Below are 69,680 nucleotides of genomic sequence, written 5' to 3'. Positions count from 1 at the left end.
AGTTAGAGACTAGCCTGGCCAACATGATGAAACCCCTGTCTCTACTAAAAATACAAAAAATTAGCTGGGCGTGGTTGCAGGTGCCTGTAATCCCAGCTACTCAGGAGGCTGAGGCAGGAGAATTCTTGAACGGGGCGGGGGTGGGCAGTGGAGGTTGCAGTGAGCTGAGATCACACCACTGCATTCCAGCCTGGGCGACAGAGTGAGACACCGTCTCAAGAAAAAAAAAAAAGACTTCACTAGACATCCTAGTAGCTAAGTCTTTCCACATACCCATTATTATTTCTATGGGAACGTGCTTTACAACACTTACAACAAAGAGCTAGTTGTCTCAGTCTGGGTTCCCCTGAGATGAGCATTCAAGGGCCAGGAATTTATTTAGGAAATAAAGGAAACTCTGATAGAGGACTGGCAGAGTGAGAAGTGGTGATGGCCGCCAAGAGCCGGCTCTCTTGTAGGCAACTGGAGCTTAATCCTGCTGAGTGACTCTGGGAGCCAGTAGAGAAAAGACACCTCAGACTTATCCCAAAGTGAAGCATGGGTGTTGGGTGTTTAAGTACTCGCCTCGTCAGTGATCAAGACATACTCCCAGGTAGTCGTAATTTCTCTGCACTTCCATTTGGCCACAAAGGGGACTCTGAAAGAGAGAGCTGACAAGAGAGAAGCACACGCCCCTGTCACTGAAGAGGTACACAGGGGATCCGGGTGGGGCGCCACCTGCATTGCTACCCTGGGCAAATAGCTTGAGAAATACCCAAACTGCATCCCCAAGCTGTTACTATCAGCGCGTGAGGGAGACAGGTTCCCACCCCCTCATTAGCACAAAGTACTATTTTGAAAAAGAAAGCCCTTCAGTTTGATAGGAGAAAAGGAGGAACTTGTTTTCAATGTGCTTTTGTGATTGTTATTATTAGAGGTCACATTTGTTTTCAAGTTGATGAGCCGTCTGTGTTTATTTTTCGGAGGAGATCCCTTTGCCTGCTTTCCTATTGGAGTGTATTACCCTGAGGATTTGGTAAGCGTGCATACTGCATTAACCAGAATGTCCTTTTTGTCATGTACCGTATTCTCTCTACTTTTTTTTGGTTTGCCTTGTTTTACTGTTTTTGTTTTTTGTTTGTTTGTTTGTTTTTGCTTTGTATTACAAGCCGAAGTTTTAAATTTGTAAGCTTCAAGTTGGAGCTGGGGTGTGGAGAGTGAAGATTTCAGCTGGTTCCCTGACCCCACCTCCATCTCCTTCTTCCCTAGGTAGTGGCTAGAACGTTCTTTCCACACTATTTTCCTCCCTACATCCTTGAGGCTGTGCAGTGACTCCTAAACTACATCCACCCTCCTTCAACGCCCTTCCTGGTCCACCCAGGACCATCCCCCGGCCTCTGCCCCAGCTCCCAAGATCCCATAAGAGACAGACTGGATTCTCTCTGGCCTAGAGTGCCAAATTCCTGAAAGTCAGAATCTGATTGGTGCAGCTGGATCAGGTGTCCACTCCCTGTCCAACCAGCAATGCTGAGAGGGATTACGGAGAGAAAACATGGCTCCCACCACCTCATCACTGTGGCTACTTGGGTAAGAGGAGAGGGAACCTTGTGAGCTAGGCAGAATTCACTCTGCAGAGGCTGCCTCTGGGTCAGTGACATGGTTTGGCTGGGTCCCTAGCCAAATCTCAACTTGAATTACAATTCTCATAACCTCCATGTGTCTTTAGGGGGACCCAGTGGGAAGTAATTTGAATTATGGAGGCAGTTATCTCCATGATGTTTGTGTGATAGTGAGTTCTCACGAGTTTTCTATTTCTCCTTTGTTCAACTTTGGTAGGCTGCATGTGTCCAGGAATTCATCTGTTTCCTATAGGTTTTCAAATTTGTTGGCATATAGTCGTTCATAATTCTAATAATTCTTTGTATTTCTTTTATTATTATTATTATTATTTGTGACAGAGTTTCACTCTGTTGCCCAGGCTAGAGTGAAGTGGTGTGATCTTGGCTCACTGCAACCTCTGCCTCCTGGGTGCAAGCAATTCTTCTGCCTCAGCCTCCCAAGTAGCTGCCATTACAGGCATGAACCACCATACCTGGTTAATTTTTGTATTTTTGGTAAAGATGGGATTTTGCCATGTTGGCCAGGCTGGTCTCGAACTACTGACCTCAAGTGATCTTCTTGTTTCAGCCTCCCAAAGTGCTGGGATTATAGATGTGAGCCACCGTGCCTGGCCAGTTCTCTGTATTTCTGCCAATCTCAGTTATGTCTCCTTTCATTTCTGATTTTATTTATTTGGGTCTTCACTCCTTTATTTTTTATTCTAGCTAAATGTTTATCAATTTTGTTTATTTTTTCAAAAACTCGAATTTTGTTCCACTGTATTGTTTTATTACTCTTGATTTTGTTTATTTCTGCTCTGATCTCTGTCTTTCTTCAAATTTTGAGTTGGGTATATTCTGGCTGTTTTCGTTCTTTGATGTGCATCATTAGGTTGCTTATTTGAATTCTTTCTACTTTTTTGATATAGGCTTTTATTATCATAAACTTCCCTGTTAGTACTGCTTTTGCTGTATTGCATAGATTTTTGTATGTTGCATTTCCATTTCCATTCATTTCAAGAAAATTTTTAATTTCCTTCTTAATTTCTTCATTGACCCGATGGTCATCCAGCAATATATTGCTTAATTTCTATGTGTTTATTTATTTTCCAAAGGTTTTTTGTGGTTGATTTCTAGTTTTATTCTATTGTGGTTAGAGCAAATAATATGATTTATATTTTTCTGAATTGGTTGAGACTTGTTTTCTGGCCCAAGATATGGTATATTTTGTAAAATATTCCATGTGCTGATGAGAAGAATGTGCATTCTGCAGCCATTGGGTGAAGTGTTCTGTAAATGTCATTTAAGCCTGTTTGATCTAGTGTGTATTTTAATTGTGATGTTTCTTCATTAATTTTCCTCTGGATAATCAGTGCATTACTGAGAATGTGGCGTTTCAGTCCCCTACCATTATCGTATTGCAGTATATCTCTCCCTTTATGTCTATTAATGTTGGATTTATGTACTTTGGAGCTCCTGTGTTGGGTGCATAGATATTTCTAGTTATTATATCCTCTTGCTGAATTGACCCCTTTATCATTATAGAGTGACCTTCTTTGTCTTTTTTACAGTCTTTGATTTGTAGTCTATTTTATCTGATGTCAGTATTGTTACTTCTGCTCTTTTTTGGTTTTGAGTTGTATGGAATATCTTTTTCCATCACTTCATTTTCAGTCTGTGTGTGTCGTTATAGGTGAAGTCGGTTTCTTGCAGGCAGTGTGTAGTTGGATCTTTGTTTTTTTAATCTGTTCAGCCACTCTATGTCTTATAATTGGAGAGCTGAATTCATTTACATTCAGTGTTGTTACTGATAAATAAAGACTTACTACTGCCATTATGTTGCTTGCTTTCTGGTTGTTTTGTAATTCCTCTCTTCCTTTCTTTTATGCTGTTATGTTTTAAATAATTAATTTTTATTTTTAGTGAGTCTATTATAGGATTTTGCATAGTGGTTACCACAAGGATTACCAAAAATAAATTATACATATAAGTTATTTTTAAAGAGATGATAATTTATCTTAGATCACAAAGCAAAAATAGGAACAAAGAAAAAAATTTAAAAGCCTACATTTAATAACTGCATCGCCTCCACATTTGACTTTATATCCACTCAATTCACACATTATTATGTTGCTTATATCTTCACAAGTTGCTACAGGCATTTTCAATTATTGTTTCTATTGAAGCAATTATATTATTTTCAATCGGTTTCAATACATTTCTAGAGTTATGAGTGGATTACCCACAATTATAGTATTAGAGTTTTCTGAGTTTGTCTACTTACTTAATGTTACCAGTCAGTGAGTTTTGTGCCTTCAAACATTATCTTTTTTCACATGAGTGTTTTCTTCTTTCAGATTGAAAAACTCCTTCTGGCATTTCTGGTGGTGGTAAACTCTCTCAGATTTTGTTCATCTTGGAAATGCTCTATTTCTTCTTTATATTTTGAGGAAAGCTTTGCTGGATGCAGCATTTTTGGATGAAAGGGCTTTTTACTTTAATATTTTGAAAATGTCATCCTACTCTTTCTTGACCTGTATGGTTTCCATTGAGAAGTCTGTTGTCAGATGAATTGGAGCTCCTTTATATGTTATCTGCCTCTTTTCTCTTGCTGCTTTTCGAATCCTCTTTTGGTCCTGTCAAACTCTTTGAGTTGGATGATGATATGCCATGGAGTAATCTTGTTTGGGCTGAATCTTTTTGTTGTTCTCTGATGTTCCTATACCTGGATGTTCATCTCTTTTTTTGGGTTTTGGGCAGCTTTCCATTATTATTGCTTTGAATAAGCTTTCTACCTCCTGTTCAATTCCCTCTGGAATACCAATCATTCTTGGATTTGACGATTTGAGGTACTTTTCTATATCTTGTAAGTGATCTTCATTTCTTTATATTTTTAAAATTGTTTCTCCTCTGACTGTATTTTCAAATAGCCTGTCTTTGAGCTCACTGATTCTTGACTCTGCTTGATTCAATTCGTAATTGAATTCATGCTTGATTCACTTTAAAAATAAATTTGCTAAATTGAAAACGTTTTAATGACGTTTTTAATTTAGCAAATTTATTTCTCAGTTTTAAGACTTTTGTTTGAGTTTTAAAAATTATTCCAGTCTCTTTGTCACATTTCCTTGATAAATTTCTGAATTGATTTTTTGTGTGTGTGATATGAGAGATCACTGAATTTTCTTAAAACTGCTATTTTGGATTCTTGGTCAGAGAGTTCACATATGACCATCTCATTAGGGTCAGTAATGATTTCTTGCTTTACCCATTTTGGGAGGTCATGATTCCCTGTTTGCTATTGTTTCTTGTGGATGTATATCTGTGTCTTTGAATTGAAGGATTCTTTATTTATTTATTTGTCTTCTCTGTCTGGCTTGTTCTGGGTTTAAGTGGATATATTTGTTTAGAGATTTTCTGTCATTTATCTATTGACTTCCTTTTTTCCCCCCCGCTTGGTCATTGCCTCCTTTATGGCACCAGATGGCTTCATAATCCCAGGCTTGCTTTGGTTCCCATAAACAATCAGAATGCCACCCGTCCCCAAATGAGGGAGGTCCTAAGGGGGATATCTCAGTAGTGTGGGAAGGCTGGCTAAGGGTTCATGCCAAAGGAGCCTGTGGAATGAACCTCATACAGCACAGTGCTGCTAAACAGCCACTCTTGTTTGTTATCTCCTTTGACTGAGTTATAGAGCAGAGTTTCAAGGGATGCTGATGGTATTCCCACCTGCTGTCTTTGTCTTTGGCTGTCCTCAGGGGTATTTCTCCTTTCAGGCATTCCTGATGCTTCTCATAGGTTGAGAGAGGGACAGGTCTCCTGTGAGGAAAGCCAAGATTTTCAGGAAACTGGCTGTCCACCTTGATCTTTATCTAACTTTTTCCAGTATAGAAACCATAAGTCAGGGAAATTTTCCATGGGCTCATGCCTGGCAAATTGGGAGAAAGAAACCTTTGTTTCTTTCTTTCTCTCTTACTTATTTTTTCTGGTTTGGTGGTTTTCTGTAGTAATAATGTTTGATTCTTTTCTCTTTCTCATTTGGGTGTAATCATTTATCTTTGTCATCTACTCTAGATGAGACAGTGAGGTTTATACTTTTGTGTGTTTTCCTGATGATAGATATCATTATTTCACTTCCAGATATACATCCTCCATTAGGCATCATGGATAAAGAAGTCCCATTCTCTTACAGTTTGCTCAGAGTTTTATCTTTTCTCTGTGGCCCCAGGAACTGCCTTATTCTCCACTTTGAGTTTTAGAAATTGCTGATGACAATCTTTTTGCTGTATATTTGTTTTTGGTTTTCTGTTGCAGGGGCTGTTGGACCAGGGACTGGGGAATGAAGCCAGCTTGTTTCTATTTCACCATTTTGGAACTGGAAGTCCTTGATTTTTATTATTTCTTTACTTCTGCTAGTTTGGGGCTTGGTTTGTTCTTGCTTTACTAGTTCCTTGATGTGTATTGTTTGGTTGTTTAATAGAAATCTTTCTAGGTTTTTGATATTGGTGTTTATCACTATACTCTTTCATCTTAGTATGCTTTTGCTGCACCCTATAGGTTTTGGTATATTGTGTTTTCATTTTCATTAGTTTCAAGAAAATTTTAAGTTTCCTTCTTAATTTCTTCATTGATTGTTCAGATACATGTTTAATTTTCATGTATTTTTTTACAGTTTCCAAAGTTCCTTATGTTATTGACTTCTAGTTTCATTCCATTGTGGTCTGAGAAGAAGCTTGATATGATTTCATTTGAAAATTTTTGTTGAGACTTTATTTTGTGACCTAACATACAGTCCATTCTGGAGAATGTTCCATGTGCCAAAGAGAAGAATGTGTATTCTGCAGCTGTTGAGTGAAATCTTCTGTAAAAGTGTCTGTTAGGTCCATTTGGTCTTTAGTGCTGTTTAAGTGTGATGTTTCTTTTTTGAGTTTCTGTCTAGATAATCTGTTTAATACTGAAAATGGGGTGCTGAAGTTCCAAAATACTGTGGTCTCTCTCTTTATCTCTAATAATACTTGCTTTATATATCTGGGTACATTGGTGTTGAGTGCATATGTATTTACAATTGTTATACCCTCTTGCTGAATTGACCCTTTTATCATTATATACTGACCATCTTTGTTTCTTTTTATGTTTTTGACTTATTTTGTCTGATGGAAGCAATAGAAGTATAGCCACTCCTACATGCTTTTGGTTTTCATTTGCATGGAATACCATTTTCCTTCCCTTTACTTTCAGATTATATGGCTCTTTACAGGCAAAGAGTTTTGTGTAGGAAGCATATAGTTGGATCCTGTTTGTTGTAGTTGTTGTTTTTGTTTTAATCAATTCAGCCGTTCTACATCTTTTAATTGGGGCATTTAAGCCATTTACATTCAAGATCGTTATTGGTATATCAGGACTTACTCCTGTCATTTTGTTAACTATTTTCTGATTGTTTTGTTAACCTTTGTTTCTTTCTTTCTCTCTTACTTATGTTTGTGTTTTGGTGGTTTTCTGTAGTAATAATTTTTTATTCTTTTCTCTTTCTCATTTGTGTGTAATCACTTATCTTTGTCATCTACTCTAGATAAGACAGTGAGATTTATACTTTTGTGTGTTTTCCTGATGATAGATATCATTATTTCACTTGCAGATGTACAACTCCATTAGACATTTCTTGTAGGGTCAGTCTAAGAGTGATAAATTTCCGCAGTTTTTGCATGCCTTGGAAAGACTTTACTCCTCTTACATTTCTTAAAGATAGCTTTGCTGGGTATAGTATTCTCACCTAGCCATTTTTGTCTTTCAGCACTTTGAAGCTATCATCCCATTCTCTCCTGGCCTATAAAGTTTCTGTGGAGAAATGTGCTGCTAGTCAGCTTTGATGTGACTTTATGCTTTTCTCTTGCTGTTTTTAGAATTATCTTTGTCTTTGACTTTTGACAGTTTAACTATAAAGTGCCTGAAAGAAATCTATTAGGGTTGAATCTATTTGAAAATATTTGAGCTTCCTGTATGTGGGTATATTTAGAACTTGTATGTATTAAATGGCTCCTACGACTTGGGAAGTTTTTAGCTTTCCCTATTATTTTATTAAATCAGTTTTCTATGCCTTTTCCCATCTCTTGTCCTTCTGGGGCTCCTAAAATTGAATATGTGTTTGCCTAATGGTGTCCCATGTGTCACGTGGACTTTCTTTATTCTTTTCAAAGGCTCTTTATTCAAGTTCAGAAATTCTTTTTTCTGCTTGATCTAGTGTATTACTGAAGCTCTTGATTGTATTTTTAATTTTTTATTGAATACTTAAATTCTCATATTTCTTTTTTTATTATATCTATCTGTTTGTTGAAATTCTTATTCAGATCATGAATTGTTTTTCTAATTTTGTTTATTTTTATTGCCTATCTATGTTTTCTTGTATCTCACTGAGTTTATATTAAGGTCAGTATTTTAAATTCCTTTTTAGGCATTACATAAATATTTCTTTTTTTTTGGTAGTCTGTTACTGGAGAATTATTGTGTTCCTTTGAAAGCATTATGTTTTCTTGCTCTTTCATTTTTCTTATGTTTCTATGTTGATAACTATTATACATTTGGTATAATAGTTGCTTCTTCCCATTTTATGGAGTAGCTGTGATAGAAAAAGACTTTTTGCTGCAGATGTATCTATAATGTTGGTTGGATAGGGTGGGCTTTGGTTTTTGGTGTATGAAGTGATGTAGTCCTTGTACAATTTCTTCAGCTGTCATTAACATCATCAGTGTCTGTGAGTTCCTGTAGTTATTTGTGCAGGCTATGAATGGTTTTGCTGGAGACAGGGATGCCAGATGAATCAGTCCTTAGAACCCTTGGGGACACATGCAAGCACACAGTGGCTCTGATGCTAGAGGAGATGAATCCACAGACAGTGGTGGCAGTGGGCCTGGGCAGGCTGTTCTTCAGGTCTCTGGGTGATATGCATGAATATGTGTGATACGCACACTGGTTCTTGGGCCCCTGGGTGGCCTGTCTGGTTGCCAGTGGTGGTGGTGGTAGGCTCTGGGCAGGCAAGTCCTTAGACCCTGTCACTTTTGGGGCAGGATCACTGTCAGTGGCAGCAGCCCTGGGCAGGTGTCTCTCAGGTTTTGGGGAATGTATGCTTTGGCTGTCTCTGGGTGCAGCTTTTTTGATATAACAGACTGCCTCTTCCTCAGGGTGTAGGGTGGTGAATGGGCTTGGGTGCTGAGAATGTAGCTGCCCTGCTGGGTCTGGGTGTCACCATGATGCTGAAGTCCTCTGGGCAGATGTGGGGGCATGTCAGTGGGGCCTCAGAGATGTGGAAACATAGGGACTGTTGTTGCCAGGGCAACAGAAGTAGTCTGTTGGTGGCTTCACGCTTAAAATGATGCTGTGCGACAGCAGCTTGGGTTCTGAGGTAGGGTAGGGGATAAGTGTGGAAAGAACCCAGCATGTGTTCCCTCTTTGAGGGAGTCTGTCAGTGTGGACTCCAGCCAACTCCCTGTACAGAGCCTGTGAGGGCTGAGGGGCTCTCCTAAGTCAGGGTTACAGGTGTCTGTGTTGGGAATATGGACTACTAGCGATCTCCCACTTACCTTTCCCTGCAATGGTAAATCCCTCTTGGCCCTGAGCTAATCCCTCTGGCTACTTCATTCCCTTCTTTATGCTGCCATCTTGAATTTCTGTGCCTCACAGGGTTTTTGTCACTTCCTTGCTGAAGTCAAGTGTTCTCCTCCAGATGCTCTGTTAGATACGTGGTCATTGACTTGCTATTTTGGCCCTTCTTTAGATATAGAAAGATGTATGGAAGCCATAAGGAAGGTCTGCAGGAGCTGGAAAGCACAAGCAAGGGAGTTTCAAAATAGGCTGTGATGTGGCTTAGATGTGTCTCCTCTCCAAATCTCACATTGAAATGTGACCTCAGAGTTGGAGGCTGGAAGGAGGTGTTTGGGTCATGGGGGCAGATCCCTCATGAATGGCTTGGTGCCCTCCCTGTGGTAATGAGTTCACATGAGAGCTGGCTGTTTAAAGGAGCCTGGCTCCTTCTCTGTCTGGCTCCCCTTTTGCCTTTCACCATGGGTAAAATCTTCCTAGACCTCACCAGAAGTAGATGCCAGCAGCATGCTTGCTGTATGGTCTACAGAACCATGAACCAAAATAAACCACTTTTCTTTATAAATTTTCCAGCCTCAGGTATTCCTTTATAGCAATGCAAGAACAGACTAACATAGGCTTTTAAAAAAATGTAGGCTTTATTTTTATTTAGATATGCTGAGATCAACAGCTCAGGAGACATTTACTCTTGAAAGGACAGTTAATTGGCTGGGCATGGTGGCTCATGCCAGGAGTTCAAGACCGACCCGGGCAACATAGCAAGACCACATCTCTAAAAAAAAAAAATTAATCGGGCATGGTGGCACCTGTCTGTAGTCCCAGCTACTTGGCAGGCTGAGGTGGGAGCATTGTTGTTTGAGTCAAGGCTGCAGTCAGCCATTTTGTGCCACTGTACTCTAGCCTGGGTGACAGAGCAAGACTCTGTCTCAATAACAAAAAAAAAAAAGGAGAAAAGGCAGTTTGGTACTCACAGTTCCCAAGAGAAGGGGTCCATGACACCATGCGGGATCACACAGGGAAGCACTAGGGTCCATGAGGAGGCAGAAGGAGTCAGGGGAAATTATAGGCATCAGGCTTTATTATGGTTTCTGTGGAAAGAGATTGGTGAGGTAGGGTAAGAAGGCTCAGGATTGGCTAGTTTGAATATTCCCTGTGGACTCTGGGGCAAAGTAGTTATCCCCAGTTGTCTGACACGTGCCTCAGTGATTAGGGCAGGTGGATTGTGGCCCGGAGTGTGACAGCCCAATAAATGAGGTGATTGGGAGAGGGGCTCCGGGTTGGTTGGAACACTTGTCTGCTCAGGATGCCCTAATGGAGTACCATAGTCTGGGTGGCTTAGAAAACAGAAATTTATTTTCTCATAATTCTGGAAGCTGGAAGTCTCTGATTGAGGTGTGATATGGTTTGGCTGTGTCCCCACCCAAATCTCATCTTGATTATAGCTCCCATAATTCCCACACGTTGTGGAGGGAGCTGGCGGGAGGTAATTGAATCATGGAGTGGTTTCCCTCATACTGTTCTCATGGTAGTGAATAAGTCTCACAAGATCTGATGGTCTTATAAGGGGTTTCCCCTTTCTCTTGGCTCTCATTCTCTCCTGCCTGCTGCCATGTAAAATGTGACTGTGTTACCCCTTTGTCGTCTACCATGATTGTGAGGCCTCCCAACCATGTGGAACTGTGAGGCCATTAAATCTCTTTTTCTTTATAAATTACCCAGTCTCAGGTATGTTTATATTAGCAGCGCAAGAACAGACTAATATAAAGTGTCAGCAAGTTCAGTTTCTGTGAAGCCTTGCTTCCTTGCTGACTTTCTTGCGTGACTGCTCTCTCACTGTGTCCTCACATGAGTCTTCTGTGCATGCACAGACACAGAGAAAGCTCTCGAGTGTTTTCCTCCTTTTATAAGGGCACCAATCCCATGAGATTAGGCTCCCACCCCTATGACTTCATTTAACCCTAATTACTTCCAAAAAGGCTCATCTCCAAATACTATCCTACTGGGGATTAGGGCTTCAACACAGGAATTTTTAGGGCACATGATTCAGTCCATAACAGTTGTTTTGTATTTAAAAACATGCTCATGGACAACGTGCTTACTATCTCTAGGAGTTGGCTAGCTCTGGAAGGAGTAGTCTCTCTAGGGTCAGCTAGGACTCAGGCGTCAAAGCATCAGGAATTGCAGAAAATAAGAAACCATGATTAACACACAGATCTTATTGAGTCATCAGAGGCACTAAACAGACAATAAACAAATAGACACATTTTAAAAATTAACATGTGTCAAAGATTTTGTTTACTCCTTAACTAGTTAAGGAACCAGTAAGATGTTAAAAGCTGTTCAAATGAGAATTTTACCTATAGAGATTTATATGCTTTACCAGACAAAATCCATTTGCATTGCCATGAACTGGAATCATTTTCATTGCTATGGAGGAAACACGTGCATTGTTATCCGTTTTCTAGGACTTAACTTTTTTCCTTACAGAGATGTAAAGTGGCTTTGGCAGTCACAGATGCACACTCGCAGAATCCAGTAATTCCACAGCGTCTGCCAGACAGAACCAAGCACTGCTCTGGAAGGCCGCTCAGCGATTGCTCTTGTTAGCTCCAAGTCTTTGACAGTTTTTCTCTTGTGACTATAAATATTCTCCAAAGATTATTCTTGATCACAAAAAAAGGCTGATCGTCTCGTAATTTGCCTGGCTATTTGTAGAGGGTGCAGTAAGTGTGTTAATTAAGCATATTGGCCTCCTTGAGTTTACTGTGAAAATCCAGAGCCTGCATTCTCAATAGGGTGATATTGCCTCCAATTAAGTAAAACTAGTTCTTGGGAGACAAAGAAAACTTTACTTTTTCATGTGTAAAGCACAGATATGTATACAGCACATGAACAGGTGCATATCTGTGTCATTAAAGTGTCACTGGGGTATGATTAGGAAAAAAGGTCTAAATGCCCTTGGGAGTAATAACACCGATAATAATAATAAAGATTGAGAAACACTGGCTTGAGCCACACAGTACTGAGCGGCTACTAAGGCCACGTCATTAATTTCTGGGAGCCGTACAAACCCCTATGGTTTACTGTCCCAAAAATAGGAAACCAAGACCGAGACTCCCTGTACTGGATTTCACCAGCAGAACTCACACATTTGGGTGAATTTTCCTCTTGTTAAGGTCCCCAAATTTGCTAAGATCTCTGGACTGTTGGGAGTGACCTCCCTACCAGTAGAGGTAGCAGGACATTTTTCCCTGAGGGCTTCGCAGGCAATGGCACCACATAGAAAGTCAACCCTCACTCCTTAAGTGTGGCTTTCCGTAGCTGATTAAATGAGTATTCTCAAATACGACCCTCCAGGTGTGATCTGGGATGTGCAATCCATCTGCCCAATCCCATCCTAAACCAGGTCATTTTCAGTGGTGATAAGCACTATCATGCAGGAATTAGAAGAGAGTAAGAGGCAATTTTCCTGGCCCACATGCTCCCTGGTGAGCCTGCCTTCTAGGACTTTCAAGATGGCCAGTGCCCCATGCATAGAGAACCCTGTGTGTTGATTGCTTAACACCTGCCTCGCCAGATATTGACTGAAATCAGGGACAGGAATACAGATATACAAGTCATATTGACAGGGCCAGTGGGATGAGTAGGGCAGGAGGAGGGAAGCAGGAGGATTTGGAAATGGAGGAGTCGAGATCTAAGAGGTTGGAGGCTGGTGGTTGGGGTGTAGGGAAGGAGGACAGTGGGAGAGAGAGGTGGACTTGTGCTTGGGTCCATCCCACCCACCAGACTTGTTTCCCAGATTTCCACCCAGCGCAAGGTCAACATTTACAACATGCTCCAGGAGCTCATCCAGCAGGAGGGGGAGCTGGAGGAGCAGTGCGTGCGGAGGCTGGTGGCCATCGCCTCCAAGGAGATGAGGGAGATCCCGGAGGTAGGACCCCAGGCTCCATCGGTGCCTTCCCTCTGCCAGCCCAGGAGCCGGGCCACTGGGGCCTGGCCCAGAATGCCCACAGCCCTGTGCAGTTACCTCTCATAGCAGGTGTAAGGTTGAGCCCAAGGGAGCCAGGAAGGATGGAGAGAGCCTGGGGCAGGAGGCTTTTCCTGGAGGCCCAGCTGGTGGAGGTGTCATATGTCCCTCTCCTGTCCCTCCCTCCCTTTCCTCCCTCTCTCCCCTTCCTCCCCCCTGCAGATGGAGGGCTACGTCAAGGCAGAGGTGGCCAGTGACACCCTGGTGGCTCTGTCCCGAAACCACTTCAGCTTGGTCATGTACGAGCTGCAACACCACCTCAAGCCCCTCGACCTCACCGACGAATTTGTCATCATCACGCTGGCCAAGCTGGCCAATGGCAATGGTAGGGGTTTGAGGACCCTCAGCCTGGCCCAGGGCACCCTCCCGGTCTCTGCCTCTCTGTGCCTCTCCCGTCCGTCCCTATGTTCGCCTCTTCCCCTTCTCTTCCATTTCTCTCTTTTTCCCTCTAAAATTTCTTCTTTCGTCTCTGAGGTCCCTTTGTCTCTCTTAGCTGTTAAGATTCTCTCTGTGCGTTTCTGCCTCTCATCCTTCTTCCCCTCTCTGCTGTTTCCACTCCACCTTCCTTGTTCTGTCTGCCATCTGTCTTTGTCTTTTAATTTCCTTCCTGCCTCTTTCTTTTCCTTTTTTATTGCCTGCCTTACTACTTACTCCTTACCCTCCTTCTCCCTTTTTCTCCTTCCTTCCTTCCTCCTTCACTCTCTCCTTCCTTTCTTCTACCCCTCCCTTTTTTCTATTTCCTCCCTCCTTTCCTCCCTGTCTCTCCTTCCTTCCTTCCTTCCTTCTCTCTTCATCCTCCCTCCCTTCCTTTCATCCCAGAAGCAGGCACTGAGCGCCTACCCCACGCAGGCCTTGTGGCGGGTACCTGGCCGCTACACTGAATAAGACATGCACTGCTCCTGTGCTCAGAAAGGACCAACAAGCAAACAAGAAAATAGACACTGACAACATGAGGTGATGGGTATGAGGAGAATAGCCACGTGGCCATTTGAGATCTGGCGAAGGGGAGGGGACCACATCTCTGCAGCCTTCAGTGAGGTAGCAATATTTCAGCTAAGACCTGAAGGTGGAGAGGAGGGTGTCCGTGTGAAGCGTGGGATGGGGAGAACATTCCACACAGAGAGAACATCACAAAGGCTCTGGGGCAGAGCAGAGCTTGGCTTCTCTGAAGAGCTGAGAGGAGGCTGCGGCTGGAGTTAAGGAGCGAGAGGGAGCTGAGGCGGAGGGCGAGGCGGGGCCTTGGGGACGTCCCTGGGGCACTAGGAAGCTACGGAAGGATGTTAAGCTGCAGAGTCACCTGGTGAATGTAGGTTCTGGGAAGGCCTTTCTGGCTGTTGCCTGGATGGAGGTGGGTACCTGTCATGGTGGCTGGGCTGAGAAGCATGTGGTGAGCGGTGACAGGTGGGAAGGGGCTCTGAAACGGGACCTGCCAAGGCGGGGAAGGAGCAGAGGCAGCCAGCCACTGGGAGCATGCTGACCTCCTTCCCTGAGCTAGAAGCATGGAGAGCTGGGAGGTCAAGTGAAGAACTTCGTGCTGTGTGTGGAGCGTGCAGAGTTCAGAGGGCAGGTCTGACCTTGGCCTTGGTCCTTGGCGGCCTCAGAGTGTAGGGGATGTTCAAAGCCATTGATAACCAGGAGTGAAAGTAGAGAGAGAAGGACCCAGCCTGGAGGAGCCCTGGCATTGGGAAGGCTCAGGAGGAGTCATGAGAGACAGCGTGGAATGCGAGGCCTGGCACAGGGAGAATAATCTCGAAGGGTGGAGGCCCTTGTAAAACCCATCCTGCTGAGGGCTCCAGTCAGATGAGGCTGGAGAAGGCGGGAGGTGGGAGCTTCACGGCTTGCTGGGATGAAGGCCTGGCTGGAGTGGGAGGGGAGGACGGGAAGGCAGGGAGGTCAAGTGAAGAACTTCGTGCTGTGTGTGGAGCGTGCAGAGTTCAGAGGGCAGGTCTGACCTTGGCCTTGGTCCTTGGCGGCCTCAGAGTGTAGGGGATGTTCAAAGCCATTGATAACCAGGAGTGAAAGTAGAGAGAGAAGGACCCAGCCTGGAGGAGCCCTGGCATTGGGAAGGCTCAGGAGGAGTCATGAGAGACAGCGTGGAATGCGAGGCCTGGCACAGGGAGAATAATCTCGAAGGGTGGAGGCCCTTGTAAAACCCATCCTGCTGAGGGCTCCAGTCAGATGAGGCTGGAGAAGGCGGGAGGTGGGAGCTTCACGGCTTGCTGGGATGAAGGCCTGGCTGGAGTGGGAGGGGAGGACGGGAAGGCAGGGAGTGTTAGCCTGGAAAGAGGACAAGGGACAGCAGCTGGGGGGGCAGGAGGCGGGGAAGGGAAGGCCCAGGCCTGTTGGGTGCTCATGCCAGAGGCCCAGAAGAGAGGGACACATGGATGGCGCCAGAGGGAGGGGGCCCAGCCAGGGGAGTCATGTGGGTTTTATTATTATTTCCTTATTATACATATATACAATCTTATTATCACAAAGTCTGAAGATGGGAGCGCTCTCAGGGTGGAGCAGAGGGGCCTGCCTCCCGTAGCGGGATGGGCCTGTTCCAGCTCCCTTTCTTCCGGCTCCCTCTCTTCCCACTCTCTGCAATTCCTTTCTCCATCTGCTGTTTTTCTCTGCTGGCCTCGTGCCTTCTCACAGTCTGTTGCTCTCACCTGCTATCTCCGCTTCTGTGTTCACCCAAGAATGTTTGTGGGACACCTGAAGGAGGCTGGCCTGGGTCTGGGAAGATGGACGCACCCTGGGAGCTGCTTCTTTCTTTCTGCTTCCTTCCCCAGTTTCTCTGGGGCTCCTCTGTCCTCTCTTCCCTCCCTCTCTCTGACCTACTCTTTCTTCTGCTTGTCCTCTTTCTTCTTCCTCTCTCTTCTTCCTTTTCCTCTCCTTTGCCTGGCTTTCTTCCTCTGTCACCTCTTTCTAGCTTCTTTTTTTTTTTGGAGATGGAGTGTCACTCTGTCACCCAGGCTGGAGTAGTGATCTCAGCTCACTGCAACCTCCACCTTCCAGGTTCAAGTGATTCTCCTGCCTCAGTCTCCCAAGTAGCTGGGAGTACAAGTGCATGCCGCCACGCCCGGCTAATTTTTTGTATTTTGGTAGAGACAGGGTTTCACCGTGTTGCCAGGGCTGGTCTCGAACTCTGAGCTCAGGCAGTCTGCCCACCTCAGCCTCCCAAAGTGCTAAGATTACAGACATGAGCCACTGCGCCCGGCCTCTAGCTTACTTTTTAATGCTTTTCTGATTCCCGGACCATTTCCTGGGCCCCGGGCAGGGCAGAGGGCTGAGCCAGCTCTGGACTGTTGGCAGTGGAGGGCAGCAGGGTTGTCCTCTCTGCCTTCTCCCGGCTCACCCCCAGCCTAATCTCCCCAACAACCTCACAGTGTTTGAGTTCATGCCATACATGGGCATCACCCTGGCAACCATATTCACCATGCTGAGACTTGCCAATGAAGCCAAGATACGCCAGGCGATCTGTGGTGGTGAGTGTCCCACTTGGACCTGCAGGTCTGGCTCGATCAGGGCGCTGGAGAGAGATTGCTGGGTAAAGAGTAGATGGAGGGGTTGTTGAGCAAAAGGTACACAGTTCATTTGTTCATCTTCTACTTTGTGTGGTCTCTGATTGGCTCCCTGAGGCACAGGAGGCTGAGACACAGAGGGTGCCTTTTAGAAGATCCCGGCTTAGAGGGAAGAAGCTGCTACTGTGACTCCATTTATCTTGCTTTGTAGTTAAGCAGTTCAGGAGGGTACAGAAGGGCAATGAGCGATCACAGGAGAAGGGGACCGGGAAAAACGGCTCCATGTGGGGCTTGGTGGGGGCTGGTCTTAGATGCTATGTCAATCTGATCACCTTGCCCCAGATTTTGATTACTCAATGTTCTCGTGGGCTGAAAGGCTTTAAAAAAAAAAAAAAAGCCCTAGTGCCTGAGAAAAAGAGGGCCACATGTGTTCACTGCCCTCTGACTGGAACCCCCAGGATGTGGGCAGGGTCATGCTCCAGGCCTCGCCCTTGACCCCGTCTGTGTCCTTGAAGGGGAGGGACCCAGACACCCCTGAGTGCTCAATGCTCACACACGCAGGTATGCAGGGTAAAAATGGGGGCACTGTGGGGGGTGGAAGGGCAGGAAGCAGCCTGCCCGCCATGGCAAGGCATGAGCACGCTCTCCGAGGAAGCTGGGCTGGGAAGACTTGGTTCTGCTTCCAGCTCCTCTGGCGCCAACTGCACCCCCCTGCTGCCGTTGGTAGCCATGGAGACCTTCTGTGAGATGGTGCAGTTTTATCTGAAGCACCTGGAGGAGAGCGTGTACCCCGTGATGACCGAGGAGCAGCTTGCCCTGAAGCTGTTCCCCATGTATCACTACTTCGTGACGGCGTGGCTGATGCACCACAACCCCGAGGTGAGATGCACCCCTCTTAGGAGGGCCCAATGGTCCCCAGGCCACAGCTCCCCAGCCTGTGGGGCTGGGAGGTGCTGAGAGACCATGAGGTCCAGCTTTTCTACCAGGACCCTAGAGGGCGGTGACCTGACTCATGGCAGAGCCGGGGAACTTGTGGATGCTGAACGGCTGGGACCCACGAGCCTCCTTCATGAGGCCAGCCTTGATGAAGGTTGGCGAGAATCCTGAGAGCACTTGTTACATGCTGGATACTTTACCAGGGTCTTACCCATGGGAGCTATTTTCACACCCGCTCTGTGATGTAGGACTTTATTTGACAAATGAGGAAACTGAGGCACAGGGAGGTTAAGTACCTGCTCGAGGTCATGCGGCTGCTAAGTAGGAGGGACTCAAACGTAGCCACCTGTGCAGGAAGGGCCTTGCTCTGCTTCTGAGGCCCCTTCTGTCCTGTGTCCTTGGATTCTGTGGCTGGGGCTGAGGTCACTGGCCTTGCTGGAGGGTCGCGACACAATGAGTCCAAGAGCTGGTTTCTGGTGGCAGGTGAAGCTGGGGGTGATCAAGTCCCTGAAGCCCATGCTCAACCTCCTTCTGCCCAACGATGACCTGCGGGAGTAGGTCTACGACTACATCCCCCTGCTGCTGGCGGAGTACCAGGGCGGCCTGGAGGCGCTCTTCATCACACAGGCAAGTGGCCAGTCGGGCATGGCTTTGGGTGGGAGGCTTAGGGATTTCGGGGCTCCCGAGTGTCTAAGGGGTATCATATGGGTGGGAGGGGGGATGTCAGATATTTTGATACTGTCAACAACCTGACATCTGTGCCCTGTAAGGGAGGGGTGTGGAGCCTGGCACATGTGGGACTTGTGGACAATAAACACTGCCATTCCGGGTGGAAGGAACAGGTGCTGGCCCCTCAGAGGCTGTGGTGAGGTTGTGGCCTTTGCATTAGTTTGTTAGGGTTGCTGTAGCAAGGAACCACACACAGGGAGCTTGAAACAACAGAAATGTATTCTCTCTACGTTCTGGAGGTCAGAAGTCCAAACTCAGGGTGTCGGCAGGGCTGTGTTCCTTCTGAAGGTTCTAGGGAAGCAAGCGCTCTGCCTCTTCCAGCTTCTGGTGGCCCTATGTGTTCTGTGACAGTGGCGGCATCACTCCGATCTGTCCCTCATGGCGTGGCCTTTCCCTCTCTGTCCTCTTCTTATGAGGACACCTACCCAAAATCCAGGATGATCTCACCTCGAGATCCTGAACTAATTACATCACAAAGACCCTATTTCCAAATAAGGGCACATTCTCAGATTCTGGGCGGGCCTGAATTTTGGGGACACCAGTCAACTCAAGGCAGCCTCGCTAAAGGAGTGAGACGTGTGAGATGGAGCGGGGTTCCGACAGGCGCTGTGGCTGGGCCCAGTGCCAGCTAAAGGAGTTGCTCATCTGTAAGCAGGTTGTGGGCCTCAGCACGTAAAGCAAGGAGTGGAAAGGGACGTGACTGATTTAGGAGCCATTTGTAGATCTTTCTGCCTAAAGAATGAATGGGATTCACTTTTAGCTGAAGGAGGCCTTGAGTGCCACGCTCAGCGGCCTAGCACAGCACTTCCCAAGCCTTGCTGTGCGTAGGAATGACCTGGGAGCTGGGTGAGATGCAGGCTTGGATTCAGCAGGACTGGGGTAGGGCCCGAGAGTCTGCATTTCTAATCAGCTCCCAGGAAATGCTGATGCTGGCTGGGTCCGTGGGCCTCTGAGTAGCAAGGGTCTAGAGTTTGACCTTGAGTTGGTAGAAGGTCACCTGCCACCGTCTGCCTATCCACTGCAGGTCTTGAGGCAGATCCTGGAAGTGTCAGTCATCACCAACACCCCCGTCCCCCAAATGCAGGTACACACGATTTTCACAGAACTGTATATCCAGGTGAGATTGGCAAGCTTGGCTGGACAAGGGCATTCTCTGGGTGGATCCGCAGGAAGCTGGTGGTGGGAGGTGGCCTGGCCCACAACTCACTCGTGTGCCTCCTGTATCCTGATGAGGTGTGAGGCTGTGGTGCCCATGCAGCCCCAGGCGTGGTCAGCTTGCTGCCCCTGTGTCCCCGTGATCTCCTCCACCCTCGCTGCACGCCCCTCCTCAGGTGTGTAACAAGTCCCCGGCTCAGCATCAGTACAGCAGCCAGAACCTGATGGAGATGGTGCACTGCTTCGTAGCCCTCGGTGAGGCTCTCTCCGGTGGTGGCGTGCTCCCTGCCTGCCCCGGGGCCTGCTGGGGGCCTCTAGGAGTCCGGGTCCCTCTGAGTGCTGGGCCTGGGACTGCCTTCTGGGCCTGTGGGCATAACTAAAGCTGTCCTTCCACCTTGCAGCTCGCTCCTACCCCGAGGAGCTGATGAAGTTCTTCTTTAGCCATATGGAGACGAGCAACGAAGCCGTCCGCGTGGGGACTCTGAATCTGATTAGGGCTATAGTGAGCGCAGATGGTGAGCCAGGCCGGCAGGTGGGGCGGGCGGGGTGGGCGGAGTAGGCAGGGGGGGCGGGGTGGGTGACAAGGGAAGCAAGTTTCATTCATGTCCCGGCATTGCCACTTCCTAGACACTACTGGGTGGGCCGAGAAAGCCAAGGTTCTTGGCGGCTTCACATTTTCTAAGCTTTAACCTAATGAGCACTATGTCTTACCCTCCCCATGCCCAACCTCTGAGTCCGAATTTCAAATTGTTAACCTGAATCCTCCTCCTAACCGCCAAATCTCAATCAGGCTGGATATAAGCCAAACTACACCACGTAGGCATAACCCTGAAGCCCCATGGACTCAATGTTCAACCATAGTCTAAACATCTGATTTTAGTCCCTAAGCCCAAACTCTAACCCTAGCCTTGATATGAAAAGAGAACCCCTGTACCTAACCAAGACACTAGTTCACGCTGTGCCTTTGTGTGAGTTTGAAGAAGGCCCTTGCTGGCAGCAGGCAGCCCTACGTGGTAGAAGAGTAGTGTGGGAAGCTCGCACTCAGACCTGAAGTCGGGTAGCTTTGTTCAGTGCACAAACTGGGCGACTGTATATAAAAGGCCTTGTGCTGACATTAAACCTTTCTCTTAAAGAAATGCACATTTAAGTAACGGTGAAATCCTTTTCACCTATTCGGTGAATAGAGATGATAAAGATAATGACTAGAGTTCACCTGGCCATTTTTCTGCAAAAGACTAGATAGTAAAAATACTTTTGGCTTTGCAGGCCGTATAGTCGCTTTCACACTATACCATCGTCCTCAGCAAGTTTGTTTCCGTGTTAGTAAACACAACTGGCAAACACTTGCCCAGCCCTTAGGGTGTGCCAGATACTGTGTTAACTCTGTGAGAGAGGCACTGTTATTATCCACACTTTACAGGCGAGGAAACTGAGGCACAGAAGGGATATGTAATTCACCCTAGATCACGCAGCTGGGGTGTGGTGGAGCCAGGATTTGAACCCAGGCCAGGCCTGGCACCAGGACCTATGCTCTTCGCAGTGGTGCTTTGCAACCTCTGCGTGCCCGCTGCATGCCCACTGGGTTCCCAGCGCTCTGTTCCCAGCTGCAGGGACTAAAGAGCTAATAGGCAGAGATCTTGCCCTCAAGGAGAGTTCACCTGGGTTCAAATGAGACACACACAAAGCAGTGAGCAAGGGAATGAGGCGTGGAAAAACAACAGAGGGGAGGGAGATGGCCGGGGAGAGTGTGGCCAGGGAGGCTCCTGCAGAAGTGCCTCTGAGCTTGGGGAATGTGGGGGAAGACAGAACACAAGGCCCTGATGTGGGACGAGCCACCTGACGTCCCCCTGAGCCGCAGCCCTCCAGCCCACCCGGTTTTCCTCCTTCAGAGCCCAGGATGAGTATCAGGGCCATCTACCTGGCCATCCGGGTGGTCAAGAACACCCTCTCTGACACCCGGTGCAAGGTAACAGGGCAGAGACCTGGAAATGGGGGGCACGCAGGGGACCCTGCCAGGGAGGCAAAGGGAAGTCTGGGCTCTGGGAGGTGGAGGCCTGTGATAGAAAACCCAGCTTTCCATCGGGTCTCGAGTCGGGCTGCAGGATGGCGAGGCCAATGAAAGCTGAGGTTCCGCTTTCGAGACCTCATTCTCTCCAAGGATCTAGAGTTTTCGAATGGTGTGTCTCAGGCACCACCTTGGACCCAGCAGAGGCCGAGCAAGTCCAGCTGCAGCTAGAACCGCTCTGCTGCTTAGGGCTTCTGTGAGACTTTTATCGCATATGAAAAAAGCAACTAAAGGCTACTCCCTTCCCTGCCCTCAAAAGGCTGAGAACCACAGTCCCAGGCTCCGTGGCAGCCATGTCCACCTTGGAGTGGAGCTTAGTTCTGGCCGTGGGCCGGGGAAGGGAGGTCCAGGGTAGTGAGGGTCTGCACAGCAGTTTTGAGGAAAAGCAGGGAGGGAATGGAGGAGAATTAGGGCTAGAGATTTAGGCAGAGCTGTCTTCAATACCTGGAGGCTATGGAGGGAAGAGAGAAAAGGCTCATTCTGTATCTCCTGCACGTGGTGATTCTCATCAATGGAACAAGCCCCCGGGAGCCCAGGACAACAGATGGGTTCCCCACCGCCAGGGCTGCTAGCATGGAGCAGAAGGGAGGGAGGGAGCTCCATGTCTCTGCAAGGCTCAGTGAGGCCCCTAGGTGGGTATGCTGCAGAGTGGGACCTCCTGTAGGTGGAGGTGGGCAGCAGTCAGGTAGCCCCTGAGGTCCCTTCCTGCTCAAAGCACCCCCAATTCCTAGCTCTCTATGTCATAGGATCAGGGGCCCTGGAGCCCACCCCAACCCCCAGCATGTCCACGGTCCTGTGCCCTCAGGTGAGGATGGCTGTTCTCCGCATCATTGGGCAATTGGCTCTCTCTGGCTACCAGGAGAGAATCAAAGACTGGGGCCTGAAGTACGTGTCTGTGCAGCTGACCTTAACCACCTACAAACTGGTGAGTGGCCCTGATATGCAGACCACAGAGCAGCTGGACTTGGAAATGGTTTCCTCAGTGTGGAGGGGAGAATGTCACTCAGCACACCTGTGTTGGAACCTACGTATCCATTCATGACGTGAGTTCATAGACACACAGTGAACCTGCAGGCAACAATGTGTGGGGTCCTAGACACATGCACAGCTGTGAGCATTCTGGAGACTCTATCTGGGCATGGAGCCCCCGGGGAGTGAGGAGACCACACCAAGACCATGGCAAGCCCCGGCCAGGCCACAGGTGGGAATTCCTTGGTTCTTTCTTTCAGACAAATCGCCAGGAGAACTTTTCTCGAGGGACTTGGAGGAGAGGATGGTCCACAAAGTCACCATGGACACTGTAAAGATCATTACCTCTTCTGTCAGTGGGATGACCAACGTGAGTGAGCCCTGCCCCACCCACACAGTGGGTCAGCACGCCAGGCTGGGGGTGAACCACACGTACCCAGAATTCCACATCTTAGCTTCTTCCGTTCCTGCTGTTTGGAGTGTTGAGGGGCTTTCCTCTTCCAGCTGCCTGCAATTATTCAAAACCCAGTTCCAAAGTCGGGTCCTTGATGGGAACTTACTCTTCATCTCTCTACCCCTAGAGGCTGGGCAGTGCAGGACATCAGCATGGTGGCAGTATCAGTCTGTATCATTTCACGAGTACCTGAAATATGTCCCTTACTTTAAGGCCTGTGTGTGTGTGTGTGTGTGTGTGTGTGTGTGTGTGTGTGTGTGTGTGTAGACCAGTGATTTTCATGGTTTAATTTTGCAAACATTCATTGAGTTCGTACCCTGTGAAAGACAGGAGAGGAATGTGCACTAGGAGGAATCAGTATGACTGGAAGGAGTTCACGGGCTATGGGAGAAACAAATGTGTCAACTTTTAATTGCAACAAAATGTGACATAGCAATAAGATAGGAAAAATGTACCATGAGAGCATCAAGGAGGGAATGATTATCCAAGTGAGGCTGCAGGCTAGATGATCCCTGTCCAGCGACAGCTTTTTTAAATTGCAGAAATAATAATCATCATCATCATCATAGCTACAGTCCATGTGGCACCAACATATAACAGGTAGACTGTACTATGCGTGCAACATGTACAATCTTGTTTAATTATCTCAACAACTACCCCCATAGAGGGTAGTTGTTATCCTGATTTTGTAGATGAAGAAACCGAGACCCAGAGGAATTCATTAATTTGCTCAAGGCCTCACAGCTGGTAAACAACAGAGCCAGGATTCAAATTCCCTTTCTAATTCTCTATGCTACCTTTATGGGGAAGCCCAGGAGCTGGGAGATTCTAGTCCTGGTGGCTGGAACAGGTTAAGTCATTGCACGTGATAGTTGGTGGCACAAGAACCTCACCCTAAACTCCTAGGGGTGTGGGTGGGGTGAAGAGGGATTACAATTAGCTGGGGGTGTTGAAAAAGGAGATGGTGGGGTGAAGTTGGAGACACAGCTCCAAGAATCTATATCAGTCAGGGTTCTCCAGAGAAACAGAACCAGTAGAGAAACAGAACCAGTAGAAGACGTATGTAGTCTGATTTATTTTAAGGAAGTGACTCATGCAATTGTGGGGGCTGGCAAGTCTGACAGCTGCGTGGCAGCCCAGCAGGCTGGAGACTCAGGCAGGAGCAGATGCTGCAGTCTTGTGGCTGAATAGCTTCTTCCTCAGAGAAACCTCAGCGTTTCACCCACCTATGTTATTGAGGATAATCTCTTTTATGGATTATGTACTTTCATCACATCTGCAAGCTACCTTCACAGCAACACCTAGATTCGTAGTTGACTGAAAGACTGGGTATTCTCGCCTAGCCAAGTTGACACACAAAACTGACCATCATACCAGGCATGTACAATTGGATCATCTGCCCAGGGTGCACCTCTGGAGGATTTGGGATCAGAGGAAGGGCCCTGGTGAGGAGGGTGTGATGCATGTGGGTTTGTATGAGGCCAGCAGCGACAGGAGTTGGCAGTGTGCATGCTGCCCCCAGCAGGGACTGGCAGACTCTCTTGCCACATCAGGGTGGGTGACACTGAAACGCCTCTGACAAAGACTGGGGTTGACTGTGGAGCCAGTTCAGGACTGAGACTGTCAGGGGACAGCTCTGGGGAAGTGGGGGTGGGGCTGGCACCATGGCAGAGTCTGACTATTCTTAGAGGCCCAGGGCTTGGGCTCATTCTGGGCCCCTTCTCTCCCACCCCTACCCCAGGAGTTTTGGGTGAGGCTCTTGTGCTACATCATGGAGACGGACTACATGGAAGCCTTGACTCCTATCTGTATCAGCCTCACAAACCTGGCGGAGCATCAGCTCCATGGCCAGGATGTGGATGTCAGCGTGACTGGCAAGAGCAGGCAAGGTGGGTAAAGCTCCTGTGCCAGCTGGTGGGATTGGGCAGGTGGGCTGGCTCCTTGTCTGGGAATGTCCACCTCTGTCCTTATTTCTCCTACCCTCATTCCTCTCCTGAAAACGTCCAAGTCCAAATTAATGCTACTACTGCCTACCTGGCTCTTAATGCCTACCTGGTCATATCTAGGACATGTTCGAATTGTGTAAACTTCCTTCTGGGTAGCTCACTCCTCATGTCCTGTCCCCCCAGCCCACACCCCTGGTCTGAATCCCATCCTTGGGAGCTCCTGGCCCAGGCTTTCCCATGCATGACTTTACTGGGCCTCTGCTCTGTCTCGCTTCTCTGAGCCAGCTAGAGTTACTATAAGGATGCCATCCTCTGTAGACTACCCTCACTGTGGTCTGCTCAGAGTAGGCACTGTTAACATCAGGCTCTCAAAACAGCTATGCCCACCGACGATGCTTGCTGCTGTCCCCTTCCCTCCCACCTCTGGCCCCAAGGGCATGGCTAGCAATGGAGGTGATTGATGGGGGCCTCTAGGATCCAGGGCTAGTGAAGGGCAGAGCCTGCTCTCTGACTTTGATCTGAACAAGCCAGCCAGGTGATCCTCTGAGGTCTTCCTCATGCACCTCTCACTCTCGAACTGGGCTGAGTCCTCTCCAGGGCCCCTGCAATTGCATCTTCTCAGCAGGCCTGGCCTTGCCCTTGTCCATTGGTTTGCACACTATTGGCTTGCTTTTCATGGGCTCATTGGCTCCCAAAGCCTGCGGAGAGAGTCAGGAGTGGGCAGAAGGGCAGTGTCTAATCACTCTTGGCTCAACAGAGGCCAGGGTTCGCAGTAAGAGACAAAACATTGTCATGGCAAGTCCTAGTGTCCACTACAAAATGGGCATAGCCTGCAATTGTGTAAGGAGTTTTACTGTAGTTGTGTAAGGAGTTGAAATTGACAAGTTTGAGTCCTCCAACTTTATTCTTCTTTTCAACATAATTATTTTGGCTGTTCAGAGCCCCGGTATTTCCAAATAAATTTTAGGATCAATTTGTCAGTCTCTGAAAAATAAAAAGAACTAGCTTGGATTATGACAGGGGTCATGCTAAAGCTAAAGATAAATTTGGAGAGTATCATCATTTGAACTATACCATCCTTCAAACCATGAACATCCCAAGACAGTGAGATACTGGCATAAGGATAGACATACAGATTGATAAAATAGAGTTGAGAGTCCAAAAATAAACTCTCACATGTATGGTTAGTTTATTTTCAAGAAGGGTGCCAAAACAATTCAATGGGGAAAGAGTAGTTTTTTTCAACAAATGGTGCTAGGATAACTAGAAATCCACATGCAAAATAATGACATTGGATCCCTTCCTCACATCATACGTAAAACTAAATCGAAATGAATCGCAGACCTAAATAAAAGAACTAAAAGTATAAAATTATAGAAAAACACAGGGTAAATCTGTGACCTTTGGTTAGGCAAAGCCTTCTTAGATATGACACCAAAAAGCACACGTGACAAAAAAATTGTACATCATAAAAATTAAAACCTCTTGTGCTAAAAATAATATAATATAGAAAGTGAAAAAAAAAGGACATTAGGAAGAATATGTTCTTCCAGAACAGATCAAAGACTTAAGTGTACAAAATAAAACCATGGAAAAATTAGAAGAATATATTGATGAATGTTTTTATAATCGTAACATGGAATAACCTTTATATGCCTGCAAACAAACCAAGAAAGACAAGGGAAAAGAGAGAAACTTTATAGAAATTAACATTTTTGTGTGGTTCTACTACTTCCTGTTTTCTCATCTCCAAAAACAATAATAATATTTACCTTATAGAGTTGTGGTGAGGATTTAATGAAATAATACATGGTGGTTCTCATTTTGTCTCCAAATATAAAACAAAATTCTTACAAATAAAAAAGAAAAAACTCATCAAAAGATGGGAAAAAGAAAATAGCCAGAAATTCAAAGAATTAAATCATGAGAATATGCAAAGATGATCAGCACAACTAAGAATCAAAGAAACACCTCACAGTGAGAACGTTCTACTTCTCACTGATTATGACCTATGTTGAGGAGTAGGTGGAGAAACTGGTGCTCTTAGATTTGTTGGTGGGAGTGTAAATTGGTTCGACTTACACAGGAGTTGAACAAATTTACACTTCCCCCTTTAATTCATATAACATGCCTGTCCTTATATAGTCCGACCTCCCAGAATAACCTGAACATTTATTTATTTTTTAATTTTTTATTTCCATAGGTTCTTGGGGAACAGGTAGTCTTTGGTTACATGCAAAAGTGGTAATTTGTGAGATTTTGGTGCACCCATCACCCGAGCAGTATACCCTGCACCCAATTTTTAGTCTTTTATCCCCCACCCCCTTCCCATCCTTTCCCCGAGTCCCCAAAGTCCATTGTATCATTCTTATGCCTTTGCATTCTCACAGCTTAGCTCCCACTTATGAGTGAGAACATGTGATGTTTGGTTTTCCATTCCTGAGTTACTTAGAATAATAGTCTACGATCTCATCTAGGTTGCTGCAAATGCTGTTAATTCATTCTTTTTTGTGACTGAATAGTATTCCATTGTGTGTATGTGTGAGTGTGTGTGTGTGTGTCTTTGTGTGTGTGTATATATGTATGTGTCAGTTTCTTTATCCATTCGTTGATTGATGGGCATTTTTGCAATTGCGAATTGTGCTGCTATAAACGTGTGTGCAAGTATTCTCTGCACATTTAAAAAAAAGGAAGAATATGTAGCAAACTCTCCTCAACAGCACCCCCTGGAGGCTGGCCGTAGGGAGGCCTGAGCTCCTTTCTCCCTTCTGCCTCTCCAGGGCTTTCTGTACTGGTCCTTGGGCCTCACCTTGGCCACAGGCCTGGAGGCCAGCAAGGTGGAGGTCCTGCTGCTGGAGCTACTGTACAAGACAGACTACAGCAATGACTTTGACTGCGAGGTGAGGGTGCCTGTAACCCCCTCCTGTCCACCAGATGCCTCTGGACCCTCGGGGGACGTGTGTGTTCATGTGCCTGCAGGTGTTTTGTGTACATGTGTGTGTGCCATGCACGTGTGTGCCGGGGGTCCTCCTCTGCCCACTGGCCCCTGCCCTCACCCTGGCTGGTTGGGTCTCCCTGCAGGGTGTGATTCTGTGCTTTGGCCTGTGTGCCTGGAGCCAGGTGAAAACGGTGCTAAATGTGCTTCATGACTTTGAGGAGAAGATCCAGGAGTCAGAGCAGTCCTGGCAGATCAGCGCTTGGCGGGTAAGGCACCCTCGCTCCACAACTGGGTCTTGGGACCTCTTAGCACAGTGCTCTGGGCACTGACCCAAGGTCCTTTCTAGATCTCAGTGGGAAACTTGCCTCCCACAGAGTGTCCTGTCACCAAAATCACTGAGACATTGTCTTAGACTGAGACCTCCTGGACAGAGCTTTTGCTGTTGGATCATCTTAGAAATGCAGGGTGGGCCTTTCCAGGACCCAGATACTGTCACAGAGTCCCAGCCCCTTACTACTCATGGCAGTGTTGGGGGGAGGGGTGTTTCAGACTGGCAGCAGGGGCTCCCTGGGTGCTGATTAGAAATGCAGAGTCCCAGGCTCCATGCAGACCCACAGGATCTGAAGAAGCTGTTCAGGTAGTGCTCAGTGGGTGCTTGGCACTAGGAGCTCTGCCTCAGTGAATGGACAGTGGTGGGATGGAGGGGCTCTAGCCCACCATTGCAAGGTGAGAACACAGAAGCTTGTCCATAGGCATGTGACTGGTTCAGTGGTGAAGCCAGGATTTGGACCCAGACAGCCCATGGCCCCATCCTCTGAAAGCTGCCCCTCCCTGCCACAGGGGATGGTCCCACCGACTGGCTGAGTTCCTAGTGGGAAACCATCTGAAGCCATTGCCCATGCCTCAGGCTTTGCCCTTGACCTGGAACCCTTGCCCTGGGGTCTGGTTGTTTGGATGGAGAGAATGGAGAGTGTCCCAGGCTTCATCCCACCTTCTCTGCCAAGAGGACCTGACACCTGGATTTCTACTCAGCGTGTGGGGGGGGGGGCATTGGGGCCCCTGCTCCCCATCCACAGTGGGTTTGATGGCCTCCAATATCTCCTCCCACTCAGAGATTGTTCTGAGGGTGTGAGCACCATGAGGGCAAGGTGGAGGCTGTTGGTTCCCGCTGGATTTCCAACCTCGTGTGTGCCTGACCTGTAGCCAGTGCCCGGAAGTGAAGGTATGAGGTGTGCAAGCAGCCTCTGTTTAGCGATGCTCACATGAGTACCTTCCCCCACAGCAGATGGGTGGTTCGGGCATCTATGGCCCTGGCCTGTCTTGCTCACTACTGCATGCCCGGTGCCTGGTGTCTAGTAGATGCTCAATAAAGATGTATTGAGTGAATGAATGAATGCATGAAAAAATGATGAGCACTTCAGTCACCCAGAAGACAGGTGAAGCACCACCAGCTGACTCAATGGACCCTTTGGTCGTGTGGCCAGAGACCACCACCTGCATCTGCAGTGGCCCCTGCTGCCCCCAGTGGTTCTTCTTCTCTTTGGCCTTGTAGAAGGACCACCCCTGGAGGCGGGAGACAGTGAAGAGTGCCCTCATGGTGATGTACAGCTGTGTGGCCTCCTACTGCCACCCCCAGATGCTCCTCAACCTCGTGGACAGCCCCATCACCGCTAAGGTCATTCACCACTACGTCAGCAGGTGCCAGGTAGCCCCATCTGTTGCCTGGGGTGATGTCTTCTGGGCCAGGCTGGTGGGGAGTAGCCCTCTGCCACTCTCTGGACACCTGCATCCCTACCCAGGGGACCTCCTACTCAGTGGACATCCAGGTGTCCTACCTGATGCTCAGCATGTGGGAAGCCCATTGTGCCCAAATGTGCTGTTGTCTGTGCTTTGGTGTCATGCAGAGGGGGTGGCATGGGGTGAAGATAGCCCTTTCCCCAGAGGGCTGGGCGGGGTCCCCAGAAGCTACACGATGAACTCCACCTCTTTCCAGCCTCTCCCACTCCCTCTTCCCCCACCTCTGGCCCTCCCTGACACTGACCCAGACCCTTTCATAAGGAACAAGGGTAGGGTTGTCTTCAAAAACATGCAGAGGGACTGGCTGTCTACTTGGAATGGCAAGGAGGGGAAAACACAGAGAATAAAGCAAAAATTGTTTTTATTTTTAAAAACTGTGGCAAAATACACATAACATAGTTTATCATCATGACCATTTTTAAGTGTATGTATAGTTCAATGGCATGAGGTACATTCACATTGTGCAACCGTCACTGCCATCCATCTCCAGGATTCTTCATTTTGCAAAACTGAAATCCTATATCCATTCAGCACCAACTCTGCATTCCCTTCTCCCTCCAGCCCTGGCAAACACCTTTCCTCTTTCTGTCTGTGTGGCTTTGACTAGCCCAGATACCTCATCTAAGTGCAATCATATGACAGTTGTCCTTGTGTGTCTGGCTTATTTCATGTAGCATAATGTCCTCAAGGTTCATCCATGTAAAAGCAAATGTTTTCTCAATAACCTATCCTGACTCTATGGTGACACATAGGGCTCAGGGCCCTTGGTCACTGAAGGCGGCCCCTGAGCTGCTTGGCTGCCCTAGGGAGGCTTGGGGAGGTGGCATCTTCCATGGTGTGTTAGTTCATTTTAACACTGCTGCTAAAGGCATACCTAAAACTGGAAATAAAAAGAGGTTTAATTGGACTTAGAGTTCCACATGGCTGGGGAGGCCTCAGAATCATGGCAGGAGATGAAAGGCACTTCTTACATGGTAGTGGCCAGAGAAAAATGAGGAAGAAGCAAAAGTGGAAACTCCTGATAAACCCATCAGATCTCATGAGAATTATTCACTATCATGAGAATACCATGGGAAAGACTGGCCCCCATGATTCAATTACTGCCCTCTGGGTCCCTCCCACAACACATGGGAATTCTGGGAGATATAATTCAAGTTGAGATTTGAACGGGGACACAGTCAAACCATATCACGTGTGTACCCAGGTGCTGCACCTCATCTCCTATCCCTGCCATGTGCCTGTGGCCCTGCCATGTGCCTGTGGCCCTGCCATGTGGCAGGTGCTCCATTCATGTGGTTGAAGGACAGAGGGAGGCTGGCCATCTCTCAGAGCATTCAACATTGAACTCTTTCTTCAGAGCAGAAGGAGCCCAGAAGCAGAGGCTGCAGCTTGGATTCTTCCGGGGCTGCTCACAAACATCCTCTCTCTCCTTTTCCTCGTCTGGTAACAGGATGTCTGTCTCAAAATGGCCTTCATGAAGAGTGTTGTGCAGGTTCCAAGGCCATCAACAACATCAATGACCTGGAGGACTTTCAGTTTGCCCAGAAGACGACTCTGACTAGCATCATAGTGGTAAGCTGGGTGGGGCACTTCCTTGGCCCTGAGTCCTAGTTTTGGGGTCTAACTCCCTGCAGTGAGAGGTTTTCAAAGTTCCTGAGGGTGTCTGCAGAGTTCTCTGAAACCCTTATCTGTCTTGGCTCTGTTTTGACCTAACTATAGGAGTTCTGAGAATCATTTTTGTATCTGATAAAGGGTTTCATAGCCAGTCAATGATTCCAGGTTGGGAGATTCTGACTGTTTTGGGTCCTGCAGTGCCCAGGGCAGCTTGTTCAGGCCTGATAGACAGAGATCCCTGGGGCCGGCTTAGCTGTAGCTTCACTGTCTCCCTGTTGGAGGGCTTTAGGGGCAGGGGTCTGCTGGAAGGGCTTAGAGTGAAGCTCTGAAGGATGCATGTAGGGATGTAAGACAAAAAAAAGTCCACTGTCCAAAGGCTGGTGGAGCCTGTGGGGCTGCCAATGTCCTTCGAGCCAGGCCTCCCCACCCATGTCATTGCCAATGCCTTGGCCCCTCAAAGCTGCTTGGGTTGTGCTGGAAGTGGCCCTTGAGGGACGTGAGGTGTAGGCGGAACAGAAGGCAATGAGCAGAAAATAGGACTTACTTGGCTCTCACTCTGGCCAGGAGCTTTGAACCTGTGCTTTCACGCTAGCCTGGAGCAGCCCTGTAAAATGGGTCTCCAGGTCTTGTTTTACAGAGAAGGGGACTTGGGCTCAGGCAGGGGGAGTGCTGGCCCAGGGGCACACAGCAAGTAGATGAGCAACCCGAGCTGGGAGCCCAGGCCCACCTTGGGCCCCGCTCCTACTCTGCTGCCTCCCCTAAGATGCCAAAAGCCAAATGGCCCTAAAAAGAATGATAGAAATGCGGGATGCTAGAGCGCTTTGTGAAGTGCCAGGTTTTCGCTGGGCTAACACTGGGCAGTGCTGCCACCATCATGGTCACCAAACACCACCACCCCTGCTTGTGTTGGGCAGGCGGTCCTCGAGGCGGAGCCGACTGACAACCTGGTTTCTCCAGTGAGAGCCTTGGCGATGGAGGCCCTCTCGCACCTGAGGTCAGCTGGGCCCCGCCCGCATCCCATCCCAGGGGGTAGGGAGAAGTTCAAGACCAATCCTTGGTTCTCCTTCAGGGGTTGCACCTCCTTTTTCCTCTCCTGCCTCCATAGCAGAGGTCGCGTTGGTGGCTCCCCGGGCAATGGGCCAGCCTAGAAAATGGGGGTCGGCCTCAGCCACTCCTTCCTATAATTCTCAGCAGGATTTCAAGTTGAAAATCCTGCTTCTCCTTGGATTTATGGCATGTGGGTGGGCTGCTCTTCAGCTGATTGGGGAAATTTTGAGTGAAATAACAGTGATAACACTGAAGAGCATTGCAGGCATCCTTCAAGATGAGTCAGGCTCAGTCAATGAGTTGAAGGGCTCAGTCAACTATTTGTTGATACCATTCATACTAAGTGATCTAATGCCTAAGACTTGCCTTCCTGGAGATATCAATCCATTGGTGGAGAGCGTGAAAGGGTAAGAAGTTATGGATTTATAAAATTGGTATTTAAAGTGTTTGGGTCATCTCTAGGAATACCTCACCTCTAGGGGAAGATTCCTTACTTAGGCTCATAGCAGAATTATATATTACTTTAAGCTGCATCAAACAGGCAGATTTAAAAATAGATGTCATGAACATCAACCAAGCACAGTTATATGCTGACTACTGAAGGGACCCAGTGATACGTAAGACCTAGGCCCAGCCTTTTAGGGACTTAGAGATAAGACAGATAAATGCAAACAGAATTGTAGCTCAGAGCTGACTAAGAGGACTATGTTTGCAGGTAAACTCACACACACTGGCATAAAAAATATCTGAGACCAAAAAAGGGGCTACTAACAAAATGCAACTCAGTTTATGCAAAGGGAGCTATGAAAAGGCTTGGTGCAGAGCTGGCATTTGACTTTTGACCTGGGCTTAAGCAGAATGACTGTACTTGGGGCTTCCCAGGAGAGTGCAATACAATATACTTTTGGGGAACAGCAGTTTAAAGTTAAAGTAGAATGGTGGCTCTCAACTCTGGGGGCACAATAGAACTCAAGGGGAACTTTTAACAGTATGGATATCCAGGTCCCACTCCAGGTCTTGAGGCTTGGATGTGGTCCCTGAGGTTCCTTAAAAAATTCTCAAGGTGGCTCTAATATGCACCAAGCTTGAGAGCTATTGATGAAGGGGCTAGAAGGAGAATGAGTTAGCACACACCAATCACTAGCAACCACCTCTGGAGGGTTTATCAAAACACAGATGGCTGCAATCCACCACCAGAAGTTTTAATTCAGCAGGTCTTGGGTGGGGCCATAGAATTTATGTTTCTCATAAACTCCAAACTGAAACTGCTGCTGCTGCTGCTGGTCCAAGCATTACCCTTGAAAGCCCCTGGACTAGCACCAGCTTAGGAAGGCAGATTCCATGGTTGTAGTCATCAAGGAGCAATGGACTGTTTCTGAGCAGGAGATTAACAGGTTCAGAGTAGGCAACAGCAGATAGGAGAGATGGCCTTGGACCCCTGCGTCTCCCCTTCAGTCACAGGCAAGAGTCAACACTGGTTACTTGGCAGAGCCAGGGTCCCTGGGGAGGGATGCATGCCAGAACCTCCAACTGGAGAAGTCAGCCTGTTCCTCTTCTAGAATGTGTCTCCGTGCCCAGACTGGGCAGTGGGGCAGCAGAAGCTCACCTCCCCAGTGACCACTCCTCTCTCATTACTGCTTCTTTCTCCAGCAAGCTGAAGCCTTTCTACTCCACAGAGGAAAACAGTGAGCTGATGGATATCAGCATACATTCTGTAATTTCTCTCCAACTCTCAGGAGAGGACAATGAGTCCATTAAGGTAGGTCCCTCTGGGCCACCTCATTTGCTGAGTCAGGACCTGGAAGTTAACATTAACATGGGCAATGCTGAGAGTCCACCTTCCTGAACCACCCTCAAGCATTTGGAGGCAGCAGAGTGTATCGAGCTCTATCAGTAAATATAAGGTAATGCTAGCTGCTGTAACAGATAAACCCTGAAGTCTCAGTGGGTCAACAAGATAAAAGTTTATTTATCACCCACATCAAGTAAAGTCCAATTGTCAATGGGAGTGGAAGTGGAGCTGCTTCATGCAATTTTTCAGGAACCCAGGCTGACAGAGACCTCCTGCCCATCCTCAGGGCATGAATCCCAAGGTCCAAATCAATGGAAATTGATACCCAGCCTAGACAGAAGGAAAAGAAAGTCTAGGGGAGACTTGAGAGCCATTCTGCCTCTCTTCTATTGGCTGAAACACAGTCAACACAGTCACATGGCTCCACCCATGCAAGGAGTCCTGGGAAATGTAGTCCCTGATGGGATGGCTGTTTCCCTGAGGACACTGTGGAAAAGGAGAAGGAATCTTCTGTGGACAGGTAGCCATCCCTGCCTCAAGGGCCTGTACCTAGATGAAGAATCAGAACTGGGCTCCAGGAGTTCAGTTTCCTGCTTTGTAAAGTGAATTCCTCTTAAATGGTTGTCTTGTACTTCACGTGAGAAAATGAGTGTCAAGAGCTCAGATTGAGCAGAAGTTAGTGGATGACTGCCAGACCCCTCCCTGGCATAGACTGCCCACAGGGAGGGGGATTGTGGGTGACCCAGATTGCCACCTATCTCTCTCTCCCTCTTGGCTGTAGACCCTGTATGCAAACACCCTAAGCGCCCTGGAGCAGCTGATGGAGAGCCTCCTGCAGAGGCAGCTGGACCCCAGGGGGCTGCAGGAGATGGTACAGGTGAGTTGTCTGGCAGTGGGCCAGAGCCAGGGATGGCCACTCCTCCCCAGCAGCTGGCCTAAGGGCCAGACTATGGGAAACAGGAGAGTACATGAAACATTGTTTTAGTGATTGCATTTTTATAAAATTCCACATTTAATAAAATGTTGCAAGGGTAGTGAAAAGATGCAGATTCACTGTTCTTAATACTCTTCATGCAGGTACTCTTAAATCTCTTCATGCAGATTTACAGTTCTTAATACTTTTTCTTTCATGTTTTCTTTCTCTGTTTTCTTCTGCTTCTCTGCTTCAACGCACATACATCGTTTGAATCATGGATAGTTGCAGATATCCAGAGTAACAGTGCTCTCTCATATAACAACAGTACCATGACCAAATGCAGGACATTTAATGTTGACATGACGCATGTATTAAAATTGATGGCCCACATTCGAATTTCACAAATTGCCCCAATAATGCCCTTCAGAGCTGTTTTTCCTCTGATCCAGGATCAGAGGAAATGGATCAGGATCTGGATCAGGATCCAGTCCAGCTTAGGCGCTGCATCTAGCTGTCAGGTCTCTTTGTCCTTCTTTCATCTGGAACAGCTTCACAGTCTTTCTTTGTCTTTCATAACTTTGGCACTTTTGAAGGCAGGTTAGGTAAAAACTGGGTTGTTTACTTTCTTTTTATGGACACTTTTAGATGTTTTACATATTCTGGATACAGTCCATCAGATATGTGATTTGCAAATATTTTCTCCTAGTCTGTGGCCTTTTTATTGATTTCCCAATATCCTTTAATGAGCAGAAGTTTTTAGTTTTGAGGAAGTCTAATTTATCTTTTTTTTTCTTTTATGGATCATGCATTTGGTGTCAAATCTAAGAAATCTTCCAAAGATTTTCTCCTATGTTTTCTTCCAGAAGTTTTGTATTTTCAGGTTTTATGATTAGGTCTATGATATATTTTGAGTTTATTTTTGTATGGTCTGAGGTACAGGTCAAAGTTTATTTCAATTTTTTGCACACGGACAGCCAATTGTTTCAGCACCCTTTGTTGAAGAGACTCTCCCTTTTCTGTTGAACTACCTTTGCATCTTTGTTGAAAATCAAAGGCCTTGTACATGTGGGTATATTTCTGGACACTTACTTGGCCCCATTGATGTGTTTTCCTGTGGTACGCCAATACCACACTGTCTTGATTACTGTAATATTAAAATAAGCCTTGAAATATGGATCAGATAATGTAAGTCTCTAGATTTTACTTTTTTTTGCTGCATCTCACAGATTTTGATACATTGTGTTCTAATTTTATTTCAGTTCAAAACACATTTTAAATTTCCCTTATGATTTCTTCTTTGACCTTCAAGTTATTTAGCAATTTTCAAATATTTGGGGGTTTTCCAGAATCTTTCTGGTTTGGATTCCTAATTTAACTGCATTGTTGTCTGATGGCATACTTTAGTCTCTCATGTATATATATATATATATTTTTTTTTTTTTTTTTGAGACGGAATTTCGCTCTTGTCACCCAGGCTGGAGTGCAGTGGCACGATCTTGGCTCATTGCAAACTTCACCTCCCAGGTTCAAGTGATGCTCCTGCCTCAGCCTCCTGAGTAGCTAGGATTAAAGGCACCTGCCACCATGCCCAGGTAATTTTTTGTATTTTTAGTGGAGACAAGGTTTCACCATGTTGGGCAGCATGGTCTTGAACTCCTGACCTCAGGTGATCCATTCGCCTTGGCCTCCCAAAGTGCTGGGATCACAGGCATGAGTCACGTGCCTGGTCTAAATCCCATATTTTAAATCCTTTTAAATTGTTGCCCAGATACCATGTCTTGGAAAATATTTCATGTGTATTTGAAAAATATTCTGCTGTTGTTAAGTGTAATGCTTCGAAACGTCTATTAGGCCAAGTTGGTTAGTAGTATTTTTTTGGGTTTTCTATATCCTTTTTGATTTTCTGTCTTTTTGTTCTATCAGTTATTGAGAAAGAGGCACTGAAATCTCCGACTAACAGTGTGAATTTGTTTACTTCTTTCAGTTCTTTCATTTTTTTCTTCATGTATTATTTAGCTATGTGATTAGGTGCATAAACATGTAGGATTGTTATGTCTGGAAAAGTACAGAGGTGAAACAAATTTTAATGTATTTCATTTCACCCATATAACTAAAACATCATTTTGACATGTAATCAATATAAAAAACTATTATTGTGATATTTCACAACTTTGGGGGTACCATCTTAAAACCCAGGGGGCACTTTACACTTAGACCAGCCACACTGGAAGTGCTCCAGGGTTACACGTGGCTTGTGGCTACCGTGCTGGACAACACAGATTCTCTGGTCAGATGTGATATGTACAATGTGACAGGGGCTAATGGTCCTTCACTTGCCAGCTACTCATCTGCTGTGTGATGCTGGGATGGTCACTTGCCCTCTCTAATACATCTTGGTGATGGGACACTCTTGGTGAATGACAGCCCATTGTCAGGGTCTCATCCTCCAAAGCTGTGTGTGTCACTTACTTTTTGCAGTCTCAGAAAAAGCCAGTTGTTCTTTACAGCTTCTTGCTAGAAACGATGGTCTATGTTAAAAATAGCTTGTCAAGGATCAGAATCGCAGCTTGCAACTTGGCAGGTGAGCAGACGGGTGTCTCCTGGCTCAAGATGGACTTTGAAAGCCATCTGGTCCACCCTGGGACTCGGGGAAGGGTGGGTCATGGGAGGGAGGCATGTGGCAGAGCTGGGGCCGGATCTAAGGTCTAAGTCCTGCACTGTGCTTTCTATCCCGCTTTGATTTGGGCTTCATTCTTGTCAACCTGGGCTCAACAAAATCCTTCATCAGCGTTCTCATAACATAAACCAAGTATCTTACAGGGCAGGCCACGGAACGACTTGCTTGCTGACCTCATATTCGTGTGATGAGCATTTCTTTGGCTATCGTTTCAGGAATTATCATGAAGCAGATGTCTACACATTATCTGAAAAAGCTGGACATCCCAGCATTGCGGAATTGTAAATGGTGGAGAGTGTTATATCTCGAGTCCACGACTCACCAGCTCACTAGGGGAGCTTAGAGAAACAGGTTCAAGGGAAGAGCCAGAGGACCCTTTGCTGTGGGGTTTTTGGGGGTGGGAGTGTAACCAGGCAAGAGAGAGAGAAATGCACCTGGGGAGGCCTTTCCAGAACAACAGCTATTCATCCCCGGGCTGTTTTTCCCATTCATAGCGTCTTATGAAATGCTTTTGCCCTGATGTTGCTATCAGGTTCTGTGGGTGATTTCTGTCCCTGTGAGGGTGGTCACCGAAGCCCTGAGAGCTGTGATGTGTGTGCAAAGAGCTCCACCTGCAGTCTTCTGGTTTCCCACGCAGGAGCTTCCCGTCTGCCCCTGCCCACCTTCTGCGCCCTCACCTGCAATCGCTGCCCACGTGGTCCTGACTGGGCGGGGCCTAAGTCTTCCCTCTTTGTGTTCCCTCTCAGCCCTCCAGGAACTACAGCTGGACCTGGATCCTGAGGTCAGGCGGGCAGCCCTGGAGACGCTCAAAGTCCTGGATAGCTGTAGTCAGCACAGGCTTCTGGCTTCACCCGAAGGAATGTCCTAGGTGGTCCAAACGTAAGATGTAAACTGTCTTCTTAGTGCCAAATGCAAGCCCTTATCAATGTCGTTTGTAGGAAAAACATTGTGAAATAATTACTATCCTTTTCTTTCCTTCCATTAAAATAAACCTCCACTGCCACTGGAGTGCAGGCTTGACTGTAAGGTGGTGATAGCTCAGAACCAGGACAGTGAGGCAAAGGGAACTTCAGCCTTAATGAGCCACTTCATTTCCTATTCCCCCTCGCCCCCACCAGTATGTGTCTGACAGACCCTTGATTCAAAGGGTCGTAAACTAGCTTTGTGTCTTCACTCGTAGTTCACCCCCAGTTCATAGGCTGACAGTGTGCCTAAGGCCAGGCACTGTGCCAAGCAGCGAGGGGAGGCCTAGTGTGTCCAGCCCGCCTTCAGGGACCCTTCTTAAAAGGAAAGCACCTGACCACAACACACATCAGAGGGACGACTGCAGCCAGGGTGGAAGTGCTGCAGTGGCACAGGAGGGTGGGTGTGCATCAAGTCTGGAGGCAATCCAGGGAGGCTGCATGGAGGAACTGACATTTATTCCAGGCCCACCCTCATCCTTCCCTTTGAGGCTTAAAGTTACCAAGTTTGGACTGTTGGAACCGGAGCCCAGTGAAGCCTGGAACATAATCTGGCTCCTGATCAAAAAGGAGAAATTAGCCCCATGTCTAAGAACATGTAGGGGAAGAGAGGGGAAGTGTGGGGAAGGCTTTTCCTATGCTTGGGCCATCAGAATAGTCTAGGTGCCCCCAGAGCAGGTAAACCAGGACTTCCAAACCATTCCCAGTACAACTGCCGAAGGAATTTACCATCGGGGTGCCATCAACAGGAGAGAGCTGTTATGCTGCCCCAGAACCCACCCATGGTAAAGCCTTCTCTGGAACAGTGGTCTTCAAACTGTTGTGTGCCTCCCATGGAGCAAATGGTGAAGTGATTTCCTGCCAAGTGATGAACAGCATTGCTGCTAAACAAGCTTGAACACCACTGCTGCAGTGGGGAGGGCTCACCGCTCAACACAGTACAAGGAGGCAGCTGTACATCTGTACAACTGGCTCTCCCTTCATGCCTGTGCAGAAACTTTTCCAGATGGTTTATAGACCTAAATGGAGAGAGCAAAATTTAAGACAGTACAGTATTTTTGATCCTGAGAGTATGGTAGTTTTTCTTTTAAAAGTAACAGCAGAAGTCGGAAAAAGGAGAAGTTATCTGCATTAGTATGTTTAGCGTTGCTAAAACAGAATACCCATGTCTGGGTAATTTATACAGAAAAGGTCTGTTTAGTTCCCAATTCTGGTGGCTGTAAAGTCCAAGAGCATGGCATTGGCATCGGCTCGGCTTCTGGGGAGGGCCTTGTGCTACCTCGAGACACAGTGGAAAAGCACAAAGGTGAGTGGGCAGGTGCACAGGCCAGAGCGAGTGAGAACTCACTCCTGTAAGGTATATTGCTGAGTTGAAATGAGGAAACTGAGGCCAGTGAAGAAAAATGAGAATCCAATTTATTTAGCTCTCGGGCGAGGTTCTGTGGTCCAAGAAAGGGGCCAGAGAAGTCGCAATGGGCTTCTCAGGGCATGGGGTTTTTATAAGAAGTGTAGGTAGTTGATTGGTTATTGGGGAAACAAAGAGCAGACAATTTTATTGGTAAGGAGAGTTGATTGATTGTTAGGGAAACAAAGAGCAGATAGTTTTATTGGTTAAGGGGAGTTGAGATACTGATGGGGTGAGTAGCCACTGGCAGTTAGGTGGGGCTAAGGAGACAAAGAACAGACAGGTTCACTGGTGGGGAAGTTTGATTGATTGTTAGGGAAACAAAGAGCAGACAGTTTTATTGGTTAAGGGAAGTTCAATGTTAAACTGTCGCTGGACAATTTCCGGCAGGCTTTTTAATTTTTTCTTGTTGAAAGGGACGAGCGAGGAATGCAGGAGTGGGCGTGTGGAGCCTGCATGGAGAGGCCAGATAGGAGTGTGTGTGGGGAGTTAGCATGAAGAGAGATAAGTGTGTCCGTCTGGCTCTTCAGCGAGGCAGCCGGCCTTACAACTCCTTCAAGACAGCATCCATCTATTCATCGGTGTTCACTCCCATGACCCAAAAACCTGCCACTAGGCCCCAGAGTTACATCTGCAATTAAATATTAAGACAAATGGCATCCAAACCATAGCACTGTGTTAAAATGAAACTTCCATACAATAAAATACCACAAAGTCAAAAGACAAACCGTAGCTAAGTTACTTTCAACTTATATAAAACTGGATTGTTTCATATCATTGGATCCAGAATACATCCAAATCAAGAAAAAAGAGGCAAATATAAAACCAGTGTCCTGAGGACATTTAAAAAACCAGGACTCCCAGGAAGACACACTCAACAAGTTATCAAGAGAAAGCAAATGTGAAGCAACACATTTCACACCTGCCAGAGCTCAGACTGGCAGCGATGATGTGGGGAAAAGGTCCCTCTTATATTGCCAGACATTGGGAAAACTGGAGCAGCCATTTGGCCATAATTAGGGAAGTTCAAGGCACATCCATCCATGACCCGTAATTCACCTCTAGGTGTGTCCCACGCACAAGGATCATGGGTGTTTTGCTCCCGTTCACAGACACCCAGGACCATAAACCACCTAGAGATCTCAAAACCAGATGCCCACATTTATCAGCTCATCACATGCAGTCTCTTGATGAAACAAAACTGTAGCATATGTACAGTATTGTTACTCATATAGTTTGAAGCACAGAGACTAAGCTCTGTATAGTTTACAGGTCCCTTATTAGATCCTGTAAGTTGGCTAAGACCCATGCCTACCTTCCTCCACTGGGTGACAGAACGCTGGCCTCTCTACAGCCAGGCCTGGCCTGCCCAATGAGGCTTCAGCAGTCTGCTGCGTCAGGGGAGGAGAGGAACAAGCAGTTCTGGGTCGCAGTGATGGTTTTCCTGAAGAGGAAAGGGTGGGTTGTATTGTTCTTAGGAAGTAGCAGGCCTGAGGGAAAGTTCTAGATCTGTAGGGGCCATCCTGGCCCTGGCTGAGCCTGAGCCAGCAGTCCACTGTCTGTCAGCCTGTTCTTTGAAGAAATGAGCCTTCTGTGAGGTCTGCAGCACCCAGCCAGGGTCTCAGCTCTCAGCAGTGGCTGCCCTCCTGACTGACTCACAGGGTATGGATGGAAATGTGTCCCTCAAGTTCATATGGTTAAGCCCTAGCCCCTGGCATGATGGCACTGGAGATGGGGCTTTCTGGAGGTGATTAGGCTGAGATAAGGTCATGAGTGAGGGGCCCTTATGATGGGATTAGTGCCCGCCTAAGACACCAGAGACCTCGCTGTCTCCAGCTTGTGGGGACAGAGCAACAAGACAGCTTTCTGCCAGCCAGGAAGAGTCCTTGCTGGAGCCCAACCATACTGGCTCCCTTGTCTCAAACTTTTAGTCTCTCAAAACTGTGACAAAATAAATGTTTACTGTTTAAGCCACCTGGTCTTCAGCATTTTGCTACGGCAGCCTGAACGCACACACACACATACGGGTAACACGGTCCCAACATAAGACGTAGGGAGACGGGATATGGGCCGGGGTCGGGGGTGATACCTGCCAACAGCAGGAGAGCCATTGCCTGGGAAGGCAGGCAAGAATGAAAAATGTGTGATTTAATCTCATTTTAAACCTTTCATTAAAAAGCAACCCAAAACACACATGGCAATATATTAACTATTCCAGCATGAGTTTCACCAGCGTATTCTGAATATGTGTAATATTTCATTACAAAAACGCCACCATGATATCCTGTCAGCAATGGCTCCAATAAGAATCATGAGGAGTCATGGGCGCTGTGGCTGCAGGAGTATCTAGGACCGCCAGGACTGTTGATTTTTCTTCAAGGGTCACTGCACGCAGGGCTCAAACTCAAGGTTTCACAAGCAAACAATATCCTCTAATGAAATGGGAAACAGAAGGGAGGATTCTCTGGACATGTCTAAATTTAAAAGAGAACACATGAGAAAAAGAGGCCTATCAAAGAGAACGCTAAAAATTCTAATTGAGCAACTTTATTCACATAATTTCTACAGCAAGAACTCGAGGGTCATCTCTGATGGAGCCAATTTCACTAATTGCCTTAAAGGCAGAGAAGTCAACCAACTCCTCACATGTCTCGAGAATTAAAAACAAAACAAAAATACAGAGAGCAAGAGAAATAACATTCCACAATAACCTAGCTACAGACTAGCTTTGAATTTTTCTAGCACAATACCACTTTTCTCTTCCATCCTGTAAGATGTGTTCTTCTTTCCTCTAGGGAAAAAAAAAGACAAAGAAAATGATGTTAGCAAAATTCTACTAGAATTCCCAACGCTAGCCACTAAAAGGTTAACTGTTTTCTATTTATTCCACTGCATATATAAAAATACTTACAGAAAATGGCATTACATTAAATAAATAAGTTATGTTAGAGAAACAACAAAAATGTAAAGGCAATCCCCCCACCCAATCCCACATACTCCCCCAGGACAGCACAAGCTGGTGGAGAAGTCCACATCGCACACCCTGGCCCAGGTAGCACTGCACAAGTGAATTTAGGCGTTCTAAGACTCAAGCTACTTCTTATCTATTAAAAGGAGAGAGAGCTTGCCTATTGGACAGAATCCATCTAATCAAGGGGTTCTGGTGGGGATTAAAGAAGAAAAGGCGTAAAAACAGTTCAACATGGCCTGGCACACATAGTTGCAGCTCATGAAGATTTGGTCTTTTTCCTTAAGAAATTTATCATTTAAGCAAGAAAAGCAGAAAAATAGGAAACCAGTTAAATATGTTTATATTGTGGTTTAAAATGAAACCTGGGGTGTTCACGATTTGACTTGCTATCAAATTCCAGGGATACTGGGAGGAGGGCCCTCCTGGGCCACCAAGGGCTGAGTCCTCAAGACGGTCCCTCTCCAGCCCCATAGCAATACAACCTCACAACATTCTCTGCAAGGCCGAGGCCCCTCCTGTGTGGCTGGGCCGGAAGAAAGCCCTTTAGGCTGAGCAGGTGAAAAAGCAAGACAGAAGCCTCTGCACGGAGCACCGGGGCAGGACGTCATACATGGAAAGAGGACCTCAGGCGACTGGTACGGTGCCAGCAGATTATGGAACTCAGTGAAAGGCACAAGACAGAATCCCAGGGGCAGGACGATGGTAAAAGAAGAGCTGGGGCACTCTCTGAGAAAACGCAGTTAGGTTTAGACAAGCAGGGAGAGCAGAGCACAGGAGCTCTGATGAGTGGGAGGCCAGGAGAAACCTCAGATCACTCTCTTGGCCAGGAGTTGTTTTCGGTGTAATGCTCCCCTTTCAACTGAGAATCCTGAGGTCATCCGTTAAACAGAACACATAAGCTTCGCTCTCAAAGCAGCCTCCATGCCATGAAGATGCGGCTGAGATTCTCAAACGCTTCACTACCTGTGGCTGAAAGTACCTGGCCAGTGGTTTGGTGTGAAAACGTCAAGTGGGCACAGGAGCAGGGCATCAGGCAAACAGTTGGAGACCAAGACCAGAGGGAGAGACTCTGCTGTCAGCCATGCACTGCCAGGGAAGGAGCTCTGGGGGCCCTGCCCACACAGTGCCCCTGACCCTAGCTGGGGCCCTGCAGAGAGAAACCTTTCCCAATACCTGAACACTTACGTCCGTCCGTCCTCAACTGGGAAGACAAATGACGAGGCTCGTTTCTTCTGCTTCTGGTTAGCTCACACAGTATGACTTCATACACGGAAATGACTTAACCAAACCTGGGAGCTTCTAGAACTAAGCCAAGGAGCCTGAGCCAAAAGGTTTCTACCTTGTGCGCTAACCTACAAGAATGGCCCGTGTCCAGACTGCACCCCACCGCAGCACCCAGCATCTGCACCCCCTGGGAGAGTGCGGGTCACCTGCAGAGAGCAGGCAGCTGAGCAGTGGGTGGAGTCTGGGGATGCGATAGCAACGAACTGGAAAGCAAGGGGAGAGAATGCCGGCCGAAGCTCCCTTGGAAGGAAAGGGAAGGGCTGTCCTATGGCAGACCCTGGAGCAGTCCCAGGGCATTGGGGGAAGACAGTGACAGTGAGAAAGGCACCAGACAGCTTAGGCCACAGGAGGCCGCTGGTGTTCTGAGAGTGTGGTCTCTGTCATGCGCAGGCTTCGAAGGCAGGCGCCACTGAAGGAACAAGGCATACCAGACCCTGGTTCTGAGCTGGATGGGCAGTTCGCAGGCCAGGTGAGCTCCGGGGGGAGAAACAGAAAATGGGACATTTATGGGAAGCAGTGTCCACCCAAATGATCTCTGAGAAAAGGCATATCACCAGGGTCAGGTACAATGGAAGACGATACTGGAGACACCGCCTCACCTGCTGGAACCACAAACACACAAAACCCAAAGAAACTGGCCAAATCGAACCCACAGTCAAGTCCCGTCAGCCTGTGGGTGAGCCGTGGCACTGAGTTAAGAGTCACATCCTCCAGATCCTGGCTGTGGACACACAGAGCAGCTGTGCTGGGGAATCCAGCCCTTCATGCAACAAAGGTACCTGCCCACACTGACGGGCCCCACTAACACCTCCCTGCCCCCGTCTCTCAAGAAAATCAAAGGGCACACCTAGACTACAACTCTAGCTGACATGATTCGCACATATTAAGCTGCAAAACGAGGTGCAGAAGTCAGAACAGGGAGCACTGAGATGAACTGCAGGGCGCCTCTCACACCTGTGAGAAAACTATGCTTGTGGCTCTCCCAGGCCACTCATGCCCTGTCCCTATCAGGAATCCAGAAGTAGACAGGAAGTCACTTGCTTTAGATCAGTTTCACCTTACAACAGCTATTTTCTGAGTGTGTCAGATGAAGAGGTCAGAAAGAAGGTTTGACAAAGATGAATCAAATGTAGTACGTGAGGATTTGCGGAAAGACCTCTGAATGCACACGAATGGAAAGTGTGTGAAACTTTTGCAAGAACATCTGCTCCACCTCGATGCATCTAACACAGGAAAACATTAATAGACACTGATTTTACAGGAAGGAAAAGCGTTTGGGAGAATGCTCGGAAAACGAACACTTACGTAAGAATTCGGTTGAGATTTACTAAAAGTGGCACAAAGGATCCTCCCATAAAATAAAAAGCGTCTGTCCAAGGAGTGGTCACTCACGTAGGACACCACATTCAATCAACAGAAACGCACCTTCCTCTCTTCTGAGTTGGGCTGTGAAGAGCTGCCTGTTCTCCCGGTCTGACAGCGTTGTCCACCCCACCTGAGGCACCCCGGGCATCGGCCTGGCGTCCGGAGCCCTGGGGGTCTGATAACCTGGGTCTTTTCGCAGGGAACTGATGGTCCCTCCTGGTGGCACAAGCAACACATGTAGACAAATGAGCCTCCATTGCAGTTGAGCCCAGTAGACTTTTTCTGCACCCCAGGGGTGATGATGGCAACTTCCAGAAACCCTGGAAGCGAGGGTCTGGATTTAATTTTTCTAAAAAGCTGTCTGCTTGATACCCAGCTTCCGTACTTGCTTTATCTGGAGAGACTCCAATACATAAAGGCACCTTCATCTGCCCAGGGGATTTGGGGCAATACTTTTGATGAAGCTTGTCAAATTCTTCTTTTATTTCATCGTAACGATTCCTTCCATGGTCTAGCACTTCTTTATCTGGGACTGAAAGAGTTTTGCTGGGCGACACTGATTTTCTAACTATTCCAGAATGGTTTCCTTGAACACGAAGATCAGACGTCTGCTGCGTGCGAGCTGGGCTGTGTGTGGGGTTGGTCTCTGGAAGTGATGAAGAGGAATCGCTCTTGGGCAGGTACCTACCCGCTTCCAGACAACTTTTGCCCAGGTTTTCAAAAGTCTCACTTAAACTTCTTGCTTTTGCTTTGCTGGAAGGTAAACTCAGCCTGCAGGTTTCTAAGCCCTGAAGGCCACCGGGGCTCACAGGACCCCCTCTGTACAAGTTCACGGCCCAGGAGTCCGGTAGGCCCATCCGGCGAGGCTGGCTCCTGGGACTCAGGCAATATTCCCGATGAAGCTGATCAAATCGGATTTCAATCTCCCTCTGATGGTTCTCTCCGTGGCCCTGTCGTATTCTTGGTCTGGAAACTATTTTTACAGGAGAAATTAACCATTTTAATGTCCTAAATCTGTTTTCCTTATCAAGGTTATGCGTTGCACTGGAGCTGAAATAAGCCAAGGAAGAATACTTCGAGGGTGTCACTTTCAGCTCCTTCCAACTCGGATGTAACTTATGGATTTGGGGTTTGTTGACTTCAAGAAAAGCTTTTTCCAATTTTAAACCTGTCTTACGGCAAGAAACATCTAGTGAGTTCTTGCAGTCTCTTAATGCTCCTGTCTCTTTCACAGGCTCAGAGCAGGTCACAAAGCTCTCCTTGGGGCTCCTCTGAGAACGCCTGCCTCCTTTGCAATATGTTTTGTTCATCCTGCTCTTACATCTGTGCCTCTTCCTGGAGTTCCAGTTTTGCACGATGAATGTTTTAGTGGAGATGATGCTTGATGGCTTTGTGCTCAACAGCCGGCTCATGGAATGCAGCATCCCCGCATACAGGTCACTGATGGTCACGTCGCAAATGCCATCATCTTCAAAGGGCTGGCTGCTTGAGAAGCTGCTGCTACTGGTCTCTTGTAGGGAGAGGCTGTCATTTCTAGGTACTAAGGCCATATCTGTGGAGGAAGTATGTGAAGGACACCATTCTCTGGGAGATGGCGCTGGTTTCGCTGGGTCACCAGGACTCTTTCCGGAGACAGAACCGCAGTATCCTGGGAGAAAAGACACACATAAAGTAAAGGTGTGCTACCGTTCTAAACCATCCGTGTGCACAGAGGACAGAACTTAAGACTGGATCAGGACTGCGTTTTTTTAAGCAATAGTAAAAACAAAAACACCACAGTTGCGTAGGAGTAGGCTCTTCTCAGAGATTTCTTCTTTGCTATCAAAATTTGATTTCTACTCTCCATCGTACATTTCCCAAACGTGCCTTCCCTTCCCTCTGGGCTGTTTAGAAGATGGACGCCTTTTCAAAAGCGAATTAGAAACTGAATAATGACGACACCGTTCACTACAGAGATGGGTGGGGGCATAAGGGCTCTAAACAAACCCCTTCATAGAGCTCTGACTTTTGCATCATATTAAATGCTTCCTGGGGAAAAACCCTAAAACTGAATACAAACAGAAAAAATAAACCTGTATGTTAACCTGATAACTGAAAGAGAAAAAAAGAGTCTAAATACGCTGAATGTCTGCCTCTTAAAGGACTAAGGATAAAAACAGCTGCTTGGAAATTTTGAAGCTTGTTTAGATTGTTGAGAAGAGTGGTAAGGTGCTGCAATGCCAGAGTTATTTTGTGCTGTACGACTGACCAGATGAGCGCCTGTTACCTCACTGAGGCTGGTGATAACTGGGAGAGGCAAATATGGCATCAGGGCAGGGGTGAAGAGCTCAAAAGCGCATGGAGTTGCATCACACGACACAAAAGCCAGCCTAAAAGGGGCTACCTGGGGGCTACTTAAGCGTCAACTTGAATACTGGCAATGGGTTGTAACATGTGAATTAAAGAACAAAAGACTCCATGAATTCCTACTGATTCTAAAAAAAAATAAAAATAAATCAAGGTATAAGAGGGTACTAAAAGAAAGGGGGGGGAAAAAAAGAACCAGAGGGGAGATAGCTCTTTTGAATAGAGGAATGCCAACTGGCATGTGCCAAGAAATGGCAGAGACAGAAACGGCCTGGGCTGGAACCATCACTCAGGTGATCCTCAGTGCTGGTTCCTAAATCACCAGGTGAGAAGTTTTTAGAGAAAGAGTTCCTAGGAGATCACAAAGAATCACACACAGATGACCCCAAGGAAAAAGGGCCTGTCGCAGTAAGAAACTGGGCAGGTCTCACTTTAACTCAATGACCGGCCTCAAAAGTCACCAAGAATGGGACAGACTGACCAGATGTTCTGAGAGGACACGCCATCCCTGTAGTAGTTTTGCCAAAAATGTTTAACATGAACCTAACCACGAGGAAGCAATCAGGTCCCAATTCAGGGACATTCTGCAAAACTACTGGCCTGGACTACTCAAGAAAGACGGTAATATGAAAGGTGGCCACGAGGGAGAGAAGGCCAAGGAGCTGCTCTTGATGGGGGGAGACTAAACGCACCGGTAGCACCAGCCTGAGTGGGTCTGGAAACAGTCAGAAAAACCAGAAAGGCTGCAAAGGACATCACTGGCACAATGGGTAAAACTGTACTCTATCAGTGGTCAATTTCTGGCATGTGTTAAGCGTATCGTAGTCACAAAGGAGAATTACCCGATTCTTGGAGGTATGTGTAAAGCATTTAGGGATAAATGTGTACACAAATGCAAATAAATACTGTGTGTCCACGTGTGTGTGTGGGGGGTGACAAAGCAAATATGACAACATGTTAATTGTGAAACATATGAAGGCTGTTCATCGTACTCCTCCTGTGCTTCTGGAGATGCAAAACTTTTCAAACTAGTAAGCTGGAATAAAGAGCAGACTTGCAAGGGAGCAAACAGCTCATTTTAAAACATCTTCATCTTCCTATGAAATGCAAGTATATCTCTAACAATTTATGTTGATGAAACACAACAGGAAATGATGGTGTGCCCAGTGTGAGCAGCGCTGAGGGGCCACGCAGCTCCAATGAAAGTGAAGGAGGCATGCACAGTTCACAGTTTCTGTGTCACACTCACCAGGGGCAGGCATGGCGGGTGAGGCCGGTGAAGGGAGCAGAATCACACGTGCATCCTTTCCAGCTCTGTTAGCTGCATACTGAAATCAGAGCCAGTGGTTACAACAAAAAAGTTGCCAGGTGTCAAATGGGTACAAGGAGCTGGGTTCTCTCTTGACAATGCGACATCCCCAAGGATGGTGTAAGGAGCTGCTTCCCTTTCAACATGGACTGTGCATCTTAGCATAGCCATGCTGACAAGTGTGTGAACGTGACGACAGTGGCCAGCTGGGCTTTGGGCAGTGGAAGGAAAAAGTATCCTAGTAAGATCTGGACACTTGACGTGGTCTCTAGGATAGCTTCCAGCCACAGTCAGCACTCATCTGCCAGTTACTTCTTACCCTGGGGGCACTGGTAGCTTTGTCTACCATTATACTTGGACCACAAGAACACCCAGAGGCCAGGTGGATGGTGGACAAAGAAGACCCGATAGAGCTGCTTCTAACCCTAATCTGTTCCCTGGATCAACACAGCAACCAAGAGGACACCACTTGCTGCCTTGGAATAAAGGAAAAAGCATTCAGGTGCATCCACTAAGTCAGTGGTCCTCAAATACAGGCTTTCCACTGGTCAGCAGCACGGTAAGAAAACAGATACACCCCTGTGAGCCTGCTGCCTTTCCTGGAGATGAATTTTATTCTGCAATGTGTACTTCCTAGGTATTTGGTGTTGCAATGTCCTTTATTCTATGATAGAGGGCACAGACCTTGAGAGGGGGCAGTGGGTGAGCGTGCCCACCTCTCATGCCATCACATCCCCTGACCTCTGAACAGGTGGGACAGGTGCCAAGGGTCAGCCACCTCACCTTGCAGCTGATCCTAGCCTGGCCATACCAGGGAAGGCAGGGACTACTGCTTCCCTAACTATGCAGCTTCAAATCCCGGTCCAGAGGCTGGGGCTGCTCTTAATGAGCCCCGGTGTGGCCCTCACAGACTTTTTTCTCTTGTGACAGAGTCTTGCTCTGTTGCCCTGGCTGGGGTGCGGTGGCATGATTTCGGTTCACTGCAACCTCCACCTCCCAGGTTCAAGCGATTCTCCTGCCCCAGAGTAGCTAGGATTACAAGCGCTCACCACCACACTTGGCTAATTTTTGTATTTCTAGTAGAGACAGGGTTTCACCCTGTTGGCCAAGCTGGTCTTGAACTCCTGACCTCAAGTGACCCATCTGCCTTGGCCTCCCAAAATGCTGAGATTACAGACCTGGGCCACCATGCCTGGCTGCCCCACTACATTTTTCTGTGAGCTGTCTCAGAACAGTGGGCAGAATGCCTCTGCCAGGGCTCCCACCTTCCTGATGGTGCTGCCCTGGGGGACCTGGAGTGTTTATTCAAGAAGAGCAAGTATCTCAGCATGTGAATAAAACAATTTGGAAATCATGACTCCAAATGCTCTTTACGGGTTCTGTATGGTAACACTGTACCTCAATGTATTATATAAAAACAAATACTGGGAATCAGATTACCTCAAAATACTCTGCACCTTGTAGCAGTATATCCACTTGGGTCAAGTATTTCCTTCTTAACTCATTTTTCAAAGGGCTTTGAGGCACTGCAGGCTGATCAAAAAAGAGAAGTCAAAATTTTTAAGAGCTTCTGACCTTTTGGATTCTGGAACAAACTGGCAAGCTCACTAATGTACAAATCTTTACATGATGTTACTCAAAGTCACTTTCACCTCCATGATGTTATTGAGTCACTTTTTCATCTCCTGCTGTGTTAATAACCCAAAAGAATGTAAAAAGACAAAAAAAAAACAAAATAAAACCAAGTCTGGAGAAGTTTATGACAGCGTTTCTAGACAAGAAAAAAATATATCTAACCATCTGAATATTCTTAGGTGAGTTTAGGACTCAACTACTGGTAATAAAACTGGTAAGTTTATAAGAAATTCAGTGCTTCTGGCTGGGTGTGGTGGCTCATGCCTGTAATCCCAGCACTTTAGGAGGTTGAGGCAGGTGAATCACTTGAGGCCAAGAGTTCAAGACCAGCTTGGCCAACATGGTGAAATCCTTTATCTACTAGCTGGGCATGGTGGGCACCTGTAGTCCCAGCCACTTGAGTGGCTGACGCAGGACAGCTGCATGAACCCAGGAGGTAGAGGTTGCAGTGACCCAAGATGGTGCCATTACACTCCAGCCTGGGTACAGAGCAAGACTCCATCCCAAAGAAATCAAAAACAAAAACGGAACTTCAGTGCTCCAGCACAGGAGGCTGCCCTACCCCTCCCCTGCCAGACACTGGAAAGAGAAGGGCATCACCCTTCATCCTTTGTGGAGTGGGGCTGGCACTTTGGTTCTTGACTCTTGGCCCCACCCACTTTCCCTTTGCTGCCAATCCCTACATAAGCCCTCAGTAAGTACCCACTTTCTCCCCCAGGGCCACTGCCTTTTTCTTCTTAGTCACTGAAAGTCACACATGGGTGCATGGGAAACTCTCTGTGCAAAAGTAGCAATTTTAGAGGAAAACCGTGCACCAGCTATTCTAGTAGGTGACAGGGGTGACATGGGGGCCAGGAAAAATGCTTGAGCAGGTTAAGCTCTGTGTGAATTCTCATGTAACCCAACGAAGGAGGGTAAGAGGCACATCCTATAAGGATATGGGTGGTTTCTGTGACCCTGGGGTACTCTAGGAAACAAGACATTTAAATGACAGTTACTGTTTAGGTTAGTGATGGCTGCCCAATGAGGCAACCCTGTGACTTGGGGCTTTTGAGGGCAGACATGGAAATACTTCCTAGAGCACTTCTCTTTTGACCCTGCCTCTGTGGGGCAGACCGAGAGCCCTCGTGTGCTCATCAAGGCAAATGGCGCCCTGTCAACCACACTGACAGCTTTATCTGCAGAGTGAAAATCATCAGGAATCAGGCTTGCACTGGGGGTAGAATTGGCTGCCAAGTGCTAGACTGAAAAGGAGTGACTTACCCCCTAAGGGAATCTGGACAGCATAAGACTTGGAAGTAGCAAAAGCCAGCCTCAGGAGAGGATTTCCAGAAGGGTGCAGGCAATGCTGCCTGCCCCAGGCCACATGGGCTTTGATGGATCCACCCCTGAGCCCCCAAGCGCCCTCTCTGTCCATTCATTATTAAAGGTAGGACTTACCGCTAAGGCCCAAGCCACTGACTCTTCCTGGTCTGAAGTGACATCAACATCACCGCTTTTGGAATCTAGAAATCAAACAAGTAAATACCAATCAGGATTTTTAGGAAAGAGTGCATTTTCCTCTCAAGGACAGAAGGTATCACATCGAGTAAGTTCTACAGTAAAAATCCCCATTGCTTCAAGGTTGCACCCACTGGAGTCATCTGTGACTGTCCATGTTCTTACTAACCCAGAGAACCCCTTGGAACGGGAATCTGCCTGGGGCCATGGAGTAAAGAAAGGCAGATTCTGCACCACCTCCAGCTTTCCACGGCCTCTGAGCCTGGAAGTTGAGACGTTCAAGTCAAGCACTGCCCAACAGAACTTACAGTGACCATGGAAAGTTCTCTGTCTGCTGTCCCAGGCCCGCCACTAGCCACATGGGGCCACTGAACAGCTGGAATGTGGCCACTATGGCTGAAGAAACGGATTTAAAATTTTATTTGACTTTCGATTCATTTAAATATCATCCAGAGGGGGCTGGTGGGTGCCATACTGAGCAGTACAGCTGCCAAATAACTATTTCCTGTGATTTCAAGCAGTCGGGGATATTCCTGGACCTAAGGATTTATAGTTAAAATCTGGATTAACAGCAGTAACCACACAGCATCACAGGTAAATATCCTCATGAAGAGCTTTCCAATTCTACTCTGAAAGACCACCAGCTTCCCTTTAGCAACTCAACACCCATCACTAACTGTTGGTGCAGGCGAGGTGCCAGGGAAGGGGCTGGGCAGAGTGGACAGAGGCTCCGGAAGGCCAGTGTCCAGGAGAGATAGGCATTTAAAGGCTAGTGACAAAAATGTTTCACGGCCACAAACAGAGGAACCCAGGTCTAAAGAGCTTAGATAAGAAGCAGGGTCTGTTCCGGCCTGGGGATCACAGGGGCTTCCCAGGGGCAGTAAGAAGACCACGTTGGCAGGTCAGGTGGGCCTTCAGGCCCCATTCTAGGTTCTGGCTTTACCCCAAAAGTAATGGGAAGCCACGTGTTGCATCAGAGAAGTGGCTGGACCACATTCACAGGTGTGTCAGTGGGGCAGAGGGAGCCCAGGTGGGGATGGGTTCTGGTGCTCAGGGTGGACACGAGAGCTCATGAGGCACAAGGCACAGGACAGAGGATGCCCTTGCCATGAGGAATGAGGCAGAGGCTGAGATGAAGAGGACCCTGGGTTTCTGGCTCACACTAGAGGAAAGATGGTAGGGGCCTGTATTGAGGTGCAGAAGAGAAGATGGCGTGCCTGTCTGCCAGGCTGAGTGTTAGCTGTGCCAAATCTGGACATGAAGTATTGAAGCAGAGGGGCTGCTAGGCAATAACATGCCCCCTGTTGAGGTCTGGCTGGAGGTTATAGTCAGCATACAGTGAAGCCATGGTTCCACCCGGGTGAGGGGCAAAGGCGGCTCAGACAAATCCTCCAGAAAGGGCACCTGGCAGGGCTGGGAGGTGAGCAGACTGCAGGCTGTGAAGGAAGAAGATGGAGGCGACCACAGAGGCCCAGGCCAGAACTTCCAGAAGGTTTAAATGCTATGGAGGGCAAAACCCAAAGAATAAAACCCAGAGAGTGCCAACAGGATTTAGCAACAGGGTTGCGAGAAACCTCACCCAGAGTTGGGCTTTAGAGATGGAGCCAGAATGGAATCGAGAGAGGAATGCACGGGGCTGGCGGGGTAGGGAATCCATGGCAGCAAACGGAGCAGGTCATTTGACTCTGGCTGTAAAGGGAACTGGACAAAGGAAGGGGCCCAGGACAGGGGAGAGCCACGAAAGGTCTGATGTGTCTAAGGTGAGTCTGGGCACATCTAAACACCAATGGATGGATCCAGGGAACAGAGGCTGAAGATGGAAGGACGGGGTGAGGGACAGATTCCCGAGAAAAGAGAACAGGATGGGGCTGGGCAGTGAGACTGGCCTGGGGGAAAGGAAGGAGCCTCCTAGGAAGACAAGGCGGGAAGCTTCCCTGTAGAAGTGAGGGTTCACACCACCACCCTGTAAGGGCAAATCTTAAATCTGGGTACTAATTTTTCACATGGAGGGGCATGTTTATTTACTCAAGAAATACCACCTGAGTACCATTCATATGTCAGGCAACAGATGTAACTGTGGGCAAGGCAGAGCTCAGAAGGAATCAACAGTGTACTTTAACATGATTTTAAAGATATACCTTAGAAAAAATAAAAACTTTTAATACTGAGGAATCTCAACTTTCAGCTGTTGTAACAGGTGTGTCAGGTCTGGTCCTTCCTGACCTCAGTTCTCTGACAAAGGCGACACTCACCGGCTCCCAGGACTGTGTGGTGCGAGGGAAGCTCAGGAGCCTGGGCTGCAGCTTGCACGGAGCCATTTGTCCTGTCCATGGGCCTCACGAGGGAGTCCTTCTGAGTGCATAAGTTAATAAAGACATGATTGTTTGAGGGACAGCACATTTCAGTCACTGTAAAGTCACAAACCTGCAATCTCTTCGTTAACGCAGGTGACAGCAGGAGCCTCCCACAAGGCTTCTCTTCTCCCTGCATGTCCCCCTTATGAGAGGACTCAAGAGCAGAGGAGGAAGCTGAGGCTCACTCAGGTTGCACAGAGAGCTGCTACTCAAAAAGCCACTTGAAAGGTAGGGAAGGAGCAGGGAAAGTGTGGGGCCCAGGCGCAAACAGATAAACTCACACCTCCTAACACTGGCCCAAGGATGACAGGGACTGGGACAAGTGAAAAACCAAACTGAAACAGAACAAAATTATCCTGAGGTCATCAGCGGAAACACAGAAATAGTCCAGTGGCCCCTGGGGGACTTCCTGTGATCTTTAAAGAATGTGATGGAGTATTAATGCCTAAGGCCAGGAGGAAGGCCGGCATGGTGGCTCACGCCTGTAATCCCAACACTCTGGGAGGCCGAGGCAGGTGGATTACCTGAGCTCAGGAGTTTGAGACCAGCCTGGGGAATATGACGAAACCCCATCTCTACTAAAAATACAAAAAATTAGCTAGGCGTGGCAGCATGCACCTGTAAACCTAGCTACTCGGGAGGCTGAGACAGGAGAATTGCTTGAACCCGGGAGGTGGAGGTTGCAATGAGCCGAGATCACGCCACTGCACTCCAGCCTGGGCAACAGAGTGAGACTCTGTCTCAAAACAAACAAACAAACAAAAAAAAAACGCTGGGAGGAGTCAGTTTAAGCTTAAGTTACACTCACAAGGGCAGCTGCTTGTCCTGACACCTGGTGGGCAGGCAGCCACACTCCTGGGCAGGCCTGCTTCAGCTCTCCAGAGCCTGCTCTCCAGCATGAATAATCCCAGCGAATGGCACTGGTGGGTTCTCATTAGCGAAATTCAAGCACTCAAGATACAAAACTGGTTAAAATATTAATATTTTAGGAACCACCCAGCCTTATAAGAACAGGGTAGTGAGAAGGTAGTGAGGCCTGTACCATTAGGGATGGTCTTCAGGTGTCAACTCTGAGGGTTCAAGGGACTTGGGGCTACCCATAAGCACTACGGGGTAACTGAAGCCCACTTCCAGAATATGAGAACCTTTGCTTCCAGGGAAACCATCACGTAAGCTAGAGTTTACAGCGTTGTTTTGTGGCTGTGTCTGAGGCAGAACCTGGTTTGAGAATCACGGAGAAGCAGATGATCCACACCAACCCCAAACTACCTGGCAGCTCTGATAAGCTACGAAGAGAGCCCAAGCGTGTGTTATAATCAAACCAGCACAGGTCAATGCCTGGCCTGTTAGGGCCCACTGCCTCCTGCAGGCTCCAGGGCAGCAGGAGCACCCAGTTGTCTGGGAAAAGGTGAAGGCGGATCTGGGCACTGTCACCAACAGCAATTACAGTGAAGTCAGAGATGTCCCAGCTGAAATCTCAGACTACATCCAGTTTCCTCCTAATCCCAAGAAAGGGTCTGAAGATTCTGGAGATCCACGTAGGGGTCCTCCTACATTTTAAGCAAAAACCTTAAATAAATCTTCAAATGATGAGTGGACATCTCTATTATGTATAATTAAAACAGTATATATCCTTTAACCCAATAATCCTACCTCTCAGCATCTACTGAAAATGGTGCATATTAGTACTGGGAGAAGATAAGGACCAGGATTTTCTCTGAGAACCATTCAGGGGCTTTATAAGTAAAGTTTTATTGGAACACAGCCATGTATACTCATTCACATATTTTTTTGGTCACGATCCCCCTACAACACAGAACTGAGTAGTCATAACAGAGACCATACAGCCAGCAAAGCCTAAAATATGTTACATCTGGCCCTTTGTGGAAAAAGTGTGCCAACTCTTATTTATAATGAAGGAAGCCACAAATAGCTAATTGCCTACCAATAGAAGAGGAGTTAAAAAAGTAGTTTTTAAAATAATTATACAATTTTATAATTATACAATAGTTGATGAAGAGTTCTCCATATATATTAACTGGAAAAGTGAGATTAAAAAATGCATTTATAAAAATGTTATAGGGATCACATGGTACTAAAATAGCATTAGTGACCATCTTTGCATAGAGAAATCAGCTCATTTATGGAGTTGTAGGTACTTTTAACATTTCTATGACTAGAATAATTAATCGAGAAGATTTGATTTCAAATTTGTTGTTAATATTATGTCACCTTAACCTTGATGTTTTCATTCTTGGGTATAAGTTCCTTGACCTGTGACCACGGGGAGGAACCATGTGGCTTCTGAGAGGCAGTGATTAATCGAATGCCAGACAACCTTGCAAAAGGGCTCCTGGGTGTCCCTGAAGAAAGGCCAACAGCACCTTCTACTAAAATAATGGGTCTCAGAGCTGCAACACCCTCAGATCAACTAGGTGGGGAAACCCAGGTCTTTGGAAGGTAGAAAAACGCAGAGGGAAAGATATGTGATCCTCCACACCGCACCTCCCTCATCTCTCTTCCTCCCCCTTTTTTTTTTCTCTAGAAGGAACTGGATTTGGTCTTTTCTGTAAGGTCTCAACACAGTGAGCCCCTCGCTGGGATGGCACCGTGGCCAGCTGGGGCTGGCCCAGCCTCTGCACACGTTATCAGAGCCCCTCAGCCTGTGACACAGGAAACACAGGGTGACAAAAAAGGCCAAACATTACATAGTGCCTCCTTGCACTTGACAAGCAACAGCAAAAACGCTTCTAAGTAAATCCTTAAAAACAGAGAAAGAGTGTAGTCAAGATGAGAAAAAGTGCTTCGTGGTGGCCTCTACATAACCTTTGAGGTTGGGTACACCCACACCTTTACCCACATCAATACTCCTCCACAGCAAGGTTATTTGGCAATAAGATTTCACGTTTAATACCTGGATCTCTCCTTTATTTCTTTCCTTTATTAGTCTTCCACCCCAAATTCTCAATCCTGAAGAAAAGAAACAAAAACGACCATTTAAATAATCCTGAATGCTGAATTTCTGCTCAATCTGTATTCACCGGAAGCCAAAGTGACAGGCGAATAAAAAGGTACAATATTAAAACCAAGCCGTTTCTGATACCCTGCTGTTGTTCATCTTGGTAAAGTTTCAGGTTTTTAAGGCAAATTTGTCATTCATGGAAATCTCTCCTACCTACTAGGCAGTGGCTCATTAAATTACATCATTAGCCCAAAAAGTCAAATGTAAACAAGGAACATATACATGACAACGACTGTCCTTAAAATATATAGAGAGAGGGCAATCTACATACTATATATAGAGTTAGCACTTTTTGCAGGCAATCTCTATATCCGATATACAGAGTGAATGCTTTCTAAGGGCAATTTACATGTTAAACAGAGGCCAAAGGGTAACAGAGACCTGCCACTGGAATATTTTAGTTTCTGCCTGTGTAAACTTTTCACCCAGATGTGCCTGGATTGGCTATAAAGGCAGAAAGGGAGGATTTCTTTTAATTCAAAGAGCCGATCTTGTGAACCTTTTGTGCCTGTTTACTACAACATAGAACTTGCTCTGAGGTTTGTTTTCATTAAGTGATAACGAGTTAGTTATAAAGCTATATGCGAAGAATTGACCCCAGGCAGTGCAAAGCGTCACCAGCTATTCACCAAAAAGAATCCACACGATTTCAGTCCGATTTAACGGAGTGTCTTCTTCTCCCTATTCAAGTACTTGGAGCTTCAAGGAAGACAGTTACTACTCCAAGCTAAACAGGGCAAACAAGTCGATGTGAGTGTTCCTGTTCCCAGAGTTTCATAGGGATTGTAAGTAAGTGTTACAACACCCACACCCAGGAGATGTTACTGTCATCATCCTTCCCATTTCACAGATGAGGACACTGAGACCAGTCCAGCTAAGCAACTGGCCCAAGCTACCACGGTGGGGAGGTGGCCAGCGGGGATGCCAACCCGGCAAGGCAGAGGGCATGTGAACCAGGAGGCAGACACCTGTCTCTTCAGGAATTGCTTTAATAAGTAATTCAATTAATTCTCAGGTTTAAGGGCACCAATGTTTTGGTTCCTATTAGGTGAACAATGCTTACTTCATAATAGAGCAGGGAAAGGATTTCAACTACTCCATTCACACTCTTCACCCGCATACTCAGAAGGGGAGGATGATCCTTACCTTGGGGCGTCTCGTAGGTCAGCGTGGCCATTTGCACCACCGGGGCGTCCTCGAAGGGTTGGTTGTACTGCGAGGGAGAAAAGGGCTTCCTGTCAGGTCCCAGGGCCACGAGGAGCCCCAGACCCGGGCGGAGGCGGCGCCAGCCCGCGAGAGGCTGTTAGTCTGGTCTGGGGCGCCCCAAACACAGTCTCTACAGCGGAGCCCCCAACCCCGCCTCGCTCGTCCCTCTCAAGATCCCCCGGCCCCACCAAGCCCTTTTCTCTGCACCCGAGCCCCAGTCCCGCTTCCCCATTCCCGGCTCCGGAGGCCTTCCTCCCCCTCCCCGCTCCGAAGCCTTCGGCAGTGCCTCCTTCTTCCCTCCCAGAGCCCCCAGCTCCACCTCCCCCTTCACTCCGCACCCAAGCCCCAGCCCCGCTTCCCAACTCCGAGCCTCCAAAGCCCCTTCCCCTTCCCGTTCTACGTCCCCTCCCAGACTCACTCCGCCCAGAAGGCCTCCCCTCCCGGCGGACCCTCGGGGGCCTCACCTTCTCTAACAGCCGCTGCATGCGCCTCTGGAAGCGGCCGCGACTGGCCCTGAGCTTCTGCAGTAGCGCGTCGTCTTCCATGCCCTCTCCCTCCATGGCGCGCGGCGGACCGAGCGGTAGACCCAGCTGCAGACCCAACAACGACCTCAGCGCCAACGCGGGCTCCAGGGCCTAGAGCGCCGCAACTCAAATAGGCGACTCCGCCCTTCCTGCCTTCCTCTCTGTTTTCTATTGGCTAGCGCGGAGAAGAGGGGCGCTGATTGGGCCTTTCAAACATATTTGCGTCGCTCCTCCCGGCCAATCCGCGCCCGAGCGTCCAGCCACGCCTCAAGGAGCCTGTAGGACGGAAAAGAGGGAGGGTCTCCGGCCGCCGCGGCAGGTGGTGGTTGCTCGCACAGCTCTTGAGCTTATTAATCAGCGGTGCCGCGCGAGATCCGGTGGGATGCATGTTATGCGCTGTGCACCGGAGATAAGTCTGCGTGACTTGCTCTGGGTGTCGCCGCCGAGTGGGGTCCATCTTCCTCACCCGCCCGCCTGGGATCCCGGCGCGGTTTCCAGGGCAGGGGCCTACCCGAAATTACCAACCCGGAAGGAGGCAGGATGGCGAATATTCATCTAGAAGGAAAAAATAAGTCTCAACGAATGACACATTTAAAGACGCTGACAAATGCGATACACATCACAAAATCCAGGAAAATACTTTTATTAACCCACCTTTTCCCCCTATGTATTTCTGATTGCATACTCTGCTTCTTCATTGATATTAATCTTGTAATATTTTCTCCAGAGAGAAGAGCAAGATAAATCAGTCTTTAGTACGGTTGATGGAATTTGTGATTGACATTTTAGGAAAGTTTTATTCAGCTTCATCACTTAACCACATTTGTGTGTTTGTGCTGACTTGATTACTATAGTCTGTGATTGAAAATAATTTAGCATTACAGAGCACCAGGAGGTCCGTTAAAGGGGGCTTTTCACCTCCTTTCAGCCTGCACGGCAATTCTATCATGACGTCCTGCAGAAATTTAGGTGGGGTAGGGGGAGGATGAGAACTTCGGGGCTCATGGAGTGTGTGTCTCTACAAAATGTGTTGCGTTGTGTTGGATACAGAGATGTGCTGGCCTGATTTCCCTTAAGATGGCACAGCTGCTGGAAAGGGAGTTGGCAGGGGCTGTCAGTTGTCAGCCTCTTCTGGGATGATCCAGTTGCAGAGAGCTCTCTCACTCAAGGTCCTGATGCCCAGGGCGGCCCAGCGCCAGTGACTGATCCAGGTGGGAACAGGAAGTTTGTGCCATTTCAGTCTGTTGGAAGAAAACCCTGGGCCACTTTATCTTCCGAGCTCTTGAGTCCTGGGAATTGGACGGGGTAACCTATCCAATCCTGTTTCTCCCTTATAAACATCCTCTTTGATTCAGCCCCAGTTGCAGGATCTACACATTTAATTTGTAGTTTTTGCAATTTCCACAAGGAGGTGTCTTCCTCCTCCTTCCTTGGGAGAGTTCAGAAATTTAACATGCTCTTCCTTTGACTCTGTGCTTCTGTACATAACTTAGTTTTCAAACATCTAACTGGGCACATTTAGAGACTTGAGACCTTGAGTAAGATTTCCTTTTTTCTTCTTGAGTTTTGGATGATTTACTCTTCCATTGTTACTGGATAGAGTTGTCCAGCTCTTGGTGTGTTGAACAAAGAATCGAACAAAACACACAAAGAAAAGAATGAAGCAATGAAAAACAAAGCAACGGAAGAACGGAGTAAGGAAAGCACAAATTCATTGAGGACAATTCGCAGAGTGGGAGCGGGCTGGAGCACGCAGCTCAAGAGGCTCTTCAATTAGCATTTTTATAAAGCCAAAAGAACTTGGCAACACCCCTAGGTGCCCTTTAGAGGCCTCCAATTGGTAACACCCTATGAAGGATTGGCCTGTGACCAATCAGAGCCTAAAGCGGAAACTTGGCCCACAGCCATTCAGGGGCTGAAGTGGAAACTTCTTGTTATCGCAGGAGTGAAGATGTGGCCTGTGTGCTCCTGTCTTGCTTAAAACTGGCTGCACCTGCTGTTCCTTTGCTTATGCCCCAACCCTTGGCTACCCCAATTCCCTATTCTCCTCCATCACCACGACTCTCCAACAAGCATGATAGTGCCAGTTTTCAACACTGGCTTCTCCCAGGGTTTATTCTCCATTTCTGGGAAACCATTCCAGGGTTTCCCTTGCTGACTTCACTGACACTCTAGAAAGATTAAGAGGCAAAGACACCAACCTTTCAATAGTCAGCTTCTTTATTTGGTGTGCTGGAGCTGAAAACACAAGTTGTCCAAGGACACTAACCTTCTGAGACCCACCCTGTTTGGATCTAAGCAAGTTTTCACTTGTACCCCTTCTAATCCTTTTATTCCTTCCTCCAATCTTCTAAATGAGCTAGTATTGTCTTAGGATTTCTCAGGAAAGGAACATTCATGTAAATGTGCAAGATTAGAAGGCAAATATATAGAAATTGAATTTAAAACCTAATCTAGAGGTGAGTCAAAGACAGTCTGTACAGGCTACTATAACAGACTACCATAGACTAACCAGCTTATAAACAATAGACATTTATTTCTTACAGTTCTGGAGGCTGGGAAGTCCAAGATCAAGGTGCTAGCAAGGTAGGTTTCATTCTGAAGCCTCTTGTCTTGGCTTGCAGGTGGCCATGTGCTCACATGACCTCTTTATTGTGCATGTGGGGAGAGTATGTGAGAGACAGCAAGCTCTCTGGTGTCTCTTCTTATAAGGACACTAACCCCATTGGATCAGGGGCCCATCCTTATGGCCTCATTTTACCTTAATTATCTACTTAAAGGCCCTGTTTCCAAATATAGTCACTTGTGGGTTAGGGCTTCAACACATAAACTTTAGCGGGGCACAGTTCAGTCCATAGCAATGCTGTATTTTCTTATACTTCAGGAAGATGGACAGATATTTGCAATAGGATCTTTGCTATGCACTAGTTTCATGAATGACTAGATGTGTATAGACTAGTTCACTTCATTTTAGCCCCTCAAATGGGGAAAGTAGTTAAAAACAAGAGGTTAGAAAAGAGAAGATTTAAATAATCCATCTGAAAATTTTAAAAAAATTCTTAGAGACAAAAAGAAGGAAGCTCATTAAAATCATTTTAGAAATATGTTAAATAGTAAATTGGACAAAGATTAAAATTTTAATAAACACTAGATTTAAAAATTAGATTCCAGGAACCTTTTGAACAGTGTTCTAGGATAGAATCAACAGCTGAAATGGACTCTGATTTGAATTAGGAGCCTTAAAAAAATAGACAACTGTGAATTTAGAAGGTAACAGATCATTTTCTTTCTTTTTTTTTTGAGATGGAGTCTTGATCTGTCATTCAGGCTAGAGTGCAGTGGCACGATCTCAGCTCACTGCCACCTCTGCCTCTCAGGTTCAAGCAATTCTCCTGCCTCAGCCTCCTGAGTAGCTGAGATTACAGGTGCATGCCACCATGCCTGGGTAATTTTTTTGTATTTTTAGTAGAGATGGGGTTTCACCATATTGATCAGGCTGGTCTCGAACTCCTGACCTCATGATCTGCCTGCCTTGGCCTCCCAAAGTGCTGGGATTACAGGCGTAAACCACTGCACCTGGCCCAGATCATTTTCTAACAAGTAGCTGAGCCCTAGAAAAAAAGAAGCTAGAAATAAAAATAAATATACAGCTCTATGAATGAAACAACTGGTTCCCCGAATAAAAACGAGAATCTAAGGGTCTCTGTATTCTCTAAGTATCATGAGGGTATAAATAAGGACACCTGTAGATTTTGAGAAGAAAGGCGTTGGAAGAGCCAATGACCTTTACTGAGAAACATAAAGATAATAGTTCAAAATCTGTTCAATGGTGCTACTCTTGGGGAGCTATTAGCACCCCCGAATTCCCTGTCCTTTCTCTAATCTTCTAAAGAGAATTGTTTATAAATACAGATAGACAACAATATAGCTCTTCTTTTGATATGTATGGCACTATATCTACAATAAATCCAACTTCCATAGAACATCATCCCCTTCAGAGTCTAATTTTAAAGTTGTCTGAAAAGAATAAGGAAGGCAAATTGACTGAAACCAAGTAAATAAGAGGAAAATGAGAAATTTGGTCTTAACCTAAAAATGTCTTATTGTGCCAAATTGTCAGAGACAAACTTGAGGTTTGCAGTAAATTGTAGAAGCCTTGAGGGCAAATAAACCTTGTCTATCTTGACGTACTAAAACCATCCAGGTAGTAGAAATTTGTAACAATCCTAAGCCCTTTCCTAAATTCCAACATGGTGTCTTCATTAGATGAGTACTTTCTTTTTTCTTTAGGAAACAACCTATAGGTATTAGCCAGAGTTCTCCAGAGAAACAGAACCAATATGATATAGATAGACAAATAGAGATTTACTTTGAGGGATTGGTTCTTGTGTTTATGGAGGCCGAGAACTCCCACCATCTGCTATCTGCAAGTTGGAGGTCCAGGAAAGGCGGTGGTATGGTTCCAGTCCAAGAAACAAGCCCTCTGATGTCTGAAGGCAGAAGATCGATGTCCCAGCTCAAGGAGAAAGCAAACTCACCCTTCCTCTACCTTTTTATCCTATTTGGGGGTTCTCAACAGATCAGACCATGTCTACCCACATCGGTGAGGGTGATTTTCTTGACTTGGCCTGCCTATTCAAATGCTAGTCTTTTCTGCTGACAGTATATGGAGTTTTAAAGAGTGTGACGTTCAGGATTCATGGAGTTTCAGTGGTGTCGGGCTGATGCAGTCTGTGCAAGTGTGGGTATTCATGTGAGACTGCTGAGTAGTCAGAGAGGTCCATGGAACCCTTTTTATTCTCTGTCCCCTCTTTTTGTTCTCATTCAGCCAAAGTTACAAGAAACAATCATAAAAAATTATCTACCTCTTTACCATAATTAATGATTCTTCCTGAAGAAGAGGTTTCATTTGCAAAGGTAGTATTTTCAGTCTGAACATTGATCAGCAGAATTTCATTCTGATTTTTATCTTCGAGTATTTCATTGAATCATCTGTCAGGACAGTAGCTGCACAAAAGCATTTTAAGACTCTGAACAACAGATCTCAAACAATTGTGAGATTAAAAAATATATATATATATAAATACATATATTTATATATATATATAATATATATATATAGGCTGAGCATGGTGGCTCATGCCTGTAATCCCAGCACTTTGGGAGGCCAAAGGTGGGTGGATCATGTGAGGTCAGGAGTTCAAGACTAGCCTAGCCAACATGGTGAAACCTCGTCTCTACTAGAAATACAAAAAAATTAGCTGGGCATGGTGGCACACACCTGTAATCCCAGCTACTGGGGGAGGCTGAGGCAGGAGAATCACTTGAACCTGGGAGATGGAGGTTGCAGTGAGCTGAGATTGCACTACTGCACTCCAGCCTGGGCAACGGAACGAGACTCCATCTCAAAAACAAAAACAAAAACAAAAACAAAAACAAAAGGAATATTATTTTAAGAAGGGATTGAGTGATTTCCTAAGAAAAGAATTTTCAACAACTGCCTGAATAGCTCACCTTGCCTTTCCTTTAGCTATGACATAGATTGGTCCAAGTCACTTATAGAATTAATCTAGATATAGCAGTAAGTATTATTAGTGATGGCCTAGACTCTCTTATTTGGCCCAAATAAAATCCAAGCTTATTCTATTATCCATAGCTACTATTTGGGCTGAGGAATTTAAACTGGCTTTATGTACCTTGATCAAATTCACCTTGGTAGCATTAATTAAAGACATGGTTATTATTTGGGTCTTTCTAAGAGTTGGCAAGGCAACTAATCCTTCAAGTTGACTTCAAATTGTCCTTCAAATTGACTCCACAAGCAATGGCTTAGGAGAGGTGTATTATAAAATTCAGCTCTCTAATAAAGCCTAGAATTGGGCAAGAAAAGTAGTTATCACCTATACTTCCTGGTATCATCTCTTTTTATTCATTTTTAAGATAACATGAAAAAAACATTAAATTGGGATTTTGTATTAGAATATCCAAAGATTGATTATAGGGATGGATACTTTTTGAATGAAGAGAACACAAGTATAAGCTTCTCCTTCACTGGATAAGAATAACAGAAGGCTGCCAGACTGAGTGTGTTACATAGGAATACGGTAATATGTGAAGGAAAGAGTAACAAATTAGAAAACAGCAGAAAAATGTTGGGTGGTTTCTATTAAGAGTAGGGATTTGCTGCATATGTTAACATTAGATTTAAAGGTAATCCTAGTACAAGACCAAAAGATGCTTTGACTAACTCAGTGGAGGCCTGCAACGGCTTGGATACATGAGGCTAAACCTTGGATATTGGATCAAAGAATAGCTAAAAAAGGCAATGAGTTTTTGACATATTCCATGCCACAGAGGTAATACTTTCAAGAGCATCACTGTCCGTTGGGCTGGGCGTGGTGGCTCACGCCTGTAGTACCAGCACTTTGGGAGGCTGAGGCGGGTGGATCATGAGGTCAAGAGATCGAGACCATCCTGGCCAACATGGTGAAACCCAATCTCTAATAAAAATACAAAACTTAGCTGGGCCTGGTGGCGCACACCTGTGGTCCCAGCTACTCGGGAGGCTGAGGCGGAAGAATCACTTGAACCCAGGAGGCGGAGATTGCAGTGAGCCGAGACTGCCACTGCACTCCAGCCTGATGACAGAGCAAGACTCCATCACAAAAAAAAAAAAAAAATATATATATATATATATATATATATAATGTGATACATATTGGTAATTTTAAGTTTGAAAAATATTAACATTTTTTAAAAGTAAAAAGAAATAGGTGAAGGTATTTTTATAACATTTTATTTAATCCAATTTATCTAAAATATTGTCAGTTCAACATTTAACCAATGCTGAAAATTACTGAGATATGTTACATTTATTTTTACATACCAAGTCTTCAAAATCCAGTGTGTATCTCACACTTAGAGCACATCTCAACCTGGACTAGCACAGTTCAACGTCTTAGCCCTGTGACATAGCTTATCCTTTAAGGGACATGCAAGAGAATTATGATAATCTAGGAAGAATGCATCTGGACACTTACGGGGTTTGTTCAAATTAACTAGCCAAAAATACATCCAGCTTTGTCTCTGTACTTCAGATACTGTGGGTGGCACATCATTCTCTCATGGTATTATCACTTTCCTATTTGATGCTACTGAAGTCACAATGGGAAGATATATCTCTGTGGACTTTCTGTTAGGATCACAGAAAGTGACATATTTTCTGTCTTCTCTTATGTGGCAATTTGTGGGCTAGCACCTAAGGAATTTCTGACTCTAAAGGCTAAAGCTTATGTGGTCTAAACTTTACGTTAAAATGTCAGCATTGATAGTGTGCAATGAATATGTGGGTTAGTTTTAATTTCTACCTTTGGGGTTGTCAGTTGTCACAATGAGGAATACCTACTTTTTCGAGGGGAGCCAGTTTATATAATACATATTTTCCTAAGTAGTTATTCATTTTGTCAAGACTTTCAAATTTACTGGTCTAAATGAATACGTAGCATTCTCTTATATTCCAATCATTGTATCTGTAGTTATGGCTCTGATTTAATTTTTTCTCAAAAAAGACAGGCTTTATTTAGATCACCAAAAATAACATTTTACAAAAAGGGAACCATAACATTACACAAAAAAGTATAGCTGTAAAATTGCAAACAAGAAAGGCAGTGCTTTCTTTAGATCACCAAAAACGATGTTTCACAGAGAGGGAACCGTTAGAAGCAGATGTATAGCTGCAAATTTTCTTTTGCCATCAATATTGATTCCCTCTAAAATACTTTGAGATTACTTTGCAGTTTTCAAGTACAAACTAAACCTTGTTGGACAGTGTTGCTCAGCTTCAAGAGAATGAAACCAATTTGCAAAAAAATTTTGCTTATTGCTAACTATGAAACAATGTGGTTCTTGCTAACTGCAATGTCTACTGAAATGGCTTAACCTATGTACACTCAGGAACTGTGAACACAGCTGGTTTTTCCTGCCATCACAGATGGCCTGCAAAGTACAAGCGTAATGGCAGAACACTTTCAGGCACCTAGGAAATAATTCTACACAGAATAACTACAGTATGTGGACAACTCAAACAACATGGCACACCTCTGTCAGAGCCCCCAGGTGAGTATTGTGTTTGTGCTTTGGGTGAAGGCCCACCACCTTGTTAGTTGTTTACCTGGAACTCAGAATGCCAAGCTAGATGGAGCAGTTGTTCTTACAGAACCATCAACATTTTAATAAATTGCCTGGGGGTTCTTCATGCTGTAATGAGCCTCATAAGCAGGGACATAAGCTGACTCTGGGAAGAAGTCATCGTGGTATTCTGCTAAAAACCTCACAAAGAGATCAAAGTGCTTCAATAAAGCCTTCAGATTCTTCTCAGTAAAGGACATTTTTCCAAGAATTTCTGGAAGTTTTACCAACAGTCGCAGCAAATGTTGTGCCCCGTAAATGTAAGAGGGTGGAGGTGGCTGGTCACCTGGTGGATAATTGTCAGGCACAAGCTTCCAGGAGAGGACCTCATTTATTTCATTAGTTCTTCTCCCTTCAAAGCCAGCAAACACAGCACACCCTTCCTGGCTAGGAGTCAGAGGAATAGGTGAAGATGATCTGCTATGCACAGGTGTCTTCTTTTCCAGGTGCAGGAACAGCTTGGGCATGCTGGCCAACATATCCTGCTGCCAGCGCTTGGGCTGAGGTGAGGTGCTGCTCTTAGAAAGCCTGTCACAGTTGGTGTGGCGCGAGGACCGCCTCAGACACTGCAATGCTTCCGGCTCGGCTTTGCGCTTTCTGGGGGTGGCTGGTTCACTGGTGGTCGACTGACTCTCCGTGGACTGAGGTGTGGATGGATTCAACAAACACGGGCTGGGAGAGGGCTTCTCCTGGCTCCTATTAGTGTTTGTGGCACTTTCCTTAATTGGAAGAAAAAACTTAGACAAAGTCACCTTTCTATACTGGGCTTGTTCATACGGATAGAGTAAAACCAACGGTAGAGTGTAATCAAAGGTTATTCTTAATCCATCCACCATCTCCTTACAAAGGTCAACATTCTTTTCTGCTGGGATAAAAGACACGTTCATGTTGGCATGTGGCATAGTGTGATGGTGACGAGGTCTCCCATTGGCTGAAAAGGCTGCACTGACAGCAAAATGCTTCACATAGGATTCCAAAATCCTTATGATGTTGGTGTGACATGGAAGTTTCACTAACCATTTCCTCTGATTAACGTAGTAACAATCATCCTCCAGCTGCTTCTTCAGAACTTCAGGGATTTCTAGAGTTATTGTTCTTTTTTCCATTTCCCTTGTTGTTTGAAGCTGCTGCTCTTCTTTCACTTCAGTCTTTTCTTCAATATCACTTTCTTCACTTATTTCTTCATCCTTTTCTTCACTACTGTCGGAGGAACTGCTTAATGAGTTTTCATCATTTTCATCTTTTTCTTTGATGGAGACGCCTTTTAAAAAAAGACAGAGTCAGCACCGGGCAACCTAAAGTGGCTGCTTCTTTCTCCCTTGCTCCTCAGGTGAGCTACAGCTTTTCTCACCAATTTACACTGTAATCAACTATTTTCTTTTCTTTCCTTTTCTTTTGGGGGGTGTGTGTGTGTCAGTTTCATTCTTGTTGCCAAGGCTGGAGTACAGTGGCGCGGTCTCGGTACACTGCAACCTCGTGTGTGTGTGTGTGTGTGTTTCGTTCTTGTTGCCAACACTGCAACCTCGTCTGTGTGTGTGTTTCGTTCTTGTTGCCAACACTGCAACCTCGTGTGTGTGTGTGTGTTTCGTTCTTGTTGCCAAGGCTGGAGTACAATGGCACTGTCTCGGCACACTGCAACCTCGTGTGTGTGTGTGTGTGTGTTTCGTTCTTGTTGCCAACACTGCAGTCTCGTCTGTGTGTGTGAGTTTCGTTCTTGTTGCCAACACTGCAACCTCGTGTGTGTGTGTGTGTGTGTGTGTGTGTGAGTTTCGTTCTTGTTGCCAAGGCTGGAGTACAATGGCGCGGTCTCGGCACACTGCAACCTCCGCCTCTGGGGGTCAAGCGATTCTCCTGCCTCAGCCTTCCAAGTAG

At 46.6% G+C, this 69,680-nt stretch overlaps 3 protein-coding genes across 3 annotated transcripts in view; 1 reads left to right on the top strand and 2 right to left on the bottom strand.

Annotated features, from left to right (window-relative positions):
* Nucleotides 1-8,937: 8,937 nt before the first annotated feature.
* Nucleotides 8,938-38,606, top strand: MROH2A (maestro heat like repeat family member 2A). Its single transcript, XM_064373435.1, is given in 25 exon segments — nt 8,938-8,970; nt 12,967-13,098; nt 13,357-13,519; nt 16,569-16,667; nt 17,431-17,582; nt 18,123-18,266; nt 19,393-19,485; nt 19,700-19,778; nt 19,925-20,038; nt 21,413-21,489; nt 22,394-22,517; nt 22,818-22,927; nt 24,753-24,900; nt 25,655-25,797; nt 27,738-27,857; nt 28,039-28,161; nt 29,448-29,600; nt 31,143-31,185; nt 31,188-31,264; nt 32,221-32,300; nt 34,004-34,112; nt 34,927-35,022; nt 37,486-37,642; nt 37,954-38,019; nt 38,485-38,606. Coding segments are annotated over 25 exon segments (2,757 nt in total).
* Nucleotides 38,607-42,636: 4,030 nt separating this feature from the next.
* HJURP (Holliday junction recognition protein) lies at nt 42,637-59,728 on the bottom strand. Its single transcript, XM_012434199.2, is given in 10 exon segments — nt 42,637-42,896; nt 45,786-45,823; nt 45,826-47,373; nt 49,321-49,399; nt 50,821-50,913; nt 52,456-52,520; nt 54,768-54,867; nt 57,784-57,839; nt 59,038-59,104; nt 59,562-59,728. Coding segments are annotated over 10 exon segments (2,211 nt in total). The 5' UTR covers nt 59,658-59,728; the 3' UTR covers nt 42,637-42,827.
* A 6,673-nt stretch (nt 59,729-66,401) lies between these two features.
* LOC105704680 (male-specific lethal 3 homolog) overlaps nt 66,402-69,680 on the bottom strand; it is a 3,743-nt gene continuing 464 nt past the window's right edge. The window contains exon 2 of the mRNA XM_064372787.1: nt 66,402-69,069. Within this exon, the coding sequence (XP_064228857.1) occupies nt 67,850-68,914 (1,065 nt within the window). The 5' untranslated portion in view covers nt 68,915-69,069 and the 3' untranslated portion in view covers nt 66,402-67,849. The remainder of the gene's footprint in view (nt 69,070-69,680) is intronic.

The sequence above is a fragment of the Aotus nancymaae genome, unplaced genomic scaffold (genome assembly GCF_030222135.1).
Source record: "Aotus nancymaae isolate 86718 unplaced genomic scaffold, 86718_ANA_hifiasm-v0.15.2.pri h1tg000008l, whole genome shotgun sequence".
Taxonomy (NCBI): Eukaryota; Metazoa; Chordata; class Mammalia; order Primates; family Aotidae; genus Aotus; species Aotus nancymaae.
This window is presented reverse-complemented; position numbering and strand designations above follow the sequence as displayed.